At 37.7% G+C, this 64,795-nt stretch overlaps 4 protein-coding genes across 7 annotated transcripts; 2 read left to right on the forward strand and 2 right to left on the reverse strand.

Moving 5' to 3' along the window:
- Positions 1–8,391: 8,391 nt before the first annotated feature.
- Positions 8,392–10,409, forward strand: LOC110701735 (transcription factor MYB44). The gene has a single exon (XM_021879364.1). It carries the CDS (start codon positions 8,927–8,929, stop codon positions 9,881–9,883), a length of 957 nt encoding a protein of 318 aa, XP_021735056.1. The 5' UTR covers positions 8,392–8,926; the 3' UTR covers positions 9,884–10,409.
- A 2,332-nt stretch (positions 10,410–12,741) lies between these two features.
- Positions 12,742–23,818, reverse strand: LOC110701736 (probable cadmium/zinc-transporting ATPase HMA1, chloroplastic). 2 transcript variants are annotated; one of them, XM_021879366.1, is made up of 14 exons: positions 23,078–23,159; positions 22,831–22,999; positions 22,436–22,586; positions 22,110–22,294; positions 20,935–21,081; positions 19,721–19,916; positions 19,092–19,204; positions 16,678–16,919; positions 16,033–16,138; positions 15,711–15,875; positions 14,554–14,770; positions 13,553–13,740; positions 13,382–13,468; positions 12,742–13,291 (listed from the first exon to the last, which is right to left on the reverse strand). In XM_021879366.1, exons 2-14 carry the CDS (start codon positions 22,858–22,860, stop codon positions 13,109–13,111), a joined length of 2,010 nt encoding a protein of 669 aa, XP_021735058.1. In that variant the 5' UTR covers positions 22,861–22,999; positions 23,078–23,159; the 3' UTR covers positions 12,742–13,108. The 2 variants fall into 2 exon arrangements, with proteins under 2 accessions (XP_021735058.1, XP_021735057.1); XM_021879365.1 differs by lacking the exon at positions 22,831–22,999 and having other exon boundaries at positions 23,078–23,818.
- A 559-nt stretch (positions 23,819–24,377) lies between these two features.
- On the reverse strand, positions 24,378–34,007 carry LOC110701737 (protein MRG1-like). 3 transcript variants are annotated; one of them, XM_021879368.1, is made up of 11 exons: positions 33,734–34,007; positions 32,226–32,279; positions 32,002–32,015; positions 31,449–31,585; positions 30,721–30,756; positions 28,999–29,030; positions 27,864–27,965; positions 26,677–26,756; positions 25,855–26,024; positions 24,914–24,998; positions 24,378–24,837 (listed from the first exon to the last, which is right to left on the reverse strand). In XM_021879368.1, the coding sequence occupies exons 1-11, from the start codon at positions 33,887–33,889 to the stop codon at positions 24,747–24,749; spliced, it is 957 nt and encodes a 318-aa protein (XP_021735060.1). In that variant the 5' UTR covers positions 33,890–34,007; the 3' UTR covers positions 24,378–24,746. The 3 variants fall into 3 exon arrangements, with proteins under 3 accessions (XP_021735060.1, XP_021735059.1, XP_021735061.1); XM_021879367.1 differs by having other exon boundaries at positions 31,440–31,585; XM_021879369.1 differs by having other exon boundaries at positions 31,440–31,585; positions 32,002–32,062; positions 33,734–33,869.
- Positions 34,008–35,373: 1,366 nt separating this feature from the next.
- Positions 35,374–37,551, forward strand: LOC110701705 (UDP-glycosyltransferase 84B2-like). The gene is made up of 2 exons (XM_021879331.1): positions 35,374–36,169; positions 36,959–37,551. The coding sequence occupies exons 1-2, from the start codon at positions 35,374–35,376 to the stop codon at positions 37,549–37,551; spliced, it is 1,389 nt and encodes a 462-aa protein (XP_021735023.1).
- Positions 37,552–64,795: the final 27,244 nt, after the last annotated feature.

A 64,795-nucleotide genomic window follows, 5' to 3' on the forward strand; every position in this document is an offset into this window, starting at 1 on the left:
AATTAAATAAAGTAATACTTTCTGACAAATGACAAAGCCTACTACCGAACAATTAAAATGGTAATTTATTTAAGTATTTAAAAATAATGAGTAGTATAACGTATTTGTGTGGGAATTAGGTAGTAGGTACACCGTACGTACAGTGAAAGACACTAACAGAAATCCCAGATCCCGTATCTCTCATTTAATGACTCTCTCACTTCCCATCCAAACACATCTTTGGCTTTGTTCTTCTTTTATCTTTATTTATTCTTTTCCCCCATCATCTTTATTTTATCTTACTCAGTAGTCTCTAAGTTTATTTAATTTAATTGAATTGGAACCTTTTAAAGATACAAAGTAAGTAATTTTAACTACACATATCAGACTCTTGACAGTAGAAAAGGAGTTGAGAATTTTCAATACGTAGGTATATTTCAAGCTTTGATGTTAAAGTCTATCTTTCTTCAAATTAAAGATTTTAAATGAATAAATAAAATGAAATAGAGAGGCTACTTGATGTTCGGCTCAATCAAAACTCATTAACACCCCTACATATAATATTAAGTAATTCTAAGAGTAAAAGGATTCAAAAGTTGTAGTAAGACTAAAGAAGTGTACCCAATAGAGAAAATCAATTTTATTTTTTTTTTAAAATAAAATGTGGAAATTCAAATGACATGAGTTGTTAATTTGATTGGACCTAGTTAGCTTTTCAAAAATATAATTAGGGGGGAGAAGGGAAGACTATAAAAAAAAGTGAAGGGCAGAAGAAGGTGCAATTCCGTACAAAGGGAGCCGGTAATTAAGAGACCGTTTTGGGGAGTTGTGTAGGCTTTTATGGTGACTGGCAGGTGGAGGTGGCCCGCTTGCCCGTTGCTTTTGACAGCCTGGCGTTGTCAGGAACCCTCACTGCTCATTCGTCTTTTTTTCCGGCAGATCGCTCTTTGTCCTTTTTCTCCACTTCACCTTTTTCTTTTTTATTACCCACTATTACGTTTTTTTTTCTTCTTCTTCTTCTTCCCTTTCTCCTTCTTTACTTTGTACCCCGTATGACCGTATGTATTCCCTTTGTTTTTAAGAGGTATATGTTCGTCGTTTCAGGCGTTTCCTTTTAATAATTACCTTTCCATTATTTTCTAAATTAAAATAATTATTTTGTTAGCCACAAATTCTTATATGTGGTTGACTACATCGTATGACCAACCATCATAGGAGTTACTTTGTTAATGTTATAGTAGGGGTTACTTGGTTAGTGTTACAGGGGTTAATATGTCAATGTTATAAGGATTACTTCGTTAGCATTCAAGGGTTACTCGATCAGTATTACATGGGTTAATTTTTACGATTTTCTAGTGTGTATTTAATGTTTATATGTAGCCCTAAGGGCTATATATAGCATTTTCCTTTTTTTATTAACCGTGTAAAAACACCAAATGTGATCTTCGTATGAGAATGAAGGGAGCAGTTATTTACTCGTACCTTATTAGGCTCTTTGTCCTATTTTTAAAAATGACAATACCCTGATAGGTTAAACTCTTGCATTTAAAGAATTAAATAGTCAAAAGTGAGTTCACATAAGAATTTACAAGTTTCAATAAAATTGGATAGGAGTTAATAAGAGTTATTTAAGTTCAATTTGAAATTAAACTAAGATTTATATAAAAAAAATAAAAACTAAAATAAGTTCAGATAACTTTAAATAAATTTAGAAAAAACAAATAAGTTTAGATAAGTGCAAATTAATCGCTTAACTTACTACAAGTATTAAAGTTCAGATACGAAAAATAAACGATACTATTTGTTATTCACGTTTTTCGATTCGCAACATTCAATAAGTTATTCCCGTTTGAAATTTTTTTGTGTAATATTTGGTTATAATTTTCTCTTTTAACTTTCTTTGATTTACTCGGTGAATATGTGCCAAAATATAATTGTTTCATACAAAATTCTAAAACAAATTTTCAGTGATTGAACTTTCTCATGTATGTTTTCAATTTTAATCATCATTCTCTTTTTTCATTCGCCACTTAATTATTTTGTCCATTTTATATATTTTTTTCCTTCATATTTTTTTTGTGTTACTGAGACTACTTAATTGTAAATTAGAATTTATGTTACTAAGAATAATAAAAAATATTTGCAAGGAGTAATAAAAAAAAAAAGATATATTAAATTGTTAACTTATTGCTGCATTGAGAATCCAATAAATGGAAAAAAGAATAATTAATAAGGATAAGAAAGCAGAGAAAATGAAAGCAGAGAAAATGAAATAATCATAGAATTGGGATCCAGGTTGTCCCTTAATAAGTCAAAGTTGACTGCAGTTGAGGCCTTACGTAGTTACGTCCAACGGTGTCCTACCCAACTAAAAGGCCCAAGCTCTTGACAGGCAGACTTTTTTTTCTTTTTTTTTTTTCAAAATTTATTTTTATTAAAGGAAAGGATTAACGAGCTTTGTTATATAGTCAAAGTGTCAAACTTATCCTTTTGAGTTAGGTTATCACTAACTCAAGCTTGTGCAAAGTTTAATTTATCCGAGTAATCCGACCATGCTTTTTTTGTTCATCATCTCCCGAATGATTTTTTTTTTTTTTCTTCCCTAGCAACACTTGCCAAATTGAATTTATAATATTCCTTAGATATTTTTACTTGCTTTATTCATGATTTAGTTTCAATATTTCATGCCAATTGTTAATGACATTCTCACTGTTATAGATTTAAAGGTGTCACCATTTGATTAAAAATATCAAGTTGATGTCCACTCATCATATTTTAAATACATTCATAAAACATAAATAAACTATATTTGAAAGAGAAATTACTCATTAACGAATGTATAAGCCTTTTAATACTATGTACTCCCTCTGTCCCAACTTTTTTGCTCCATTGCCAAAATTTGAGTCAAATTTTGAAAACTTTGACCATAAATTCTCGTTATTCTACAATAGGTAATATAGTCATGTGAAATCTTGTTTGGTTCGTCTCATTGTATATTTAATTAATATCAACTTTTTATAATTTTCTTGCGTGTAAAAATGGAGATATAAACGATTTAACACGTGTCTTGAAGACCGTAAAAAGACAAATGGGGCAAAAATAAAGGGACATAGGGAGTAACTATTAGAAGACGAACAGTACACCAATTTGATATTGTTACGAAAGTATTTGTCCATGAACTTCCCATATTTGTTTTTCTCCGTATTTTATGTTCGTCGAATAAAAACTACGACTATTTCACCAAATGTCACTGAGCACCTTTTCAAAATTCACCAAATGCCACTGACAAACAACGCATTGACACCTCGTGCCATTAATGAGGTCTGCACGTTAGTTGTCCGTTACTGCGTAATTACCATTTTGCCTTTTAATGTGTTTAACGGCGCCATAAAGCACATTGACTCTCTAATTTGACCTATTCAATTATAAAAAGTAAAAAATAAAAAATAAAAAAAAACCTTCCCCCTTCTCTTATTGTTCTTCCTCAACCTCTCCCCTGTTCTTCGAGATTTCACCATCATTCAAACCTTCAAATCTATGAACAAGGAAGAAGCGTACTGTAACAGCTGAACGACCCGCGCAACAAGATTCAAGCTTTAGCTGTTGTTGAATCTGGGCGTACCAAAAAGCGGTCACAAGTAGTGGAAGAAGTAGAAGGAAATCGCGAGTGGTGAAATTTTTTTTGAGGCCTTAGAGATAGCACGCAAGGTAATAATCTCTCTATCAATCTTCATTTCGCGTATTGATTCCGATTTTATTTGCGAAAATTGAGTTAGGGTTAGGGTTTTCTCAAATAATCAGTTTAATGTGCTTATTTGACTTGACCTTTGTGAATTATTGTTAAAAAATCATGTTAAAAATCTCATTTGTGGGTATGAATTTGGCAATGTGTGTATTGGTATGTAAGAGTTTGTGTTTTTCACAATATTTGAGTCCTTGAAATGAAATTTTGCGAGTTGATCAGGATATTTGGTTTGGTATGTGTTTGTTGATGTGAATGACGTGTGTTGATGTTCAGTAAAGTAATATGTCATTTGTTATTGATAGAATGTAAAGTGTTGCTTGATGTCCATTACAAAAATCAGGGCTTTGATGTATTGGTTGAAGATACTGACAGAACTAGTCTAATGGACTTGTATGAGTTCATGTTTGAGGATTCTGTCAAGCAAAATGTAATCCTCCCTAAATACTTTAGTTTGTCTGTACTGCCCCCTAGAACTAATAGAAAGTTGGAGTTATGTGGGGATAGTCATATGCTAAAAATGTAGGAGTGGAATGAGGGTAGGGAAACAATAGAAGTATTCTTAGATGAAAAGGAAAGTCCTAGATTGGTGTTTAAGGATGCTGAAGCAAGTTGGCAAAAAAGGGTTAAGACAATGGCTGAGAAGGCTATAGTGGATCAGGAAAAGGCCCAGAGGATGCTGAGAGGGAGCTTATGGAACAACAACGTTTTAAAGTTGCAATTGAGGTTCCTATTGTTAATGCTGATGACTCAAGTGTTGAGTATGTAAGAGTGTTTCACTCCAGTAGCTGATGAGGTTTTCCCTGGGGCATCTCAGCCTGAGCCTGAACAAAGGACTTAGCCCTCAACTCCACCTAAACTCTCTCAACCAACTTCTCCTATGAACCAGCTCAAAACCACATGTTATAGGAAGAAAATGACACCTAGGAAAAGGAAAAGCACACAAAAAAAAAAGTCCAAGTCAAAGATCCCAACCTTCTCCTCAATCATAAACATCCCAACCTTCTCCTTAACCACAAACATCCCAACCTTCTGTTGAACCAACACCAGTATCACCACCAGTTTCTTCTCAACCACAAACAGCACCAGTTTCATCTCAACCCCAACCTCTATCATCTGCAGCAGCTACATGTACTTCATCTCCTATTACACCTAAAAAGGGAGATAGATCAAGACCTGAGGGATTTAAGTAAAAAAAGAGTGCTACAAAAAAGGTTAATGCTGAGGGGAAAGGTGTTACTTTAAGGAGATTAGAAAGAAATAGAAATGGGAACAGAGCACCTATTGTTGATTTAAGTGAGGAGAGGTCTGATGAGTTTGGTAGTGATGGTGATTTTGAAGATGATGATTATATACAATTTGGTAGTGAAGAAAATGATGACGAGGTAGATATTGGTGACTTTGACATTTAAAGATTATTGTATGTTAATTTGGAGGATTACTTTGACAAAAAAAGATATTTGGAGATTATTGTATGTTAATTTGGAGGATTACTTTGACAAAAAAGATTATTGTATGTTAATTTGGAGGATTACTTTGACAAAAAAAGATTACTTTGAAGATGGAGATTATTGTATGTTAATTTGGAGGATTACTTTGACAAAAAAAGATTATTGTATGTTAATTTGGAGGATTACTTTGACAAAAAAAGCATAAAAATTGTATTAAGCTGAAGATAAACCCAGTATTAAGTTTTGAGTGACTATGTAGACAGCTGCAATTAAACATTCAAGCCAATCCTGGCATTCCAATTGAGTCTTTATAGAGACTCTGTATGGAAAGGTTTAGGATTCAAGTCAAGAAAAGGCTATTTTACAAGGTTAAGGCAATGTGCAAGGAGATCATTCATGGTGGTTTTGGAGAGGCATACTCATTGTTGCCTAGGTATGCTGAAATGGTGAAAGAGACTAACCCAGGTAGTTACGCTCGAGCCTCCGAGATTCAGGGCTTGTTTTTTTTCTTTTGCTGCCTAAGTTAGGGGATTCTTGAGAGGCTGTAGACCTATTATTGGCATTGATGGAGCCCACCTAAGTGGACATTTGAAGGGAATCTTGTTAACTGCAATTGGGATTGATGGAAACAATGAGATTTTTCTCATTGCCTATGGAGTGGTTGGTTCTGAGAGTATTTACAGCTCGGGTTATAATCTGAGGAATTTGAAATGCCTTTTGAGAAAGAAGAGTGCAGGAGAGATGATTGGACCTTCATCTTTGACAGAAAGAAGGTAAGCCACCTGGACATTAGTTTATTACATGTGATTTACTATTTTGTTTTTTCAAATCTCAACCATTAAACTATTTCCTTTGTAGGGTGTTGACACAACAATTCATGAAACATTCCCCAGAGCAACTATTAGAGTATGTTGCCAGCACTTGTACATGAATTGCAAGACCAATGGATTCAGTGGTTCAACCTTTCATAAGCTTTTCTGGATAGCAACTAATAGATACAATGAGTATGTATTCAATAAAGCAATTCAGAAGATACATGATGAGTACAATCCTAAGGCTGTTGAATACTTAGAGAGCTGCACTGAGATCTGGTCAAGACATAAGTTTGATCCTGCACACTGTTATGATCATAACACAACAAATTTTGTAGAATCTTTCAACTCATGCACAAAGCCCTACAGAGATCCTATTCTAAAACTACTTGAAGGTATTCACTGCCACCCATTTAATGTTGTAACTACTTGCATTAACACAAGTGCCCTGCATTCTTTTGTTTTACAATTTTTGTGCATGTTATTTTGTAGCTATAAGGTAGTGGGGCATGAAGAGGATTGGCTCAAGGTTTGACAAAGCTATAGGCATGGGGGATATGGAGCTGATTGAATATGCAGCCAAGATTCTACAAACAAGATCAGATGATTCTAGGTTGTGCTATGCAATCCCATGTGGTGGTGATGAGTTTGAGGTGAGAGACCAACATGTGCATTTTCCCATCAAGCTGAACACTGGCACTTGTGGTTGTGGGAAATGTCAACATTCAGGAATCCCATGCAAACATGTACTAAGGGTGATTTACCACCAGAGGCTACAACCTGCAGATTTTGTATCCCCTTGTTTCAAAGGGAAGGTATACAAGCTAACTTGCATAGCATATGCACCCAATTCCTGACCCAAGTCAATGGCCATCATTGAACCTGCCTAACATACTACCACCACTCGTGAAAAGATTTGCAGGAATACCAAAAAAGCAAAGAAGAAAAGGGCCAAATGAAGCAAGGAAAGGGAAGAGGCATTCAACAGTTAAGTGCAGCTTATGTAATGAGTTGGGGCACAACATGTTGACTTGTGTATCAAGGAAAAAAAGCGCTGCAACTGAAGCAAGCACATCAAACACCTCATCTCAACCCAAGAAGAAAACAAAGAGAGCAGCATGAATGCACAACCACTCAGCTTTTTAATGCACAACCAGTTATCCATGTATTTTTTGAACATTAACAGTGTAGTGTGTACTGTGTTGTCTAGTTTTTTTTTGACATATCCTTGTAATTTAAGCAGGAAGCAATTTTTTGGGCACGTGATTTGAACAGAAAGTTATTATATACTACACTTAAATGAAAGTGTATTTAAATGCGTAGATGATTTAATTTCCCTTTTTATTAAATTTCATTGCAATTACATGCAATAGTTCACCTCATCATTACAATCATAACTATTACACACATCAATACCCCTAATTTCATAATACAATCGAGAACTTTTTGCTGCTGCTTGATTTTCTTCTTCAATTGTTTCAATTCTTCATGCAAATTGCTTTGTCCTGAGTCATCCCTTACATAACAGCTTCCCCTGCTTTGACCTTCTTCATGTATCTGAACTTTACACCATTTGAAGCTATAACATGAATCATACTTATAATACAACCTTTGTGGATTAGATGTTGACACCAAGCTTCTAATTGCATATTTTCTACCACAATTGCAAAATTTGTTTCGAACCTTGACATATGCATACTCATGTTTTGAGGAGGATGTGTTTGTTATCAAGCTCATGATTATGCAAAAAGGTATGCTATGTGTATTTTAGTGTACTATTGATTCAACAAATTGGGTGCAATGACTAGATTTGCCAAAAAAAAAATATTCAAAAAAGGTCAAACAAACTAGCCGTTATAATGAGTATGTTTAGAGGTATATTGTGTAAAAATTTACAAAAGTAATGGCATTTGGTGAAATATTTAAATTGTTCAGTGACATTTCATGAAATAAGAATTGCAATAACGGACAACTAACGTGCAGACCTCATTAATGGCACGAGGTGTCAATGTGCTGTTTGTCAGTGACATTTGGAGAATTTTGAAAGATTGATGACATTTGGTGAATTATTTAAGTGATCAATGACATTTGGTGAAATAGCCGTAAAAACTACAGAGAAGATATTAATTACACTATACCCTCCTCATTTTTTTTTAAGAAAATTACTATAGAATTTTTAATTTTTCATTATTTATGTTGATAAGTTTGTGGAAGTACATAATTCAAACGTTAGACATTCAACAACTCCATTAATTTTTATTTTAAAAAAGGAAAATTAGTTGAATAATGAAGGAAATAGGCATAGGGATTAGGGAGGTATGGTAATAACGAGGAGCGTAGTTCAATTGGTTTAAAATGTAGGCTTAACAATAAAAATTAAAAAATTGAAAGGCTCCAAGTTACGTGGCGTATAGGAACAATGATGATGCTGCAGAGTGAAGTGGCTCTCTTTTAAAACACAACAACACTCAAAATATTCAAAATCAAAAAAAAGAAAAAAAAAGCGTGGGTGTTATACAAATCAGTGCAAAATAAATTGACGCGTGTCTAAATTTACAGCTGTTTTCCAAAGTCCCTCCGTCCAGTCCCTACCCTCCAACCAACTAACCGCTTACTTGCTAGAAAGCGGTGATTAGCCTTCCCCCACTCCCCACTTTCTCTCTCCTCTTTACCGGCTTAACCTGTCACCCTTCCTTCTTCCCCTCTCCTTTCAGTTAACACTATAAATCTACTCTCCTTCCCCTCTTCTCTCCGTTCCATTCTCTCTCCTCTCCTCTTTCTCTCTCCTCCTAACCTTCTCCTGTATATATTTATAACCTTCTCTCACCTTTTTTTTTATTACCCCCTCAAATTAAATTATATCATCAACAAAAAAGAAATTCATTCAATCAAACAAACAAACAAAAAAGAAAAGTCGAAAATAATCAGAGAAGAAGAGATAGATGAATACCTGTAGTAGTAGCGAGAATAACAATAAAATGAACCGGAAAGAAGTGGACCGGATAAAAGGGCCTTGGAGCCCGGAAGAAGATGATGCCTTAACAAGGCTGGTCCAAAAGCACGGCCCAAGGAACTGGACTTTGATTAGTAAATCAATTCCGGGTCGATCCGGAAAGTCGTGCCGATTACGGTGGTGTAATCAGCTGTCTCCGCAAGTGGAGCACCGGGCTTTTACACCGGAGGAAGATGATACTATTATCCGAGCCCATGCTAGGTTCGGTAACAAGTGGGCCACCATTGCTAGGCTTCTCAGTGGTCGAACTGATAACGCTATCAAAAACCACTGGAATTCTACTTTGAAGAGGAAGTGTTCTGCTATGGTTTCTCCGGCGCCGGATGATTTTTCCGGCGATTTTCCGCCGCCGTTGAAGCGTGCTATGAGTGAAGGTGCTGATGTTATTCTCAGAAACGTTTCTGGTTTAAGCTTGAACAATAATAATAATAATCCAGGAAGTCCTGGATCATCCGATGCGAGTGATTCCGGTTCGCATGTTTTCCGACCGGTTCCGATTCCCGGTCCGGTGAACATTCCGCCACCTCCGGTGATTTCTCCGGCAACCGATCTGAGTCTGTCGCTTCCTGGATCGGATTCCTGTGAGGTTTCGAACTCAGATCATGAACCGATGAACGGAAGTTCTCCGATCCAGGTTTTCCCGGCGAGTTCACCGGTGATGTTTCCGCCGCCACCACCGCCGCCTCCTCCGGCTTTCAGTCAAGAGTTTTTGGCTGTGATGCAGGAGATGATTAAGAAGGAAGTGAGGACATATATGGAAGGTATAGAGATGAATAACAATGGAATCAGAATCGGAGGATTCAATCATGGCGGATTTTGTTCGCAAGCGGCTGATGGAGTGATGAGAGCTGCGATGAGTAGAATTGGAATCGGAAAAATTGAGTAGGCGATAAATTCAATTCGTTGATGAAGAATTTGAAGAAGATGAAGAGTTTTAGAGAGAGAAAACAACTGCTGATGAATTCTCTCGGTTTCTCTCTCCTCCGAAAAAAAATGTTGTAGAGAAATAATTTTGAGATTAGTGTACAGAAGAATGTGGTTGAAGATTAGCGAAGAGGAGATGAAGAAGATGAAGATGATGATAAAGTTTTGGTTCAAAGTTTGAAACCAAAGCAGACCAAAAAAAAAAAAAAAAGAAAATGAAAAAAAGAGTTTTGCATTTTCTTGTTGATTTGTTCTAAATTTCATTGTCTAGGTTTAATTTAATTAAATTATTAAAAATAATTAAATGTGAAAAAATGGATCGATAAAATGTGTTTTACGTAGAAGTTTAGTAGAGGTAATCAGAAAGAGATTAGAAACAAATTACAAACGGTAATCAATGAGTTGGATTAATTTTTTTTTTTTTTTTTTACAACAATATGAGTTGTAAACGACTAAACGTACTTTGTTTATAAAGTTCGGTTCAACAACTGTCCAAAATTTCACATTTTTTTAATTAATAATAACAAAATATCTGAAATAGAATTTCAAACATTAAAAATAATTATGATAAATAAATAGTAATAACTGAAATTTTTATGTGCATGCAAAATTCGTTGCATTGGTTTTCAACTGCCCTACTACAACTTGTTAGAATGATTGATCTTTATCTTCGCAAAGGACAAATGTTATGTGACCAATTTTCAACGTTGGAAATGTTTTAATTTTGTTAGGGAAAGTACTTTTAAGATAAGCACCATTTTGCCCATTTGGAAATTTTGAGATCTTTTACAAGTAACAATATATTATCACTATTATGTACTTCGTATTATACACTACGGAGTAATTGATTTTAAAATTAAAAGTTGCATATATTGTCTGTTACTCTTATCTATTGATATTAAACGAGAAATTTTAATTGTAAATCATTATTCGCTTTTAGATACGACGATATTTTATGATAATATATCTATCTTGTCATGTTAATCAGTGTTGTAACTGACTATTTATTAGAAATGGAGGAAATATTATATATAAAGTGTCGTGTTAATCAATATTACAGACTTACAGTTGGATTACACTTATAATATGGGAGATGATCTAATCTGAAAGCAATATCTCCGAAAGAAGAAATTAGAGCATAACCACTTTGCATTATACTACAAGCGGGAAGCACTTTGTGGCTATTGAAAAATTGAAAGAAAAGAATTAAAAAAAATATCAAAGTGTATGACAACCAAAAAACAGCAATATTTGATAGTGATGTGGCTTTGAAAATTTGAATACTTTAAAAAGATGACTTAAGATCAAGACAAAATACATTGCGTTGCAGGAGAGATGAGGAGAGTTTTATAGAATTTACGACCTCATGAGATTCTGATCCCATATTCCTATGTTTAGATGCATTCAACAAAGAAAGAGAGATAAGATCGTTTTTAAAGATCATTATTTAAATGCGAGTAAGGTTACTTAAACGTTAACTCGTAAAGCTGTATGTATTATATAGTATACTCGAGAGCATTATCTTTATATACGGTATAGTACTCTAAATGAATATATACTCTCTCTGTCTTTTTGAGTGCATTTTGTGAAACGAAATACTCTGTATTTTGTAAATCAACGCCTCAACAATAAATTAAAATTTACTTTAGTATGAATGTGCATCACAATTTATAACGATTACAAAGTTTAATTTACGTAACGACAGGAACACTTAAATCTACAACTTTCATTACAATTTAGGGGGTTGTGGGGAGAGATCAAGAATGGTATTATCTTGGACCAATAATCCACCACCCCCACCTCTCACAAACATTGGTAATGACTTCACTATATAAAATTGGTAATCAAATAGACCAATTAATTGTGATATTATCAACATATCGATAACCACCAAATTAGCGAATTGATAATAACCAATGAAAAAGAGTGCGTTTAAAGTAGCATCACTTCTTCCATTCCTTAAAAAAGTTTACTTCTTATATTGAAACAAACCTAATAAAATAAGCAATACGAGCCCTACATGTCTACATTAATAGCCTATAAAGATTTGTATGAAACGGAGAAAATAGTTAATACTCATATTAGACAGAGTCAAAGAGTTGTACTAGTAAGATGTACAGAAGTTATAACACAAGATAATATCGTTACAGGATAACTACAGAAAAGATATACAAGTAAGCTCATACATAGAATTAAGGGCGCACCCCATGCAAGGTCTACCAAACAAACAACACAAAATTGAAGAAAAGTTAGACTTTGGAAAGAAAAGCCGCATTAAATGCACAACTAACATCCTCCCCATAGTATGACATATCAATATTTTCCAATTTAAACAACATACACATTTTGACGTTGACATGAAGACGAACACGACTAGGTAAACGGCCAAAACCCCATTAAGATTAACCACACCAACACAAACCTATCACCGTCTTTTGATGTTAACCTTTCAACTCCCAATAAAAACAGCATGACGTATATAGCAGTTGAATAATGAATATCAATGGAATATGCGCGTTCTATTTTCAGACCCACTGTCATCAACTGCTTAATACCTGATTCATTCATCATAATTACGGAGTACTACGTGTATCTTTGTTTATCTACCGTGGTGACACTCGAACATTAAATATTTCATCTGTTGTAAAACTGAAAACACTACTACGTAGTTTCAACAAGTTATGTTTGCAACCACAAATTATGGAAACAAATGTACAACATATTGGCTATGTAACTACATGTCTACAGCCTTGCCAGGTGGGCGTTGATGCAACTTACATTACAGAAAAAATACTTTCAGAAACTAGAAGCATGCAGAAATGAGTAAAAGAGTGAACATAAGAGTTGTATAAATGTTCTTGTGTAGTTACATTCCAAAGCCAACTATTTTGAGGCTGGAATTACATACAATGCAGTAGATAATAGTCATTGACATGAAACAAGTTGGCCATTTAATGGCTTCCTGGGTTAGAATAAAACAATAGCAGGTTGCTGGAAAAGGACGACCTCTCTTGGAGTCTATTAGACTTTACAGAAGGCAACAGCAGGACCAGAGGAGATGTGGGTGGTCTAATTCTAGTTTATATTTTCAATCAATATTTGATTTACAAAATTACTATGGTTGATCAACATTCACACTATATGACGAGCTTCAAAATGGCTACATAAATAAAAACAAAAAAGCACCTCATTGCGGATGTGCTGTTTGAATGATGCCAGGTGTGGGGACTTCTTGCTGTATTTGCTCTGAAGCAGCTTTGCAACTATCAAGCAAAAGATGTAGGTCTTGTTTCCAAGACTGGGTAGGATCATTCAAAGCGCGTATTGAGTTGGCACAAACAATAAGGGTGCCACCCTCGTGCAGAAGAACCTGCAGTTAGTTACCAAGGGGAAGCAATCAAACTATAGCTAATGAAAAACAAACAGGAAACAAAAAGCAGTAATAGCAGGTTTTTCTTACTGTTAGCCAAAGTGGAAGAAATCCTAAGACAGATGGAAGAGAGGCCAAAATAATAGCTGATAGTGCTAGGCCTACATTTTGCTTGACCTACAAGAAACAAATACAAACGGAACTAGTGATTAATGGATTGAACGACAAGTAGGCAAAGCACAGCAGAAATGATGTCCATACCAGTGAAGTTGTTTGACGAGCTTTAGCTATACAGAAAGGAACTCCTGATATGTTGTCTTGGAGCAGGAGGACATCTGAGACAGCTATGGCCGTGGCACTAGCACGTTGAGCAAGTACTATACTGACAGCAGCACCAGCTAACGCAGGGGCATCATTAATACCATCCCCAACCATTATAAGGCCTTCGCCTGTAATAAACAAAAAAAAAAAAAAAAAAAAAACAGTCAAGGACATACCCAGGAAATTAAACTAAGGAATGAAAGATTATTCTTTTAAGATTACAGAGCAGATTGTGATCATTGTATTTCTATATTATCACTTATCTAGGTGAATGGAGACTAATAAGAATAAAATTAATATGACTTTCAGCAAGAATGATCCATCTAGCAAATGTTTGATGTTAAATTGAAAAAACAGTTTTGGATGCAAAGAAAGGATAAAAGTGAATCTAGCAATCAAGATCAGAAAGACAGAAGAGCATTGACTATAAGCAGTAACTCAGTAAGGCACACTTTCAAGCAAGTACTTAAGTGTTAAGATAAAAATGGCAATTGAAGCTTATAAAAGTTCCACATATTGTATTCCAATTATGATGGTGCTAAGCTCACAATGTAGCACATGTAGGCCCAAAAAATATTCAATCTGAACATTTAGGGGTGCTAAGGCTCACAACACAATCATAAAACCAACATGGGAGCGTGGGATTACTATGTCCTTGTATCACATCAAACACTTTACAAGATGACTTCTAAATTATCATCTCAGCATCTGCTATCTTCATGTGTTTCCCCTCACTCTTTCTCTATCAACAAACTATAGGCCAGCTTTCCATTTAATGATAGGAAAGTCCAGAATATGGGCAACAGGCCAACAGCTACTCATGTTAAGCAACAGGGGAACAAAGAGCTACAAAAAATGCATACATGACCAGCTTAAATATTCTTTTCCACTGGAGCTCATTTCTAAGCCCCTTGCTACAGAGAATCCAACATTATGCTCACCTGTCTCTCTTGATATACGCACTACATGGTTGAGTTTTTCTTCAGGCTTCAAGCCACAGTGAACTTCGGTGATTCCCACAGCATTTGCGACTCTCATTGCACTTGATTTGTGATCACCAGTTAGCATCATCACCCGGAACTTTGCTTGATCCCGCAACCATCCAATGACGTCAACAACTCCAGGCCGTGGTTTATCCTCAAAATGGAATAATGTTACCTAAATGGAGTCCAAGCTAATTTCATCATATAAGAGAAAACACAAAATTTGATACCTGTTAATCTAGTATAACCTATCAGTTCATGGATAGCTTACACTCTCATCCCCAACCCCCCATTACAAAAATTCACCTTGGCAGTAAATTCTAAGATAAAATCATTTGGGTAGCAAACGTCTAAGGGTTTGCAAACTGCAATGCTCCTCTCCGAATATTGGTGACAAGATAATTTTCAGGCTAAACCCACCGCAAACTTCATATATAGAGAGAGTCTATATAACCAGAAAACCAAGAGAGAGGGCAAGAACAAGAGAATAAAGAGAGTATTTTAGACAACACCCCAACAAAAAGAAAAAAAAAGTTGGACAATAAAAACAGAGCATGAGAGCATTAATCATATATAACCAGAAAACCAAGAGAGAGGGCAAGAACAAGAGAATAAAGAGAGTATTTTAGACAACACCCCAACAAAAAGATAAAAAACTTGGCAGTAAATACAGAGCATGAGAGCAAGAATCATATATAGTCACAAACAGTTAAGGTTTATAAAATGCAATGCTCCTCTCCTAACATAGATGCCAAGAGGCCAAGCCAGTCACACTATGCTCAGCACTTCAGCAGAAAGGAAAGGAGAGTGAAAGCAAGAGCACAAGTGTTTCAAACCAAAATCAACTGTGATCTTTGAAAAAATTGAGCAAAAATAGAATAGGGTGTTTTCCTAGAAGCACTTCACTGTTCATTGGTACTCTCTTCATCACCACATTTCTAAATATTTTTATAACACTTATATAGATTTGCATATATGCTCAGATGGAGCATATAGTACCATAGTCAAAAGTGACACAAATATTAAACAAATCACCATTTTGGTACTGTTAAGCTGCAACACTTTGACACCTTTATCCAAAGTTATCACAATAAACACAAATCATTCAAAATTACCTTATCATTCACTGAAAGTGCAGCATGAACAAAGTCATTTCCATACGCGGATGTGCTAACAGCTTCCTTTATCTTTTGTGATTCATCTTCATCTTTGCAAAGTGAAGCAATATAATCCACAGAACCTAACGTTGCTTTTACTGGTTCACCTCTTCCTATTCCCGACTAAAAATAGTAGAAAACAGTCAGCAGAATAGACAAAAGAAACTAGTGGGACACTCTAAGTAAAAAAGTGGAAAGCTGCTAATCATCATGTGACTCATCCGTGGCAGGGAGGGGAGGGGGTTCAATGTGGCAGCTGTGCTGACACAGAATTCACTACCTCATTGCCAGATACTGTGGCTAAAAGACCTCTGCCAGGTACAGATTCAAAATTTTCAACAGAGACTGAAGGTAGGTCTAGTCCCACACTATGATCAACAATAGCTCTGCACAAGTAAAATCATGTGTTAAATTAGGAAAGGTGAATATTTGCAGAATCAGCAACAGAAAAATAAAGGGATAGGGTAAAAGATATGTAAAGGTGTAGTGCAAACCACAAAACCAAGCAAATGAATCCTTTTTTTAACCATATAATAAAACTACAGACATTATATACTCTGAACGGTTTAATGTCTTGCACAATGCTATAAACCAAAAAGAATTTATAGAATATAGCCCAATGTAAAAAATTGACACAGTAAATTAAGTACTAGCTCCGTTACTTATTATTTGCAACAACGGGGCAACATTTATAAGACATAAAAAATTCCTTTGTTGCAAATAATAAAAAACGTAGGTAGTATAAGATTCTTGCACTGTAAAGAAAACTAGGAGGAATTCTGTATCCCAAAAAAGTTCTATTAAGACCAATTTTTGGTGAAACCATTTAAGTGAATAATTATTATCATTGATGTACATAAAAGGAGAGGAGAATAGAAGGCAGAATTCTATACAGGTTTAGATGCTTAAAGTTTAACAACCATACCTTCCAATTGGATGAGTTGTTCCCTTTTCCATGGCAGCTGCAACAGCCAGAGCTTCTTTATCACAAGTGGGAATACAGCAAGCACCAGTTACAGATTTTTCCTTGCCAACATAATGTCCGTGAATTTGTTCAATTGCCTTACATTTGAGCTCCCCGGTGGTCAGCGTTCCAGTTTTATCGAATGCAATAGTGTGGCAAGAAGCTAGAGCATCCAACACATGGCCACCTTTCAGCAGTATACCCTGAAAACAGAAAGTTCCCAAAACAAAGGAGCTTGATGTATCGGTCATTTTAAGAGATTGATACTAGCATCATAGTTCAACTACAAGCTACATTAAAATAACCATACCCTCTTGAGAGTAATTATGTTATAAGTCATATTTTATGTTTAAAGAAGAGTAAGACAGAAGGAATTTTGGGAGGAAAGGATCCCAAACTACCATCTGTGTTGTACTATACAAGGAAAAGAAGCAAGTGAAACGCAACAGAGCATATTTACTAGTCTTGACTCCATATAATAACATGAAACTTGGATCATGATGGAAATTCTAAAGTTTTGCAGAAGATTCCTTTCTCACTCCCATGGGTATGATTTGGGAATCTTGTGGTCTTGTGGAGAGTTGGTTGACAACATATTCTGTAGGACTATGGGGAAGCATAAGAAAACAACAAGCTCAGTTGCCAGGGTTTTATGTGACAGAAGTTAAATGCTCATCTTTGAAGGAAGGCTAGAAGCCTAGAAGTGCGTGATCAAACACCTGAGGTTTCATTTCTTAGAAAGGAAAGGAGTAGTGATTCCATAACTAGAAGTACTGGTTTGGTTGGTAGGAATTGAAACGATTCTTTTGTATAATTGGCTAACTATTGAAGAATTGGAATTTCTTACTCTCTGAATTCCAATGATGAGGCAAAGAAAGGAAAGTAAGATTTTAATGTAACATCCTTTCTTTTCCTAGTATTTCCTATCAATTATTATAGCCAAACACAGGAAATTACGAGTATATGAGTGTTGGTGATAAGACTTCATATAACTACCTTCTATGACACTATTCTTTTAATCAATTACTTTTAAGCTAAGAAAATGACTTGATTTACCCTTAATTGATCACCATTAACAGTGAGGAATCTGAGGATAGTGACCATCTCACACTTTTGATAGACAAAAATGGTGATCAACGAAGAATTAAATTGAGCAATTTTTTTTAACTTAGATGCAATAATTTAACAGGAAAAAATTTGCCATATAGGGTAGTTACATATTAAAGAAAAATACTCTTCTGTCTCTAAAGTCCTTCACACCTACCATATTCCCCAAAATATTTTAACCATCATTGCTCCAAGTGGACTTGGAAAATTTGAAACCCCTAAAAGAGCAGCAACACCATTTATAGCCGTTTCTAAAGTTTTGGATATATAAATATCTATTATACACAGGTGCCTGCACCAAAGCATCATATATCGACTGCTCTACTACTCGTTCTCCTAAGCCCTCCTTACCTAAAGGATTACCTAGAAAAAAGAAAGAATTTATCCCATGTCACACTAAGTTTATTTTGGGATTATTCTGTTTACAGAAGTTCTATATGAATTACAGAGCCTCTATCTACAACAACACAACATCATACGAGATTCACATAATAAATCCCTAAGTTTTTGAGTTCTTGAGATAGAATATGAGAATGTACTCTATCAGTGCTCATTTATTTCCCTACTGCTCCAATATAAAAGATTAAGGCTTCTGCTCAACCTTTGTAACCTTCCTATAAAGAGCGGACAGTATTTCTCTGATCAAAATAAGAATTAAACCAACCCTATAAAGCTAAGGCTACTGAATGAAGGCCTGAGCAGGCGAGCAACAGTTTTTTCCTTAAACAAGAAACAATCACCAAAGCCAATCTTCTATCAACAACTACTTAGAGAAGGAGGCTTCTTTGTCCATTCATCTCTGTCCTAAGCGCTTTTAAACCTACAATTTGCCTCTCCATTGACTCCTTTTAGTCTCTCTTTATCAGATGTCACATGTCTGTCATTATATCAAGCAACTAAACCAAAATCCAAACACTAAATCAGCACCACTTGCAATTACACTCAAATATAATGATTCAGATGGGTCTTATCGTCTAGATGTGTTTGCCAATTATTGCCTTTCCAATTTATGTAATCCAAATTAGGCACCGTTAAGAAGCAATGAGCTTGAAAAAAGAATAAGCCTTTCCTTGTCATGATATATTAAAAAAAAAAAAAAAAAAAAAAAAAAAAGAGCAGCACTTTGTCACGAAGTAGTGTAATCTGTGATTCAATATAGAACTCCATTTACCTGAATTGACAGCAAAACACACTAACAGAGCAATACTGATTTTAGACGATGCAATAGCAAAAAGGTAGTTCAACCAAAAGTAAAAATTAAATACTACCTTCCTAGCACAAGCACTGATTGCAGTAGCATAAGCCAAAGAAGCCACAGCCAAGGCACATGGAGATGCTGCAACCATAAGTCCCAGAGCTCGGTAAATAGATCCCCTGCAACCTATAAAATGTAAACATCATCATTAGAAAATTTACTGAAAATCTTGGAAGAGATAAATTTTGATAGCTATCAAAAATGAAAAAGGCAGCATTCAAACATCATTCAGCCATAACAAGCATATATTTTACTTTACAGGTCAAATTGAAGCTATTGTATATCATCCCATTGCACTTCCATAACGTAGATTCACACATCATTCATTTATCATGTTCCGCATAGATGCGCACGCATGACATGGACAATTGGTGGATCAGTGCCGTTCCAGGTAACATAAGGTGTCAGATTAATGTCCATCTCTCATGAAAAATCCTATAGAAAAAGGCCGCCCAGACGTGCGGGCACACACATACACACACACACACACACATACAAAAAAAAAAAAGAAAAAAAGAAAAAAAAGGGAGATAAGAAACAAATCAAATTGTATACTACAATCATCAACACCATGATCAATACAAATTTAAATAAAAAAACCAAAATTAATCAATCTATGTGCACACTTTTCCTACATATTACCTGCTGTGCTGAAAAATGGCCATTTGAAAATAATAGGTCCCATAAGAGCAATGGCAACTGATAAAACCATAACCACTTTACTATATTGTTCACCAAACTCATCAAGCCATCGCTGAAGCTTTGGTTTATTCTGATGAGCTTCTTCAGTCAACTGCACTATCTTGCTTAACATAGATTCCTTCCATGTCTTTAATGCCTGATTCAAATCTTGATGTTAGGTGGACAACTGAACATATTGCAAATCAAACAAAGTCAACCAAGACTGACACAGACGGGAGGCAGAATGTTAGAATTGCACTTTCAGAGACTTCTAATTTCATGAAGAGGATGTTCCATCAGATACTTGGTTAAAAAAGCAGCTGAATTTTCTATGTCCGGCATATGTATGGAAAGGGAGGCAGAATGTTAGAATTGCGATATCAGAGACTCCTAATTTTGTGAAGAGGATGTCACATCAGATCCTTGGTTAAAAAAACAGCCAAGCGGTGTCAAAATTTGTTATAATTGGGGCTTTCTATGCCCCCCTCCCCCCCCCCCTCTCTCCCCCTACAAATCTCCAACACAGTAACTCTGTGGTTTTTAGATGTTTGGTTGGCCTAACTTTACATTATATATGGAATTTTCTTTCAATTATTAGTTATACTTTTTTCAGCACTGATCTCATTAAGGTTTAAACAGGATTTCATGCCCCCTCATTTTCTACAGTCAAAGTCACCATAAACCAACATAACAAACAGATGTAAATGCTGAGGAAAGAAAAGAAAGGGGAATATCACCAGCCTTTTAATCATTACTACTGACAGAAGTATATCTGCTGAGGACATCCCAGTGGTATCCTCATGACTAGTACTCCCACAGCTTCAATGTTAGAATCTTACTGGAGGGGTGAGTGACTTTTTCTCCTAGCCTCTACCCTACATTACAAATCTGGGCCTGCACCACCTTAGAGAAACTCCAGGTATTCCACGTATACAGTTATACCAACCCTTCTTCTCCCCGCCCCCCCCCCCCCCCCCCCTCCGCTGGCAGAAAATATTAATATGAAACATAGCAGAAGCAATACTAGGTTCAAGGTAGAACTTTAAGGTAATTGTATACAACATTTGATGTTGGAAAACTCCAATGAAAAACAGTACCCAGTAATAGTTGCACAGAGAGAATACATAATTTTCGAGAGAGGAATAAGGCAATGCAAAGGAAAGTTGAAGCGGTACCTTTACTACCAGCATGCCATCCAAGTTCCTAGCACCCCCAGGAATACGGTCTTCAACACCTCTTTCTATTGGTTTCACTTCCCCTGTCAAATGCTCAATGGTGATAGTTGACCTTCCTTGTGATACTACAGAGTCCACAGGTACAAACTAACCAAAAAGCAACATGCCTTGTCAGCGTTTCTTAAATTCATATCTTATTTAAGAAGGAATTCTAATTTTAGACATATAGGGAAAAAGGGTAGTCAGATCATTTAAACTATCAACAAAAGGTATTCCCATTGACACATAATGTATTCACACTATAAGCATACAACTTCCAAACAACAAACAAGATGATTTCTCTATATCTATGACCTAGTAGGCTGCTAATCTGTACCTAACATTTGAAGAGAGCCTCTATGGACATGTGTCCCCCTCTCTTTTTCATTTTTCAAAACAATCTCCACTTATTTTTTCGCTTCATTAAAAAAAAAAAAAAAAAATCTTTTACAATCTTTCAATTTCCCACATTACTACCAACAAGACGTAAAAGATATTCTTATAGTTGTCATTCCTATATACAGCTCGTGCATTGAATGGACCTAAAAATACTTTAATAAATTAATCTTTAGTATTTACTTTTATTATCTTATCCCATTCGCGTTGTATGAACTTTATTAATTTCCTTTGCTAAAGTTTTCTCATACCTTTATGTTTTTTTGATCCAACGTTTTAACCACTCCTTTAAAACTTACTTGAATTTTATTCTTGTCTCTCTTTAAAAACTCCCTTAAATTTTCTAGGATGCTCTTTCTTTTCTCACATTACTCACCTTTTTTCAAACCCTTTCAAGTGATTATCTTGTTATGTCCCTTTCTTTATATCGTACGGTTCCTTATGACGATTCATGTTAGCTGACCCCAAATCATTTTGGGACTAAGGCTTTGTTGTTGTTAACATCCATTGACAGAGCAAAGCTTTCATTACACGCAATTGCCAAAGCTGGGCATTGATGGCAGCAGTTTATCTAGAGTCCTAGATGCAGAAATCCAAGCAACCAGTTGAACACAAAGACAGGAAATCAAATGACAGAAGTCCATGCACAAATGCCATCACATGACACAACCATAACAGAACAACCCAATTTCATGAAGAACTTTGGGTTGGTGGAAATTGAGCATACATCATGGACATACCTCACCAGCTTGAACCAATACAAAAGAGCCAACAGCTATTTCAGTCACAGGAACCTTCTTGTAGGATAAAGAAGAGAGATTAGGTGTCTTATTCTTGTCCACATCCAGAACAAGTGCAGAATCTGGATAAGTCTCCTTCAGCTCTTTGACATCAACCATTGAGCGACTCGTAAAATATTCTTCAGCTGCATTTATAATAAACATATGAAAAGTCACCAAAAATGATATCATATAGGGGTGAGCACAAACTATATCCCCAGAGTCCACTACCAGGAAACTGAATATAGGCACATGGAATGTATAATCTACATTAACAACCATACTACCTATATGAGCCAAATTAAACATAGCAATGAGCAGACCGCCTTCCAAGGAGTTTCCCATAAATACCGATGTAAAGGCAGCAAGAGCCATGAGGACATGAATGTTAACTTTTCCACCAGAGATATCAATAACAGCATCTAGTGACGCTGAAACCTGACATACAAAGCCCAAGCAATAATCAAATTCAACGAGGCAAGAAGAGAGGAAAAAAAAAAAAAAAAACACCAGGACCAACTTTCCCTTTAAACAAAAGAACTACAAAGCAGAAGATTAGAAAACAGCAAATTTGACACTCAAAAAGGTAAAAGGTTCCTGTATTTGTATCTTTTCTAAAAACTTCTATGAAAAGAGTTAGCTGCAGAATCTAATTACTTCACTTTTGAGAAGGAGTACTCACATTGCTCAAATGCATTAGCATCACTGACATACTCAATTTACACTAAAGCTCAAATATAAGGATTCCTTTGATCAATGACAGAACGAATATCACAGCTAAGACATTGAAACAAGGCAAGCATACTCCAGCATTAGCAACACCGATCAACGCATAATTTTATCATGCATTCCTAAATTAATACGAAGAAATATTTTAAAAAGCGTAATCAGATAGATATCAATGAAAATGAAGAAGAAGAAATGATTACCCCAACAAGAGGAAAACCGAGGAAAATGAAGGCATTTTGCAAGGGTTTAACAACAGGTTTCGGAACCAAGTATGGAGAAACAGCAGCAGCAAGAAACAGCCCCATTGCACAGCAACACAATTGCATGTTCTCCCTCAAGAAATTGGCTAAGTCCACCCACCCTATCGCCTTCGCAAATCGTAAGACCCTTTCCTGAGACTTGCTCAACTTCACTTCACCACCTCCGTGATGATGATGGTGATGATGATGATGATGGTGGTGGTTATGGTGATTATGATCATCATGGTGATGATGATGATGATGATGAGTTGCGCTGGATTTGACTGTACATTTGCGGAAATTGGAGGTAAATGAGGGGGAATTAAGGGGAGAAAAGTAGGGTTTGTGACGAATATTTGGGGAGATGAAGAAATGGTGGGAATTATTGCGGAAAATTGCGAAATTAGGGTTGTAATTTAAGGATTGGAGGCCATTAAAGAGGGGAAGAGTTAGAGCTTCCATTGTTTTGATGATTGAGAAGGTTTCAGAAAAATCGAAGAAGAAGCATTGTTTGCAGTTGTGAAATATTCTCTCTCCTACTTTCTCTCCTCTGTTCAAGTTGAGGAAGAATTGCTGAAAGGTGAGAAGAAAGTCAGTGAAGAAGAAGATGTTGCAATGGAGACCACACTATGTGCTGCTGATGTGCACATCTATTTACTTGCTAACTTGCGCAGATTTGTTTCCAAGTATTGATCAATGATTTGTTTGGGTTAAAACCAAAAAAGTTTTGTTTTTGGACACGCAACTTTTACGGTGTATCATTGTCTAATTACCGACTACTTTAATAGTCATGTATGTAATTAGGAACTATAAACACCAGACGATCCTTGCGTCCTTTAAAGGAATTTAAAAGTGATCTTTAATAAAGTAGCGTAAGGTAAATTGGTTTCTATGTTATAGTAGCAGTTTCGTGCTGTTGTGCTAGGAAAAAGGTGACATTTTAAGAGTTCTTTAGAGCGGATTTTGTTTAGTCCTCAACTTCTCACAAAGTATAAACTATGCCATTACTTAAAGAGCATGCTAGTTATAAATCACACAAAGCATGCAAATTATTTACGGAGTACTTGTTGCTAACTTGCTATATCCCATTTGTACAAGTGGTGTACAAGACTTACTCAATACTCCATCCCTTTCTAAATACTCGAAACAATATAACATAAACTCTACTCATATGCGAAGTATTAACAATTTCATTTTTTTTTTTAAGATACAAAGTATATAGTTATCTAATGCTACTGTGTAACATGTTAATTCAGAAATATAGGGCGTATAAATTTCAGATTTTCAGATTAGTACAAAACAATACTCGTACATATTACATCACAATTAATGTTTGTTATCCTGATTTGACTGCGCAAAGGAGCTATTTATAATTACAGGTCATGAGCTCCCTTCGATTCTACAAAGTACATTCATCAACAAAAATGCCAGGACAGGCAAAAACTAGCTGAGAAATTGATAAGTGAAAAACTTACTATTACATGTATACAAGAGAGTTTGTGGAATTGGTACAATGAGGCGGTGATATGCCTAATTAGCAAAATAGAAGAATTTGTTTGTGCTTTCTGATCTACCACACTCAGGGCACTCAAAAATTAAGAGCGCCAAACCATATGAATACAGGGCAGCCTCAATTTTCTTTTCCCTTCGTCGTTCCTTCTGCAACTCTAGAGCCATCGTAAACAGAGAGAAAGAAGGTGCTTTGATTCTTCTGCAAAAATCTGAACACAAAACCTAGTGAATATAGAGCATGGTATGACAAGGTTGTGACTTTAGCCACAAGGACACCATACATACCTGAGAAAATCAACTAATTTTTGCTGCAAACGAGTCATTGTCTCCTCTTCCATGTTTACATAGGCTAACAACTCCGGCAATTTGACTGCAATCATACAACATTGATTAGAAGTTAGAAGTACGTAAGATTTAACAAACCAACATTGCATTAACCTGATTCAAAATTTAGATGTGGAAGGAAAACAGCATGAAGGCTCTCGTACTTTCAGGAGTTGCACAATCCATAAGAGTATACGAAGGGCATCAAATGTCACCAGATTCACAATTCTAGCAATTATTACTATATCCATCAAAATTCACAAGCATTAAAGGGGAGAGAAGAGAAGGTGTGGGCCAAGGAGACGAGGAGCCTATAAAACCAATTCATAGCCAATATAGTTTCTCATCAGCAAATGCCTATAGGCAGTTGCCCTATCAACAGAATTCACTGAAATTAAGGAAACAATATCTCATACTTCGATCTTATTTCCTCAATTTCCTAGTTCATAACACAACAACCTGCAAGCCAAATCCTATTACAAGTTAATTCTGCAATGGATACTTACACAATACAGTAAAACAGATTCTCTCATATCCTAAGATAAATTCATAGCAAGCCAGTCCAACAGTGACTTCATTTATGTAATAAATATATAAAAATTAAGAAAAAAAAAATCCCAACAAAATATTAACTCCTGGTTTCTAACACCACCAACAATTCTATATTTGAAGACTAATTTTGGACAACTTAGCGCAAATGAAATGGATTAAGGAATTAAGGCAGTGCTTAATGCCAGATTATTGCATGTCTGAGACTGGTAAGAGATTAAATTGAAAAAGGAATGATTTAAGGACTTGAAACTAAGCTATACAAGCAGAGTAAACTTACTAGGCAACAATTAAAGAAAATGGTGAAAATAACACAAATGAAACGAGGAAAAAGCATTCAAAAGTGTGCATACCAAATAGGCGCAGTAGGTGATCTGCACCATATACAGTCGATGGGGAAGCATTATTAGTTACAGCCTCATGATACTGCTGCCTTTCTTTTTTGTACAAAAGCATCAACGGCAATGCTTTGTCAAAATAACAGCGTAATCCATTCAAAATTTCTGCAATTGAATCAGTAATCCTACAAAAGAAAGAAAATTAAAATTAAAATAAAAACTCAGGGCAACTTCACTGATGAAGCATAATTGATATAGCTAGGCAATTTGTACGGGATCAAAAGACGCAGCAACCAGCATTATGCAACAACAATCTAAGTCTCTGATCCCTATAGGATAGACTATACTGTGTCAAGAACACCTTGGTATTGTCATTCAATCCTACGCTACACTGTCGTAGGAACTAAAAACTGTTAGTCCAAGGGTGCTTTGAAAAGTCAGTAGTGAATACTCTCATAATCTTATTCATAATCAAGATAGTGTCATTGGAGAATGTAGTTTGCATTGCATGGGGAGTCTTGGGTTCACCTCTTGCAGTATTAGAGTTGATCAACTTCATCTATGTCAAGTTAAAAGGGGCTACAAATATGTTTAGCTGTTGCAGACGAGCAGTCGAGCATAGCTTCTCAAGGGCCACTTTATCATTGTGGACATGGGCATCTCGGGCTTTCAAGAGTTGGGGCAATTCCAGAAACAGAATATACTAAATTTATATATACATAGCACATAAAATAAAAACTGAATGCAAGGAGTAGGGGTTGCATCCAACAACAGTGACATTGTACAAGAAAAGTAAAAAAAATGACACAGAAGGTTAAGACACCTGTAACAACTTACGTGCCATCCTTTCTTGTTCTGTATTCAAGATACTTCTTTAATACATCATCCACAGTTGGAGAGCGAGGCAATTTAACTAGCTGCAAGGAAGGATTTTGAGAAAAATCAATTAATTAATAATTAATTAAGGAAAACATCAGCCAAAGGTTGGGAGGAAATAATTTAGTAACAGAGCAAGATAACTGATTCAAAAAATGAAATTACAACAGATAATATAAATCATATAGCATACCCAAAACAAACACAGAGAGAAAACACGACAAAAAAGAGAGATGAAAGGACAGATGAAGAGGATTATCCTAAGCTTCTGAACAGATTTGAGACTTTGAGGTGAAAACAAACTACGTATATAATTCCCTGCATCTTAACCTAATCCAGGCATACAGCCAAGATATATAAGAGCCCTTGCACTAAAAACATAAAGGAAGACAACTCATTGACACATTCTGACACTACCCATTTGTCAACATGTAATATTTTGGACAGGGATTGTTCAAAGAACAGATGTAATTAATTCATATAGAAAACAATTTCAGCTATCTGCAAATCAAAGGACAGCAGAACCACTTGAGAGACAAATTAAATTAAATTGGGCCAACGATAAAACACTATGCGTTAAAGAAAAGGCCACACCATAAGAATTGGCCTTTACCTAGCAGAATTTCACAGGCAAAGCAAGGAAAATTCAATTATGATAGGGCCAAAACTCTAAACTTGAGATCAGACTTAACAAACATCTACAAGGCCGAGCCATTGAGCCTTTGGTACTCAATTCTATGTTCCTCAACTTGGCTTAAATGTTCCTAAACTTGCCTTCCTAAAAAAAAAAGGCAAAGAAAATGGAAAATTGCACCACTAGAAAATGAAGTGTTCATCAAAACCCTTCACCCCACCAAAAAAATGCGCCTAATAATTATGTTGTTCCTGAGGCAATGACTGTTGATAGGAAGTCAAAAAATTGAATTTTGCCTGTTCTCTTCATGGCTCATAACCTAATACTCAGATAAGTAGTTTTTATTTACACTATGCCCCTTCTCATCATGGGTCAAGTAGAGAGAATTTAGAAACAAATTGTACAAATCATATCCTAATATCATTTCAGGAAACATAACTATTTTTCAGGCTTCTTAAAATTGTACGAGTGACTATTACATCAGGGTGTAGGTTATTACTTTATGTCCTCATACCTTGTCCTTTTGTGTAACGAATTCCCAATCATCAACCAATTGCTTCTTCAATGGTGATGGAATCTGGATCTTTACAAGTTTCTCTGCAGAGGCACTATCCTTCTAGAAATATGAAACAGTATACATCAGCTTCAAAAAAATCAGAGGCAATTTTCTGTAACATTTGAAAGAACACTGAGACAACATCTTCCATTTAAAACAGATAAATCCCACTTATATATCCTACTTATATACAAAAAGAGATACATGGGTGAAGAAAAATCAACCCACTATTTAGAATTGACTTATAATTATAAGAACAATTGTAAACAGGGCAACAAAAATCATAGTACCATCATCTACTATAAAAGACATCATCTACTATAAAGAAAGAAATTCTAGTGATGAGGTTTGATGTCAGGCTGGCAAGAAGGTGAATTCAAGAGCAAGAGAGATATATATGCCATAGGCATTTCACTTTCACCAGAAGTAAGCCAAAAGTGTGATATTGGAAACACAAGAAAGTAATCAGTCTAGCTACAGCTATGCAAATCTTGAAAACTAGGTGGATTTGAGCTACAAACAACCAAAAAATACAGCTTGAATGGTCAAAATACATTTTTGCCAAAGAATCCATCTTATAAAGGGAAATTCAAGCAACAAGTATTGCAGCAGCAAACAGTGCAGTCCCGTCAAAATTCACACACAAGAGCTTAAAGGAAGAATCTAAGGGCAAGAGGATAGTGCAAATGTTGCAATACTGTACACAGTGTACAGGGTGGATGTCATTTTCACACAGTTAGGCTTATGCTGGGATTTGTCATGACATCACAACTCTTTTTGACAAGTTCACTATCACTCCCCTTTGTTAAAAACTTAAGAGATGCTATGTCAGGAAACAAAAACCTTAAATTGAAATTTGAATTGTAATAAGAGATTTAAGGGCAAAAGTACTGCTAATCACAAAAAGGGGAGAGGGGAATTCAAACTTGAAGTACACCCCTAGGAAAGGAGACAGCACCACGGTACAACTCACTCAAAAGTGGAGAAAGTATTAAGGAAAATGCTGCATATAATTTGAACAATTGGAACAGCGTAAATAGGTGTTGATATCATTCTTAATAATTGAAGTAGGCTAGTTTTGATGGAAGCAGACCTCATCACCCTTCCGCTTTTTCCCTTTTGCCACTGCAGAAAATTGCAAATACAAAAACACTATTATGATCGAGAAAACCCTAATTCTTAAGAGGTGTGAAAAAGTGCCTCTTACAAAATAAAATTATAGTAATCATACTGCAAAACCAACAACTTACAAATATTAGAAAGGAAGCATCAATAGACAATTAAGAGTTGGATAAACAAAAATTCAATAGCACAATGAAAATAAATGAAATATTTTCCATAATACTTCCAAAGATTTTTTTGATTTCTTGCGATTTCTCACTGTGACATCTAAATTTCCAGCCAATTGCATTGACTTTTAATGAATGGCACTTTTATAACTTAGTGGAGGCTAGTCTAATTAACAAGTATATTGATGATAGAATAATACATTGTGACTATAATGCCCTTGCTAAAGCAGTCAAGGTCATATGATTACTTACTGTAAAACTTGGTAATTCTTTCTCTTCATAATTCTCAACACCATTTAGAGCATCCCCCCCCCCCCCAACCCCATTTATTCATTGATATTTAAAGGCATTGCACCCCAGTTCATTAAACTCTCCACCTGTATACCTCTGCAGTAAAAGGAAGATTTGTAACATTTGTTTGAAACTTTATGTACTTTAATGGAGACTATAGTGAAGAAGAGAGACATACATGTATCTATAAATGAACGGGGAAAGGAGAGGACAGATTTTCAATAATTATGAAAATTGAAACAGGCAGAAGAGGTAATTTGTCACCAGATCACATAACAAGAACTACTTAACGAAAACTGAAAAGCCATAATATGTAGACAGAAACAGCTTAAGTACAACACTAATTAAGAACAGAAAATTCTCTCAAAGTCAAGGCAAAGTTTTTCTTCTCCCATTTTAGCAGAAGTTTGTAATCCATCATTTTTGACTAATTGTTTTCCATTCCAAACTCACAAGAAACCTTTCGATGACATTATTATAAGTCAAAATACCAAATGCCTGCGACTCACTAATTATAAGAGAAGCCTTGCCCCAGATTTTAATAATTTTATTGCGACAATATCACCAACCCTTCCACAGAGAGGTAGGCTACAAAAGTTTCTGTTACACTGGTTCTGGCAAAGTCAATGTTCACAGAGATGTAGAGGATCAGTTAAGAGCAAAGAGGGCAGTGGTGTGGTAATAAATATTGTCCCCGGACCAGGGTTATATTAGTACACATTAAAGCCAAATACATTAGACTACTAAGAAGCAAAGGTCTTCTCTACTCAATATCAATGTTCCCAGAAAGTGAAAGAGTTAGTTAAACAAAGTGGGCAGAGGGACTGTAGTAAATATTGTACCCAAGCCAGGGCAATATTAATGCTCATTACAGATAAATGCCTTAGACTACTAAGAAGCAAAGATCTTCTGTACTCCATAAATTTTTTTAAGCAGGTACTAGGTAAACAATAGCAGAAACTGCTCATAATAGAAACATGCCCTTCAAATGTTGACAACAAGAATTTGTTTGTGGGGGAAGGGGTATTAATCATAATTTACCCCACTCTCCCTTCCCCTCCCAAAAAAAACCACCATCACCAAAATAGGAAGCAAAAAGTAAATAACTAAAAAAAATAAAAAAAATATACTGTAAATTCTATAGCCATTTTGGATGGACAAAATAATAACCTTTTAGTATATATAAACAAACTTGAGTATTAAAAATATAATTTAAAGCAAGCTACCAACATTACCATTGCTCTTGACGTCTTCTTTATCTACTTTTGCATCTACACCAAGAAACCAAGGAAATTAGTAAGAATATAAGCTTTTTCAGATTGAGAACACAAAATTGCATGTGTCAAGCACAATACTATACAAATTATACCATGTAGGTCCCCAAAATTGCCCTTAACGGCTTACAAGAAATTAATCAACAGTAAGAATACTAGCAAGCAGTCAATAGATCCAATTGTACAAAAAAAATTCAACCCTTTGCAGAAAATCATTATGCACAAACCTTCCGGTTGGTCCTAATCAAAATACTTTGTGTTGTTATCACTAATCAGCACCACAAAGTACACCATCCTGTGCACTACAGTGGCAAGATTCAACAACAGATATCCTAAGCCTCATAGAAACAACAGGAGTTGCCAGTAAAATACTAGAATCACGAATTTTCGATAATCTCAAAACTTGTAAGTTATTGCGGATAAATAACAATAGCAGATAAGTGAATTGCAAAGCATTAGTTGATACACTTAACCAACAAAACTGCATGGGTAATCTAGAACAATCTGTTCCTTGTCATAACAAATTCTTGGATGTGACTGATTTCACGAAATTCTTACTAAAATATATCAACAAAGATCAACTTCAAAAGGAAAATTCAACAAATTACAAAGGTATGTAAAAAAAGATATGGTCATTTTGCACAAGAAAAAACAATATTTACTTCTAGGAAGTGGCTAACCAGTAGAACCTTTTGGCTTTGTCTGTGCAGAACGTCCAGATCTATGATGCTTGTCAGCACCTTGCTTCTTCTCCAAAGCCTGCTGCTTTTGGATATTTTCTTCCGTAATTTTCATCAGGCGATCCATGCCAACCCATTCATCCCAACTGTTTGGAAATAAGTGTGGTATTCAACAAATCATTATCTAACTCTCTCGTATGAACCAGAGTTACAAGACAAGTATCAGATCAGAACAATACATGCAGTTCAACAATCATGACCACTGTTCAATTTTCAAGGGATCAGACTTGGATCAGAGACAAAGTCTATAAATTGATATTACATCACAGAGTTACGGTAACTAATTGCCTCCACTGTAAAGCAGAAAATATTGACAGATACAGAACTAGAACCACTTAAGAGTCTCATTAAGTATGTTAGAAATTATCATCTTTGTGAGTCAAGCACAGCAGGAAGTCATTTATATTGACTCCAAAACGCAATGTCATGCAGAGACGAGGGGAAAATAGGCTTAAAAACAGCATAACCTTAAGATCAATAGGCTTCAAAGAGAGTTACTTACTTTTTGTTCCAACCCTGCAAATGAGAAAAGATACTAGTATCATTCAGTAATTCCATCATATCTGAATATTCAGAATACACCAAAATTAACAGCTTGGAAAAAAAGATCAATCAGCAAAAATATCAAGGCAATGCCAGGTCCAAAAATGCTGAAGTAAAAAGGTGTTTCTACTAACACAAGACCGCATAATTGATAAAGAAAAAGTAAAAAAAATGAGAACTTACAAGGTAATGAACAAAATAACGCCATTCTTTTTTACGGATCTCGGCTTTTTGAATCTGAAAACATCACATAGTGGTAAAGATTAGCGCAAGCATGTCAAAGATATATAATACAAATCTTGAGCCATATGCCATACAGCTGAGCTACAAGTGTAAAATTGCTAAACAGATAACACTATGGAATTTCTAAATACAAAATATTGAAGCAATGATAGCATTCAACTTCTAAGATTAACTTTCAATCAACCTTGGGGAACCTCTTGCCTTTTTAGAACATCTTCAATAGTTCATTCAAATATCCAACAGGAAACAAACCATTAGCTTTAGCACTTTGCTCATAAACTTTGGGTCAAAATTATACAAACCACGAGACCTAAGACAAAGGCCCTACATTGAATAAAACTTAATTTATACAAGTTTTTATTGGTTATAGATAATTTATACAAATTATATTGATTTTTACTGGTAAAAACGATTTTAATGATTAAAACTTATATTTTACTGATTTTAATTGAATATGGAATACTATATTTTACAGTTTACAAGAGCAAGCCAGAGTGTAAATGCCACCATCGCACAAACCTTTGCAAATTTTTATTAAGTTTCAAAACTTATACTTCCTCCATTTCTTAAATTGCAACATTTGCTCTTTTGACAATTTTTACACACTCATCTTTATCCACATATTGATTTATACATATGGAAAAATATAATCATGTAGAGTTTTGTTAGATTCGTCTCAACATATACTTTTACAATATTAACATTTTATAGTTTTCACCATTATATTATCAAGATATTTAAGGACTAAATTGTGTTTTTGGAAGCATGATCCCCCTTGTTTTAAAATTAAAGGAACCGAGAAAGTAGCATTCCAACCACGTATTATTGCAAGCTCTGCCAAACAGAGCTTTAATTTGAGTACAAGACCAAATACTGACCATACTTCCTTACAACAGCAGCCGATCGCTTCAAACTTCCACTCTTCAGCCAAAATGGCCTAATTCATACTTACACTTGGATCACACAAAAAAGTACAAGCTTTGGGTCCAGCCATTTGACATAATACTATCCATTACATGGGCTACAAATATAAATTATGTGAACATCTTTTCGATGATTCACATTTCCATTGACATCAGCGTGATGGTGTTTACAATAACAATTGTCCTCAATTATCTCAATTGTAAGAATCCGATAAACTCCGTATTCTAATTCGAATTGAAAATTTCCTAAATCCTAAAGTTAAACAAACTCAAAGTCAATTTCGAAATTTCTCCTAAATTTCCATAACCTCTTAAAACCTAAAATGCTCATCATCAAACCTAAATCGTAATAGTAATACATTCAAATAAATCCAAACTTCTCTATCTCCTAAATCAAACACATCAGAGACTTCAATTTAGCATACATACAAACTAATTTTAAACAATTACACTAAATTCAATAACTAATAAAAACATAATTTCAGAAGAAAATAGGCGTAGATTGTAAGAGGAGAGAGAGAAAACCTTGGCTTCGTAGATGCGAGGACCGTGATAAGCGAGGACCTTCTCGCCTTCGGCGTAAAGGCTAGGCTTAGGATCCGCAAGACCGCCGTTAGAGGTGTCACTTGCGGCGGCGTTGACGCCGGGATCGTCCTTGCCGCCGGTGTTGGAACTTCCCATCTTACTCCTCCCTCGCTTTCCCCGCTCTCCAACACTCGCCTTTTAAGTTTTAACTGCTGTTGTTTCGCTTAGTGTTACTCGTACTACGCAGTCAAAATATGGATTATACTGTGGACCACCTCCGCGCTCATATTCTAATTTTTCATTTTTGTTGCTAACTCGCGGCCCAAATCCGCCTTTGAAATTTTCGACCACTAGGGCAGGTAGTGAAAATCAATTCTCTTGAAATCGGAAGAAAAGGTCTATCCTATACCCCGCTCTCTATTTATTAATGATATAAATTTTAAATAGACCCTTCACATTAATTTATTGTGGACCACTAATATTAGAGACAGTATGTGGTCGTTTTATTAATAATAAAAAAAAAAGGTCATTATGTTAAAATAAAGGTTATTATGTTAAAATAGAAGTCATTGTGTTATCATAAAGGTCATAAGAGGTTAATTTTTTTTTATGAAAATTTTAATAAACTAAATAATAAAGGTCACTATATTATGTTCAACATAACGTCGTACTTTTGATTCGCAATAATATTAAAAATCACACGAGTTTTAATAAAAGTTACTGTGTTAAAATTAAGGTTATGATGTTAAAATTAAGGGTCATTGTGTTTAAAATGCAGTTAGTTGCGAAGCACCTAGGGATCTCAGGTCCACAACAATATATTATTGTGAACCAGGTCCACACAAAATTTTTCATATTAATGATTATGAAAATGTATCTTTTTGATTTCCAAGTATATTAGAGGATAATTTCTGAAATTGATTCAATTTGTTTCCTTTAATTCAATGATCATGTTAGCACTATCCACATCTGTATAGACTATGGTGAGGCAAAATTATCTAACTTAACAACTTATAACAAAGTCATGAATTTTTTTCAAAGCAAATGAAATAAATTATGCATATATTATGGTATATTTTTTGTGATTAAAGAGAGCTACAATGATCTAGGTGGCTAGATAGAATTTGATCCAGTCTTAAATAACTTGAAAGTTTACATCCATACTATGGCATATATGACATATGTTGCTCTAAGGTTTAGATATAAATGGCAAATTAAGTACAAATTTTTTTCCCTGCATAAAATCCTATCAAAATTTATTACTCCGTAGTTGATACCTTAATAGTCTTGATACATGATATTTTGATTTCATAGTTTGAATACGTAATTTATTTCGTCCAATTATTGCATACATAATTTTGGTATAATTCTTTAACACCAAATCTCTTAGAATTAAATGTGATATGTTACCCTTGTTATTCATTTATATATAAGGTAACATATCCCCTAATTAAATGAAATTATATGAATTATTACCTCAGTTCACATGCAAAGCAAGGTGTATTTTCCCTAACACGTTTTCTTAAGCAAAGGATCACTAATTTCATTATATAATTTCAAGTAGTCCTCAACTTGCTTCTATACTAAACCTCCTTGCTTTAATCCTCTCATTGTAGTTTCATGTTGTTATTTGAGAAAAAATGGTTCATATCAATGATACTCATGTTTTAATGGTTTCCTTGTTCTACCATGGTCACATAAACCCCATGGTTCGCTTTGCCAAACTCCTCACATCAAGAGGTATCCATGTAACCATAGCCACAACTAACCATGCTCGAGACCAACTTTTAATTGGACTAGCCAAACAAAACAATTTCATCGACTTTGAGTTCTTTGATGATGGCCTTGATGCTGAACTTGACCGTGACAAGAATTTGGGTATCCTCCTAGAAGAGTACCTTCCAAGGGACGGGGTAAAAAATCTTTCAAATCTAGTTTATGCTCTTGAAGGCAAAGGTAAAAAATTTGAGTACATCATCGTCAATTGTTTCATGCCATGGGTTACAAATGTTGCAATCATGCACAACATTCCTTGTGCCATGTTATGGGTTCAATCTTGTGCAACATATGGCATATACTATCATTATTTTCACCTAAAATTATCTCAAGTATCTGCATTAAATGATCCAAATCATGTTTTGATAATACCTGGATTACCATTACTTAAGGCAGAGGACCTTCCAACCTTTGTCCTTCCCTCGAGCCCTCCCCATTTCCTAAACGTTGTCATGACAACCATAAGTATCCTTAATCGATTTCAATGGATATTTGGAAGTTCTTTTTGTGATATAGAAGAAACTTTGGTGAATTCCATGATGCAATTTAAACCCATTCTGCCCATTGGTCCTTTGGTCTCACCGTACATGCTAAATGTTGGAGAAGTGCTAAAGGATGAGGAAGAAAACGACTTGTGCCTAGATTGGCTGGATAAGCAAGGTATTGATAGCTAGTGTTTTTCAATTATGCAGGTTATTTATTATTACCCCGTGTTTTTTTTTTTTTTTTTTTTTTTTTTTTTTTTTTTTTTTTTTTTTACTCTTTTAGTCCTAATTTATTTGTTGATACTTATTTTTGTTTTATGAGATGACCTCATTGCCCAATTTAGTTGCAACAAACCTCATTATTAATAAGAGTTTTTTTTTTTCCCATGTATTCACCCCAAAAATTTTCTCTACCTTTTTACCTTTATCAAACCTATGTGTCAAAAAGTATTTGTAACAAGTACATACATTGAAACAAAACCAAGCAAGCTTGGTGGAATTGTCAAGGAACTCACCTTGCAACTTTTAGGTCATAAGTTTGAGTCCTACCAACCACATTTTTGTTTGGGAGTAGTGAGATTCCTTTACCTCCTACTCTCAAACGTTGACCTGTGGAGCAGGGCTACTTAATATGTGAGATTGAGGTGCCGGTTCAATAAGGTCTATCATATTACCCTTAAAAAAATTACATTGGGACAAAAGCATCGGTCAAGTAACATGCTTGATCACAGCAATTTCATATAGTAACATGCTTGATCACACCAATTTCATATGGTCACCCCAAATCCAGATACTATGCTTAATCACACCAATTTCATATGGTCACCCCAAATATTTTGATTTTATAAGATTAGGGCCATGATATGTACAAAATTTGATGTGACTAACCACGTTATGTTATTTTATGTTACCGGCCCTTATTTACGTTGGGGATATGCTTTATATAACTTTGGAATTTTATTAGGTGCATCATCGGTGATATACATTGCTTTGGGGAGTATATCCGTCATGTCACAAAGCGAGACAGAAGCACTAGCAATGGCCTTGGAGAGTGATAGCAATAGGCGATTTTTATGGGTGAGGAAGGAAGGCGAAAATGGTTGGGGAGGAAAAACGGGAGAGCTTCCAAAAGGATTTCTAGAGAATACAAAAGATAGAGGACTAATAGTTCCGTGGTGTCGTCAAGACAAAGTGTTAATGCACCCAGCTATTAAGTGTTTTCTGACTCATTGTGGATGGAACTCGACATTAGAAACTATATCAGCAGGTGTTCCGGTTATAGCTTACCCCGATTGGACTGACCAACCAACAAATGCTAAACTTCTTGTAGATGTGTTTAAGGTGGGCGTAAGGATGAAGAAGACAAAGGACGGCGAGCTTAGGAAAGACGAGATTGAAAGGTGTATTGTGGAGGTGACCACAGGACCAAGGAGGTTAGATATGAAGGAACAAGCCAATAAGTGGAAGGTGGTGGCTAAGAAAGCAACATCAAGTGGTGGTTCCTCCAACATGAATATTCAGAATTTCGTCAATGCAATTAGAGGCAAATTTGTCTAGTATAAGTATAGGATCGATCGATTATTGTGCTAGTTTATATCTTTTGCAATTTCCTTTTCAAATTTTATGTTCAATAATAAGTACTATAGAATGCATGTAGCACATAAAAATGTAAGATATTAGACTTTATCTAAAAATGTAAGAAATTGGACTTTATCTATATTACTATGTTATATATGTCGTATGTTATTTTAATTTTCATGTGTATAGACATTAATAATTTTGATATAAGTTCTGTATATTGCATTAGTTTATAAACATAGATAGATTATAAATACAAATAAACTACTACTATATGATTCAATTCTCATAATCATAAACCATGCTAGAATAAATTAAATCTTTAAAGGTACAACAATCTTCAAGGTTCACAATTTCAATTAAAAAAATAAAAAATAAAAAAAAAAAATTGGATGAGGAAAAATTTAATGAAGCTCACTTACATTAAAAAGAAAGCTGAGAAAAAATTTGGATGAACGTTTTATGTGACACTATTCTACCTTCCACGCTCAGATCATTTAATTTGTTATTATTTATGAGACATTAAAGGTTATTCTAAATAAATCTAAAGATTACTTCTCAATAAAGTAAAGTTAGTATGCTCTCACAAAAAATATTGCACGATAATTGTATATGAGCTTGCCTCGTACAAATTACAAAACGAGACATTATTGTCAAAAATCGGAGAGAAAACTAGCACTAGGTGTCGCAATTAGTGTGGTAGTCTTAGCAGCAAAGATTAAAATGGGAGACAAATCATTGTGCAACATCAGACCTATGTCCAGCCATTTCAGCAAGGTGCAAAAGCATGAAATTACATAAAGAATACCGTTGTTCCAATCCAGGAAACAGTGGATATCCATGTGTAAAAAATAAAGTATACTGATTGGTAAAAAAAAGCCAAAAAACCACATTCAAAAACCCTTATATAAACCTCTTTAAGATTAATTCTTATAATATGTCATAAACCTCGTTTCTAGCTTGTTTAACAAGAAGAAAGTCAGCTAATAAGCTAGGGAGATGAATTATAACTTCAAGAGTAACAATATTTCTTCTGCCTATGTTATAGCAATGTTGTTGTTATTTGCAAGCTCAATCGACGTGGTTGTAGCATACGAGGAAACTGGGAATCGGAGCAATGTCGTCGAATTATCTAAACCTATGGTTAAGGTTGTGGTGGTTAATCCTTCAACCTCGGCTCAATTGAAGGCTCGATCATGGTCTACTTCGAGAGGCCGAATGTTTACATTTTCTTCTGGACCTAGTAGAGAAGGTTCAGGTCACTAGTAACTAACTAGCTTTCATGTTATATCTTCTCTATTTTTTCAATCTTATTATTATCTGAATAACTAAATGTAAAATAATCTATTTTGCTATAAATGTAATTCCACTAAAACTTCCTCGTACTAATTATCATGCATTTTGCTAATTACATACTGTTTGATATTCATGGTTGGTTGTTATGTTTAGCTTTTATTCTTTTTTTCGTATAAACAATACAATTTTTCTTCTTCACGTTTTAAACTTTTTTGCTAGCCCCTTTTTCTAAGGTTTCGCGGCTTAAAGTAAAGCATTCGGCAATTATGCATGCATTAAGATTTGATTGTTCACATTGTTGGATTGATTATATGCATCTTTCTACTTTCGTGGGGTTTTCTCCCACTTTAATGTGGTTGTTAGACCATTTAGGATTACACCAATATCACAATCATCACTTTAATAATACATTGTATGTACTTTAATAGAGGTTTTGAAAAGTTTGATAAAAATACGAAATCTATATCGATTATATAGAGTTGTGAGGTTTTTTTTAATTAATAGTTATGAGAAATGCTTGCACGATGCACTACGTACTTGTATTACTTACTCGTATATAACAAGGTCAATATAGAATCGGATAAAAGAGAGAGGTTGAAATGAATAAGTTGGGCTTTTTTACGACTTTCTTCAATTTTTGATACTTTACTTTTATAAAATCATATCTCAAACATACTTCATTATTTGGTCCAAAAATAATATTCTATACATGGATATAAGTGTTAACGAAAAAAAATTCGAAGAGGTTGAAGGAGTGCAATTGTACAAGTCTACAATGGTTCCTCAAGGTATCTCTCAAGAAGACATTTCTTCCATTTTCGTGTAACCATAATACTTGTCTTTTATATTCGTTTTTAATTGAACACTATTTTATTATCCCTCTCTTGTTAACTCTATTTGCATTTTTATTAACAATTAATGAATTACGGAGTAGAAAAAATTGCCAAATGAATATATCTGTATATATGTAAAAACAGTACTCCAAAGTTCAAATATTTTGATTAAAAAATTTAAATAAGTGCATTAATCCATGTTTAATTGTTTTTTTGGCCAAGGCCAATGTGGACCAAAAAAAAAAAAAAAAACAAAAAAACAAAATCTAAATCAATAAAGCGTCAATCAGTCCAGCCCAAAGAAAAGAAAGTGGCCCAGCACTAGATGAAACACGGTCATAATTGGTAACTTCATCATTCATCAGTGCCACCTAATAATTAGATGTGTCAAAAGCACATCTAACCCGATTTGACATCTGCCTGAAAAATATCCGATTTAAAATTTAATTTGCGTGGACACAATAATTTAGCATGACTTAACATTAAAAATTAACCCGACCCAACCCGATTTTACCGAATCCGATTTAGACACCCGAATTAACACCTCTGCGAATAGTCTACCGGTTGTCATCTCTATCGACCAACCCAAAGTCTATATATGATTGGTCAAACTTAATTGAATTGACCCTGAAATTATAGTTCTGCACTTCTGCCCCTACAAATTCCAAATCTTCTCCTATGTTTGTGTTTCCATTATGTAGTGTCTCCATTTTCAGCTACACTACTTTGGATTTCAATTCTATTGCTTCCTCTCCTAGATATAATAGCCTGCAAAAGCTCATCAACCTTTTTATATGAATATGTTTGATCTACATAATTCCCATCCTTTTGGCGTATTGTGTTTTATATGGCAAGATGATCAAGTTTTCACTGGTACAGTGGTACTAGGTGAGAATATTGAGGCTCGACTTATACTTGTATATTTTTGCTTAACTTGTTTAACTTCTTATTAGTCTATTCATTCCAAGAGGAAATATAAATTACAAATCATCTCATAAGTCATAATCACATACAATGTGTAAATTGGCAAATTCATAAGCACATATAAAACATCAATCGGACAAGACTTATTTGATCTATAGTATAATCATATAGCAAAACAGATATCTAAATACCATAATTAATATACAATATTAAAATTAACTCTCTTTGTTTCATTAAAATTGCTCCATTTAATTCAAATGACTTTTACAAAAAATAATTAAATGGGGCAATTCTGACGTGGCGGAGATATTATATGGTCCATGAGTCACGTGTAGATCATGCAACAATTTCACGATAATCGTTATCCCGTATGCCGACCATATAGCGCTGCATCAGCCATCAACATTTAAGGTAGTGTGTCCCACTGCCAAACACCCAACCTCTTATATTATTGATTAGCCTTTGTTAGTTTTGTTAATTTTTTACTCCATATCTTCTGCGTGCAAATGGATAATATTATTATATCAATTCAGTCCAATAAGAAGAGAAGGCAGGTAAACACAATGAAACTTTCAAACGCCAAAAAATTCATCACTAACATGTATAGCGTTGACATCATGTACCTTCAAAATTAACATCAATGGAAGACATATGGTTATACACATTTCTATGTATATTGCCATTATTTTTCATATTAATCTTCAAATTCTTGATTCAAAAAAATGGAAGATCAATTAATCTTCCTCCAAGTCCACCAAGTCTCCCATTTATAGGACATCTACACCTTTTAAAAGAACCAATTTACAAATCTTTGCAAAAAATTGCACAAAAATATGGGCCTATAATTTCTCTTAAATTTGGAGTTCGCCTTGTAGTTATAATCACTTCACCATCTGCTGTAGAAGAATGTTTTTCCAAGAACGACATAATCTTCGCCGATCGACCTTTACTTCTTGCAGGAAAGTACCTTGCATAGTATCAATTAAATGTTAAACACATGCCTAAATAAACGCTTATGTGCATGCTTTGGAGTTACTTAGATTAAAAATGACGAGGTACGGACCATCTTTCTAACATAGAAATTAATTGCTCTTCCTTTTCTCGTCATTTTTTTTTGGACAAGATCGAAGTTAAGTTAAAAATAAATTTTTAACACTAAATAGTACGAGTAAACTATACAAACACGCCTGCCTTTTTAGTTTTTTCACCATTTAAGTACTAAGGTTTTTTTTTCACCGGGGTACTCAACCCAATTTACCGGCCAAAATATATTAAATTACCCTGAAAACTTAATCCCTTTGGTTAAAAAGATAGTGCCCTTGGTTAGCATTAATTTGTGAATTACAGGTCGTCATGTGCACGCATAACAAAGGAAGAGCATAGATTACATGGCATAGGAAATAGAAAATCTGATAAAATTTGTGCAATTGCTAGAAAATGTGTAGAAAAACATTTCTTACGGTAATTTCATATACCTTTGGCTTCTGATGTACATGGTTGCAAAATTCTTTTGAAATTAGAATACTTATTTTTGTATAGGAGTCTTTTTTTATTTGTATAGTAGGAATTTCCCAATTTACAGATATTTTTCTTGTAATTTAATTAGAAGTGGTGCAACTCTTTTTTTCACGCAAAACGAAGCAACAAGCTAATTAACAATCAAATTTATCAAACTTAATCTAATTTTTAAAAAAGCTAAATAAACAATACTAGTAGTAGGATTAAACTAAATCATTGGATCAACTGATAAATATATAACTCTACACGGAAAAAAAAAAACACACACACACACATAATTCTGAATGTAATATGCATGTAAAGCAAACCCAGTTCATAAATATGGGAAGTATTTTCTACATTAGATTACAATATAGAATCTGTTATAAGAACCCAGAAATCTAAATGCTTAGTAAATCAAACCCAATTCACCGAATTTCTAAACTCCCTACCTTGCAAATTTTAAATCGAAGCAAAACACAGAAATTAAAAAATCCTGACCAAATAAAACTAACCTAATCCAATTTAGCAACGACAAAGGTGGACGACTTATGCTACTACTCATTAATATCAGTAGGTAGAGTTAGAAGAGAGAGAAGAAATGTTTGTCATCATTTTAAGATAGTCGGAAGAGCCATGTTTGTGAAGAAAAAAGATTTTTTTTTTAATTTTTTTTTATAAGATTTGCTATGGTTAACGGTGAGTTTAAGTGTGGTTAAGTTGCTGAAATTGGGTTGAGTACTCAAAGGGTGAGAAAAGAAAAAAATAAAATAAAATATTGTACCCAAAAGGTGAAAAAATTGGGTTGAGTACCCAAAAGGTGAAAATTAGGTTGAGTACTCCCTTCTATTACCTTAACTGGTTTCATAAAATAAAAAATATTACCTTAACTCAAATAGTACATAGTATCAATTAAATTTTAAACACATACATAAACAACGCTTATATGCATGAAAATGACGAAGTATCTTTTTGACATAGAAATTAATTATTTCTAATTACCTCGTCAATTTTTTTAACATAAACTAGTTGTTCCTAATTTACTCATCATTTTTTTACAAAATCAAAGTTAAGTTAAATACCAATTTTTAACACTAAATAGTACATAGTATTAATTAAATTTTAAACACAGACCTATATAAATGCTTATATCATTCTTTGCCTTTGTAAATTTTTTTCCCTTCCCATTCCAGTGGGTGATTAACCAATCACAGCATCCGCCAATAAAAAACTTACACAAAAAAAAAAAAAAAAAAATTAAAAAACAATGCAAGCACAATTTATTTTTCAAAAAATTAAGTTATATTCTCTTAAAATAAAATAGTGTTTGGATAATATAGCTTGGTTTCATTTATAGCATTCAACAATTGTTTCTTTTTAGAAAGAGAAGTTTTTTTCATTGAAAAATCAATTATAATTACCAAAATTGGCTGGTAATTCTCAGAAGAACTTAAAATTCTACGGACAACTCTTTCAAAACATAAAAACCAATTTTGTTGAATCGAAAGCTGAGGTGCTTCATTATCAAGTAATCGAGCAAAATCGATATAACAACTAGATTTTTCAAAAATACTAAAAATATCCCCATAATAACCCTCTCCTACATCCCTGTTAAAATTATTTTCTACCCTCCATTGGTAGGTTTTTGTAAGACTTTGAACTGCCAATGGAAAATCAAAATCAGTAAAACTCAAAAAATTATTCAAAACAAAATCAGATTTTATAGTACTTTCGTCGAAAATATCAACACCCCAAAATTCTACTATTTGATCATTTTCAAAAATCTTACGTAACTCAGATCTAAATTGCGCTAATTGATTACTCGATTCACCACTATTTTGTGGATTCTCAGACATTTTAACCTTCGTGTAAAAGAAAATAAAGGTTAATTTTTTTGAGTGACTTTTTTTCAGAGCACAATTGGAGAATGGTCAAGATAAGAAGAAATGAGGAAAAGAAACTTCCAGAGTAAAGGGAGCAAATGCAAAACTTTATATTTACAGGAAGAAAAAATAAAAAGTTATTTATATTTTTTTTATCAACCCCAAAATTGAGACTATTAATAACTGAGATTAATAAAAGTAAATGACCAAAGTCGGAATAACTAATACCAATTTTTCCAAAAAAAAAAAGAAAACAACTTTCATAATTAGATTGATATAGATTTTTCTAATTTAATTTGCACTTGTTTTTTTACATACATTTCAAATAATATAGAGTACGGCTTTATAAAATCCTTGATTTTACAATACTCGACTCGTACAATTCGTTATCAAATATTCCTTAACGTTGATTCATAAGATCCAAAACCCACTCCATTCTGTAGCACTCAAAAGGATGGTTATCCTCAATTTATTCAAAATAAAATACTCAAAAAGATTGGTTATCCTCAGCTACGAGCCTAAGAGGCTAAGAGTACAATAGTGCTTAATAGTTAATACAATCACACCATTTATTCGCCTAATGCCAGTAAGGCAGTAATATCCCAGTTAGCAGAAAAAGTACCAACATTACTCTGTATGATATTATTTTTGTTATGCAAATAAAGGATAAAATCAAGTCAGGCAGCCAAAATAGTAGAATCTTCCCTCAAAAAAATAAATAAATAAATAAATAAATTCAGGAAGGTATGTCCTTCAATATTGGCATATTGTACATCAGTAATTGATGCCATTATGGGTATACTTCGTAATTTCGTATTAAAATAACAATAATCAAGATTGAGCTGTGCGGTATTGCGGTATTGGACTATTGGTGAAAGTTAAAGTGTTGTACTTGTACCTTTTTGTTCGTTCAGTGTTCGTTTTTTCTCAAAGTTCATGCTTTGGCCAAATAAAAAGCGTGTCACGTATGTTAAAATCATTAATTATTGATTGATAATTCATCCTATTATTTTTGGTTGACATGAATCTTTTATAGAATATCACGTTTTTTATGCACAGGCCTAAAGATTAATGTCTCTATTCATCATATAAAAATAATTACTCCATTAATCATTAAGGGTATATATATATTGAGTTTTAGTGAAATCAAAACGTGTCTATTATTCGTATAAAGTTGTATTATTAAGAAAAAGTATAAATTCAAACTTGTACTATACTAAAAAAAATTTAAAAAGTAAAACAAAATGAGAAATACGGTAAGTACTCTATTAGCTCCGCTTCTACTCCGAATTTTTTTATTCTTCTACCAAAAAAGTGGTTACATTTTTCTCTAAATTTTAGGCTTTTAAATTTTAATCAGGAGATAAATTGCATTCGTATCCCTTCTATATTCTAGGACCCTTAGGTTAACAAAGTTGTTCATAGTTTTCATTCTGTTATTAGGATTGAAAATTTATTTATATAGGGTTTAATTTGGAGCATATATAGCTTCAATCTGTCATTCTTAGGCTAACAAAACTGTTAATAGTTTCCATTCTCTATAATTATGGTAGCACCTATACGTCGTGTTGCGGATGCGGAGGACACCACTGACGACGGGCCTTATGTTTATGCTTGGTATGAGGCCTCTGAGCGAAATGTTGACTATAACATTTGTTTGGGTCCAATTTAGTCCAATTGGGCCTAGGCATTAAATGATCCAATTAAAAGCCCAAGGTCAAGGTTCATCTCTCCAATTGTGCTAAAGTCAAAGGTCAGCCCTCAAAGCAAGCCAATTGGGCTAAGGCCCAACTTCTCCATGTATGAAGAGGTATAAAAGTCATCAATATTCAGATATACAGATTCATTCATATATTCTCATAGATTCCCATACATTCTCATATACTCATATATTCAAGCAAAGCCTCAAGCAACTAATTCTCTTGCATAGTGTTCTCTTTCTACACATTGTACTGACTTTAGCATCGGAGGGGCCTTCCTCGGCAACACCCCCGAGGCTAGTTTACGTGTGTTTACTGTGCAGGAAACCTTCGGCCCAACATAACTTAGACCGAATCTAGTCTTCTCCGTTTCAGCGGACCTTCGGCAAGGTCCCATTGTTTTCACCCGAAACAATTTGGCGCCGTCTGTGGGGAAGACTTTCAAAAATCTTTAAGCCAAATTTCTAACCAAGATCATCTTCCAATTATCTTAGTAGCAATGGCTAAGAACCGCAAGAGCAAAAGCCTCCGTCAAGGAGCGGGCGAAAAGCCTAAAACCCCTACACCATCACCCTCGCCGGACCGGAACTCTCCCAAGGGTGCCAGCTCGGGGGGAGGATCATACAAGGAGGATTCCCTTTCTCCCGTAATTCATGACTCTCATTATAGGCCGAGTCACTCTCGGTCTAGCAAGGGTGAGTCCGATCATAGGACAAATTCGGTGCCCCAAAGCCAACCATCGACTGTGCGCCCTCATTCCCATACTCGGCCGAGGACCCCTTTGACGGGGCCCAGCTCGGAAGAGGTGGCAAGAGCGCTGGCAGTGCTCATGGAGGCGATGAGGGCACAAAATATGCCACCACCTCGTGATCGAACTCCTCCGCATACCCGGCATCAGCGGAGGAAGTTAGACCATGATGGTGGGAAGCTTCCTTCCTTCCGGGAACTGGAAGAGTGGGAAGAGGATACCTGGAAGAATGAAAAAGAGAGGAAAAAGAACCCTCAATTTTTAAAAGGATCCTCATCCTCACGACCAGAAACGCATAAGAGCAGCAGCTCAGCTTCTCGGCCAGAATCTACTCACCGAGAACCTGAGACGGTTTGCCGAAGCGTCCTCGACCGACTCGGCGGCAAGGAACCGAGTGTGCGCAGTCGCCTCTCGTTCCATGCAGCCGAGGCCCAGACTTCCCAGCCAGGGACGAAAACCACTCCTACCTCTCTAAGAGGGCGGAGCGCGGTCCCTTCGGCCAGGAACAAGGGCAAGGCCGTTATGCTACCCGCCAGTTCACCATTCGAGCAATGGATACTGGAAGAGCGCGTACCCACGGTTAAAATACCGTCGCACATCACATATGACGGGACCTCGGATCCGAAGGATCACGTGGCCTCGTATGAGACTCATATGCATCTTTGCCCCAGATCCGAAGCGACTTGGTGCAAATATTTCCCAACCACTCTCAAGGGGGTCGCGCAAGCGTGGATCTCCAAGGGAGTAAGGCAAGGCTCCGTAACAGGGTGGGATGATCTGTCCTCCAAGTTCAGGAGCAAGTTTTCCACGGCAAACCGCCGAGAGAAGACTACTGCAGAGCTCATGAGTCTACAACAGGGGGAAACCGAAAGCCTCCGAGACTATCTGACCCGTTTCAGTAACGAGTCATCCAGCGTCTCTCAGCTGGACCAGGGGCTAGCCGTTTTTGCAATGCAGAATGGCCTACAGCCCGGAAAGTTCCTAGACTTCATGGTCATGCATACCCCGCAGACCTTGGAGGAAGCTCTGAATGCCTCAGATAAGTTCATCCGAGCCGAAGAATGGAACAAAGCGAAAACCCAACCTTAATTTGGGGGAGGGAAACAAAGACAAATACCCTTGTTTGAAGGCCAAGGCCATAAGGCAAAGGGAAAGTCAAAGGCCTCGGAGCAATCTTCGGCCAGCGACCCAAAGAAGGAAAGATCTGCCACGCGCCAAAATTTACAGCGTGACGAAGGAGGAGCAGAGTTACCGAAAGCCGAGACCACTCCCAGAGTGGTATCAGCGAAAAAATAAAAATCAGTGGTGCGAGTTCCACGAGTCTTCGGGACACAACACTGAGGAGTGTATCCAACTGAATGACCAGATAGAGGACATGGTCCGGAAGGGATACTTGAAAAAATACATCGCGGATCACCGCGAGAAAAAAGAATCCGAGAAGTCAGCAAAGGACTCTCGGCAAGACCTCGACTTCCCCCGGAAAAACAGTAAAAAGCCGGAGGGGAAATTCCCTCCGATCAATGTTATCTCGGGAGGAATATACTCTCGGAGGGAGCACAAGCGACACCTTAGAGCTTTGACTCACCAGGTGAATAACGCTGACATTCAATCTCCCCAGTCGCCGGTGCCGAACATGACGTTCACAGCCGCCGACTGCCAGGGGATAGAGTTCCCTCACGAGGATCCGTTGGTGATCATTGCCACGGTGGCCAACCACGACGTTAGTAAGGTCCTTGTTGACGGTGGCAGCGGAGCAAACATTCTGTTCCGAAAGGCCTACAATCAAATCAAGCTGAAGCCCAAGCACCTTACGCCGGTACCCTACCCGGTATCCGGGTTCAACGGGGCTTCAACTTATCCAGATGGGAAGGTGACACTTCCTGTCACCATCGGCTGCGATGAGGCAGCCAGGAACGTCATGATTGAATTTTTGTTCATTGACGCTCCTTCAGTGTACAACGTGATTTTGGGGAGACCCATAATTCATGAGATCCAAGGGGTCGTCTCAACTTCGAACAAAAAAGCCGAAAGGCCTAAGTGCTTCGGCCCAAGGATCTGTACCCAGAGGTAAAGGGCCCGAAAGGGAAAAGGCTAGCTCTTCAGCTGAGCCGCAAGACTCAGAGAGCCAGCCGAAGAACAAAAAGACTGGGACACCTGCTGACATTGGCAGCAGGCCAGATTATGAAGAGTCCAGTCCATCAGCAATGGACATGGACCAACAGACTGAAACAGTTGAGTTGGCCGAAGGAGACGTTGAGAAATGTGTAACAATCGGGATGGACCTTGATCCGAACACCCGTTGTGAACTTATTCAGCTCCTTCGGGACAACAGAGATGTGTTTGCTTTCTCGGCAGCTGATATGCCCGGGATAAGTTCAGACCTCATCTCCCATAAGCTTAATGTTGACCCGACGTGTCGACCAGTTAAGCAAAAGAAGCGGAATTACTCCGCCAATAAGAACCGAGACATCGCAGCCGAGGTCAAAAAATTGCTGGAGGCAGGATTCATCGAACCTTGCCAATATCCAGAATGGCTGGCAAATGTGGTGATGGTTCAGAAGCCCAATGGTACCTGGAGGATGTGCGTTGACTTCACGGACCTAAATAAGGCTTGTCCGAAGGATTTCTATCCCTTGCCGAGGATCGATCAGCTAGTCGATTCGACAAGTGGCCATGCCTTGCTTAGTTTCATGGACGCATTCTCGGGGTATCATCAGATCTTCATGCACCCCGACGATCGAGCAAAGACAGCATTCGTCACGAACGCTGGGGTGTACAATTACAAAATGATGCCCTTCGGATTGAAAAATGCGGGGGCAACCTATCAAAGGCTGGTGGATCAAGTTTTTGCCGATCAAAAGGGCCGAAACATGGAAGTCTATGTTGACGATTCGATCGTCAAAAGCAAAAAACCTGAGGACCATGTAAAGGACCTGGCTGAAACTTTCGCCACCTTGAGAAAGCATCAAATGAAGTTGAATCCGAAGAAGTGTGTCTTCGGCGTGAAGTCAGGGAAATTCCTTGGGTTCATAGTCAGCAAAAGGGGGATTGATGCCAATCCCTCTAAAGTCAAAGCGGCGCTCGACCTTCCTGAGCCGAAAACGAAGCGGGATGTTCAGCGGCTCACCGGAAGAATGGCAGCCCTCTCGAGGTTCATTTCCAGAGCTTCGGATAAGGGGTTACCTTTCTTCAAAGCCCTGAAACTCCCGAAAACAAAAGAGCTCGTTTGGGAGGAAGAGCAAAAAGACGCCTTTAAACAGCTTCGGGAGCATCTGGCTCAACTCCCAACGCTGGCTAGCCCAGCTGAAGGAGAAACTTTGTACCTATATGTGGCCGTTAGCCCAGCCACCATCAGCGCAGTATTGCTGAAGGAAGAAAGTAAAAGTCAGCAACCGATCTACTTCGTCTATCATACACTGACGGATGCCGAGACTCGCTATCCTCTACTCGAGAAAGTCGCTTTCGCGGTAGTAGTAGCTGCTCGGAAGCTGATACCCTATTTTGATTGCCATCGGATAGTGGTCTTAACTGATCAGCCGTTGGAAAAAGTTCTCGGCAAGGTTGAAAAATCTGGTAGGCTAGCCAAGTGGGCTTTTGAGCTCACCGAATTCAGCATCAGCTACCGTCCGAGGGCTGCCATTAAGGCTCAAGCTCTAGCGGATTTCTTGGCCGAATGCTCATACCAAGAAGCGCTAGACAGTGAAAAGAAAGTCTGGACCGTGTTTACGGATGGATCTTCCACCGAAAACTGTTCGGGGGCAAGAGTAGTGATAACTTCTCCCGAAGGCAAATCCTTTGAATATGCACTAAAATTTTCTTTTAAGGCCTCGAACAATGAAGCCGAGTATGAGGCAGCAATCGCCGGCCTAGAATTGTGCATCTCCCTGGAAGCCGATCATGTCTGCCTAAAAACAGACTCTCAGCTAGTTGCATATCAGATCAGTGGCAGCTACGAGGCCAAAGAGCCCTCCATGATAGCTTATCTTGCCAAGATCAAGTCAGTCATTGAAGAGCTGAAAACGTTTGAGGTTCAGCTGATCCCAAGGGGTCAGAATACTCAAGCCGATGCACTCTCCAAACTTGCCAGTTCATCTCTTACCGAGCTGAACCGAAGGGTCCATGCAAGGCCTCTCAAAATTGGAGACTTTGTCCTTCGGAATGCTGCTGCAGTTCAGAAAGGCCGAATCCATGGGAAACTCTCAGCTGCATGGGAAGGACCTTATGAAATCTATGATGAGCTTCAGCCAGGGATATACCGACTTCGGCAGTTGGATGGAACTGAGTTGAAAAATCACTGGAACGCTGATGTACTGAAAAAATATCATGTGTAAACCCTTCGGGGCAGAACAATCTTTGTAAGTACATTTTCAAATTAATGAAAGGCCTTGGAGCCGCCATTTATATAAATGTTTACAACTTTTTATCCTTTCAAAGTTTTCTTCGCTCTATCTACTCTTTAAGGGTTTTTTATTCAGCCTCGTCTGAAACCTTCGCCTTCGGGTAACTGGGTTTCAGATTGCTGACAAAACTCGTCTTTTTAAAGAACACTGGTCTTTCAGCTGAAGTCAAACTTCAGTAAGACTTGTTCTCCAAAGACATGAGTCCATGGACAATTCTGGGATATTGCCTTAACTGAGCCTTGTATCCCAGAGAGCCATTATCCGAAACATTGCCTTAAGTTGGCCCTGTGTTTCGGGTATCCATTTTTCAAAGATAGACAGAAAATCAAGGATAACAGCAACAGTTGAAAATTGTTTAATCAGCCTCGTCTGAAACCTTCGCCTTCGGGTAACTGGGTTTCAGATTGCTGACAAAACTCGTCTTTTTAAAGAACACTGGTCTTTCAGCTGAAGTCCAACTTCAGTAAGATTTGTTCTCCAAAGTCATGAGTCCATGGACAATTCTGGGATATTTCCTTAACTGAGCCTTGTATCCCAGAAAGCTATTATCCGAAGCATTGCCTTCAGTTGGCCCTGTGTTTCGGATATCCATTTTTTTTTTAAAAAAAAGCTCTAGTCTTTCAGATGAAGTCAATCTTCAGTAAGACTTGTATTCCAGAAGCATTGCCTTCAGTTGGCCTTGTGTTTCGGATACCCATTTTAAAGAAGTGAAGAAATTGTTTATTCAGCTGAAGCCATACTTCAATTTCTGGGGGGGCAAGAAGCACTATCAGTGCAAGTTTATGTTCGGCAGAATTGAAGAAACAGTAAAGCATTCAAAAACAAAGCAGCTGAAGAAAAGAACATCAAATTAATAATTTATGCTCAGAAATTGAGCTACAAGTTCAAATAAACTGTATCGGCAGCCGCCCACAAGCGGAAAATAACAGCTGCCGAAATACGTACAGAAGCAAAAAAATAAACTGTTTTGTACGACAAGGCAAGCTGAAGCAAAAAACAAACAAGGCAAAAATTCAGAAAGCGGCAAGTCTAAAGTTGAGCGCATGATGAACCGCAAGATTCTGAAGACGATTGCCCGAGTTCCTATGCTTCAGCCCGAGGATCAGACTGGACAGCATTGTTGGGCCCCATGGTGGCCTCAACCCCAGCAGCAGAAGAAGCAGGCTTTGCACTCTGCCGAGCCTCCCTTTCCCTCTGTTCAGCCTCCAACTCCATTCTCTCGGCTTCTTCTTCGGCTTCCTCAGCCTTAAGAATTTCAGCTTCGACTGGAGTTGCATACTTCATATGAGGGTCTTCGGGATTCTGGACCCATTCAGCACATTTGGACCAGTCCAGCTTCGGCTCAGCATGAAGGCAGACTCTTCGGCATACTCTGAACCCGTTTCTGAAACCCATTTCATATTCTTCCTGGGTATAGACACAGACTTTTAGTAGACCCTCAACATCAGCCAACTTCTTCTGGGTCTCCTCCATGTCTTCCTTGGATTTCTTCAGCTCATCAGCGAGCTTGAAGGAGGAACCTTTCAGCTCATTCAGCTGCTGCTGAACTTGGGAAGCCTCTGTCTGGGCCTGGGCCACTTCTTCCTTTTTGGCCATCATCTGATCCTCAGCTTCTTGGAGCTTAGCTCTCTGAGCTTCAGCAGCAGCAGCAACCTCTGAGAGTTGGACATCCCTGGCTTAGAGCATCTCTTCAGCAGCCATTCTGCTGGCTTCAAGAGCTTCTAGCCGTTGCTGCACTTCAGCTTGTGCAGCAGCTCCTTCCTGGATTCGGCTCTCAATGGTAGCCTTGAATTTGGAGATGTCCACTCCCATGTGCTCTTGGAGGAATTTTTCCCCTTCCATCAGTGGGGGAAAAACTTCCTTCTCCATAGCATCGCAGAAGGTTTTGAAGGCTTCAACAGCTTTTTTCTCATATTCTTCACCCTTCTGCTGCTTCTCTTCAGCTGCTGCTTGCTTCAGCTTAGCAAGCTTTAACTCCTCTTCGGCTACCTTTTTGTCGTGCTCGGCAGCGTCTACCCTATCTTGTAGGGTATCTATCAGCTCTACAGTGAGAGTTTGATTGTGCACGAACTGAAAACAGGAGCACAAGTTAAAATAAAAAATAACAATAATAATGATAAGTAAAGAGCTGAATTTTAAAGGAGATAAAGGCAAGGAAAATCACTTGCATCATCAGCAGTTGGTTACACCTGGCTGGGTCAGGAACTGATCTGCTGGATTCGCCCATCCCAGCAGTGGCCTTCAGCGACAAGATTCTTGCCCTATCTACTTCGGACATGCCAGCAAAATCGCCGAAGTAGGCTGCAACACCTTCTCGGTTCTGACCCCATATGAGGTCCCAGATGTGATCTGGGATTGGAATTCCGGGGGCCGAGAAACCCATTTCTCCAGATTGCAGAGTTTGGAAGGAAGGAAAGGATGACGATGGAGCTTCTTTAGCTTTGGATGGCTCAGCATCATCCTTCTCAGAAGAGTCAATTAATATGACCTCTTCTTCTTCAGGGGTGAGGACGAAAGCCTCAACCTCTCTTGCAATGTCTGCCGTGAAACCCTCAGCACTGGGCATCACGACATCCTTATTTTTGTGCTCAGCGGCACCCTCCTGAACTTCTTCTTGGACCCCTCCCTTAGATTCGGGAGTTTTCTGATCCACCTCCATCTCGGGAGGTGGCGGAGGGGTCTTTGGAGGTGATTGAGGTGGTGGCCAGGGAACCCTCGGTGATCCATTGCCTTCCTCGGGTTCCCTTATTTCGACGCCGATGGTCATCGGCCTCCGCTGAAAGTCATGGGGGCCGATGATGGCCATTCTTCGGCGCCTTTTCTGAAGCGGCTGCTCGTCCATGTCTGAGTCTGAGGACTCTTCTTGTATCTGGTCTTCGGGACGAACAGGGGCTTTCCCTTCTCTGTGTCTATTACTCTCTTCAGACTGTAAAATACAGGGGGGGAGGAAGAATGTGAGTAAACAACAAAACAACAAACAGAAACAGATAAAATTAAGTCTGAAAGCTCACCGAGGTCTTCAGCAAAGCCTCGTCTTCTTCAGCTGCCCTAGCTGCAGCTTCTTCTTCAGCAGCTCTAGAGGACCCTTCTCCTCCTTCGCAAGCTTCGATAACCCGTGCAACCTCTTCGGCCGTACGAGCAGCTTCAACTTCTTCGTCCAGCAGCTGAAACCAGGGGTCTCTCTTCTTCCACCAAGGCTTCTGCCTCTGATACAGAGCAACAACCTCAATTTGGAAGTGGGAAGAGTCTAGATGAACTTCCCTATGCCTCGGTTCAGTGATAGACGGGGCCCGATCAGTTACAACTCGTTCTCGGTTGACACCAAGACGAGCGTAGTTAATGCCAACGTTGGTCTCGTCCCGTTCTGAAAAAGAAAAGGGGAAAGGTCAGTTCAGTAAGGTTGGCACAGCATAAAAAAGCGAAGTGAGAGAAGAAAAAAAGATAGTTAAAAAGCCTCGGCCCCAGCCGAAGAAACTTACCATCCTTAAACTTTCGGCTGAGGCCAACAGCTGCTAGCATGTTCTCTTGGAAAACATAATGCGTATCGGGGAGCCAAGTCTCCGGGATATGCTGCATTCGGCCGCTGCCCCCCCGGTTCGGCAGCTTGCCGAAGATATGTTGTTGATCAAGGTTTGGATCCGGCTCGTTATCTGCGGGGGGACCTAGACTTCCCATGTCGGGATCAGGCTCAGCAAGGTACCGGGGAGCGCTGAAGACGCAAGGGTGGCCCGGATCCGTGGGTGCCCTAACCCAAATCCATTGACCTCTCCAGTCCTTGTCTGAAGAGTCGTTCGGCCACATGGTTAGGTACTGGGGCCGAGACCCAATCCGGTACCACCCAGAACCATGGCTTCCGTGCCCACTTTGAATATTTGGCACTAGCCGATGAAGCTTTTTGAAGCAGTGCAGGTTCGGCACATACTTGAAGAACTTGAAGACCCATAAGTATGTCATCACCCTTCGGATGCTGGTGGGAGTTAACTGACATAGGGAGATATTGTAATGGATCAGCAAGTCTCGGACGAATACGTCCAAAGGGAACCTCAGCCCATACTGAAGCTGTCTTGTGTACACCCCCACATACCCCGGGGGTGGACGATGGATTCTATCGGATGCCACGGGCATTCGGCACCAATACCCATCAGCTTCAAAAATGTCGTAATGCAACTCAATTTGCTCGGCAAACCGATATTGTTCGGCATTCTCCACCCACCATGCGTAGGGGCAGTTCTTTATCATGGCCGAAGCTACTTCGGCATTCTCCCACTCTGAAAACCCGGGGAGGATATCCCAAAGGACAGCGGGAACTTCATCGTCCTGTCCAGAAGCGCTCGGCCCCTCCGTTCTCTGAGGAGGAGCCGAGGAAATTGGAGTCGCCCTAATCCCTTCAGCAGGGTCAGACTCTGGCCTTTGTCCATTCCAGGTCCCAATCTTGTTCCTAGGATCGGGAATTGGCCTTGCTCTTCTTGTAGCACGGGCTCTACCTCTAACTCCTCTTGCCATTGATTATTTCGAAGAAAAAAGTCGAAAAAAAGGGAAGGAGTTCGAATTCGAAGAAAAATAAACTGAAATCAAAGGAATTTACCTTAATCTGAAGCGAAAGTTGCCGATTTACGAGTTCGTAGTGGCAAGTCTCAGTTTCTAAGCTTAATGCTCGGGGAATTTGCGAAGTTTTGATGCGGGTTCTTGGGTTCTCTCGAGAATTCTGGGTTTGTGTTGGTGAATAAGTGAGGAGAAATGACGCGCCTCTGATTATATCTCCAGAAATGGGAATACGGGGAGTCCGCGTTTCAATTTCTCTTAAATACCCCACTAAGTAACCGTTAAACACACGACCTTGTGATTAAACTGCCCATTATCCGTCCAACTTCCACAATCATCCGCCTTAACCGTTGTTATCTCATTAATTACGGTTTAAATTCAAATTTTTGGATTAATTAAATCATTTACTTCCCTCCTTTTCTGAATTAAATCAAACCCGACCCGTCATCCTTCCAAATCGGGTCTGGGGGGCAAGTTGTTTGGGTCCAATTTAGTCCAATTGGGCCTAGGCATTAAATGATCCAATCAAAAGCCCAAGGTCAAGGTTCATCTCTCCAATTGTGCTAAAGTCAAAGGTCAGCCCTCAAAGCAAGCCAATTGGGCTAAGGCCCAACTTCTCCATGTATGAAGAGGTATAAAAGCCATCAATATTCAGATATACAGATTCATTCATATATTCTCATAGATTCCCATACATTCTCATATACTCATATATTCAAGCAAAGCCTCAAGCAACTAATTCTCTTGCATAGTGTTCTCTTTCTACACATTGTACTGACTTTAGCATCGGAGGGGCCTTCCTCGGCAACACCCCCGAGGCTAGTTTACGTGTGTTTACTGTGCAGGAAACCTTCGGCCCAACATAACTTGGACCGAATCTAGTCTTCTCCGTTTCAGCGGACCTTCGGCAAGGTCCCATTGTTTTCACCCGAAACAACATTAATACTTGTTCAATGCCTGGTGCTAGATACTTATGTTATGGTATTATGTACGGTATTCCTGCTGCACTTGGCTTCTTGTTGATCTTTCTTGTATGTGAAGATATCATATGGAGTAGAGTTCAAGGGAATATAGTAAACGGAGTGAAAATTAATACGAGCAGTATTAATAATAAGGTGAAGGAGAGTGATATATTGTTAGTGCATTGCGCCCATAGATTCAACGAAACGAAAGTACGTGATCTTGGCTGGAATGAAGTGTTACCCTCTACCACATATAAATTTCTATTTCACTTAGATTATCACATTTATACGTCCGATTTCATTAGGTGCGACATGAAATGGAATGGAGAGCCCAATGTTACTGCCACCGTAATTTGGAACCTCAATTGTTATAATGAAGTCTATTTTGGATAGTCTTCTGCAGGTGATACAACTTACTTTAACAATCTCAATGTCAAATACAAACTTGTTAGAGCTAAGTTAGCCAGAAAATTCTAATCTTATCTACTTTATTTTTAAATAATGTTAAGAACTTTTACAAGATTGTTATTGTTATTTATGTATTTTAATTTATTTTTTTTTCGTTTAAAAGATTGTTATTGTTTTTTATATATTGTACTTCTTTTTTTTATTTTAATTGGACTATCCTATTACTCATATAATCTACTCATAACGGGCTCTCAACCATCAATTAAGTACTCCGTGATTGTCATTCCAACATAGTTGTTGAACACTTGAACATGTTCGCTGCCGCAGTGGCCTATTGATTTGACAACGAACCATTTAGTAGAGTAAAAATTTGATGCTGAACGCAATGTAACCTTTGTTAGCTGGGGGAGTAAAAGTTAACTCAAGCTTTGTTCAAATTAGAGTAGTCTCTGTTAGTTATTGATGCATTCTGTTTTAATATAGTCTCTATTTTGTCAATACATTTTTTGACAAATTTAGGGTATAGAGTTAATAGAATGACAACCTTCTTATTCATCAATAGATAGAGTATTTATTCAAAACAACAGTCTTTCTAAAAGATATAGTATACTATCATAACTATATATCCTAAAATTATATTCACTAAATAATATATTAACATAAATAATCCTAAATATATTATTCTCCTAATTATATTTACTGAAATTAATATCCACATATATTTTTCGAAATTTCATATTTCTAATATTTTTCGATAAATAACATAGACCAAGTTGGCAAGTTATATTTAATTAAATATTTTTCACCTGGATTTGGACTGATATAACAAGAAAGCAATAACTATCCTAAAAAAATGCTCCATCACTAATTATCATACAATAAAATAAAAAGTTATTTAATTTGCCCAAAACCTTGTGCCATATTGATCAATTTCATATCGGCATGTTCTAATTGATTAGTTTTACCCAAAATGGTGAGGACGAAAAGATTAAAAACCTTAAAAAAATCGTTAAAAACTTAAAATTTCAAACATTAGTCTGTCTAGCTAGACTCTTCTCCATGTTATTGAATTTATATTGAAAAATGCTGGGGAAGATGGTTTTCAGATTTTCACAAAAACCCCTAGTATTTCTTTTTGAAAGATGAGGGAATATTTTCCTTAGCTTTCTCATTGCTTTTCACAGAATACATATACAAAGACTATGCATTATCCTAAGCTACAAACTAGGAGAACAAACTACACAATATACGTATAACAGAGGCTATAAACTAGGAAGATAATTATGAGAAATTATCTCCTTTGACTAATATATACAATATATTTAACACTTTTGTCCCTCCTAAGCCCCACCATTTTTCAAGTATGTCATTTTTTCTTGGCTTTTCCCTCAAGCTTAAATAAACTGACCTTTGTTTCAAGAAAAAACAAAGCACATAATATACAAATATACATAGATAAAAGTATAGAACACAAACAAATATTATTTAAAAAACATAAAAACACACACACAAAATTATCGAAGATGGTAGCACACAGCCATACATACTACCGACGGTGAACAAACCAAGCCATAGCGATGAAGTAATAGATCCACAACAACATCTCCAAATCACTGATGAGAGGATAGGGCCCAATTTGAGTCCTTGACTCCAAAGAGGCCCATCAAGCCCAGTCGAAGTGACCCCGATCCTGATGCCTCTGCAGCCCATCAACCACATTCCTAAGCTCCAGAAACTCGTCTCCCTTAAAACATTGTTTGGATGGGGGAAAATGAAAAGAAAGGAAGGGAAGAGAAAGGGAGGGGACAAATCACCTTGTTTGGATAATGAATTGAGGGAAGGAAAGGGAGCGATTCATTTTCCCTCCTCTTTTTAATAAACACTATCCCTCCAAAATTGGAGCTCCACATCCCCCCTCCATTTCTTTCCCCTTCCCTTCCAAATTGTTATCCAAACATGTTGTAAATCCGAACACCATTAAGTTTGTATACTCGTATTTTTTATTTATTTAAAAAATTCTGATAATTCTGATATTACATGCATGATCGATCGTTTAAAATTGATTAATAAATATTTCATGACTAGGTAGCTTTGTCAACGGGAGGAAATTGGGTGGTGCAAGATGAGTTTGTTGAGACAAAATACTATAATCAGTTGGAATAGTCCATTGATAAGCAGCATCACACGGTAAATGTTCGATCATCTTAGGGAGGATACCCCTAACAACGGTCCAGATGTTTATAGTTTCCATTCTCTATAATTATGGTAGCACCTATACGTCGTGTTGCGGTCCATATGTTTATGCTTGGTCTGAGCGTAATGGTGGTCACTCTGACTACAGCATCAATACTTGGTGCCTTTTACTTACGTTATGGTATTTCAACTTTTGGCAAATATTTATATAATGGTTGTTTCGGGTGAAAACAATGGGACCTTGTCGAAGGTCCGATGAAGTGGAGAAGACTAGATTCGATCCAAGTAATGTTGGGCCGAAGGTTTCCTGCACAGTAAACACACGTAAACTAGCCTCGGGGGTGTTGCCGAGGAAGGCCCCTCCGACGCTAAAGTCAGTACAGTGTGTAGAAAGAGAACACTATGCAAGAGAATTAATTGCTTGAGGCTTTGCTTGAATGAATGTACAAATGTAATATTGATGGCTTTTATACCTCTGCATACATGGAGAAGTTGGGCCTTAGCCCAATTGGCTTGCCTTGTGGACTGATCTTTGACTTTAGCACAATTGGAGAGATGAACCTTGACCTTGGGCTTTTAATTGGATCATTTAATGCCTAGGCCCAATTGGACTAAATTGGACCCAAACAACTTGCCCCCCAGACCCGATTTGGATGGATGACGGGTCGGGTTTGATTTAATCAGAAAAGGAGGGAAGTGAATGATTTAATTAATCCAAAAATTTGAATTTAAACCGTAATTAATGAGATAACAACAGTTAAGGCGGATAATTGTGGAAGTTGGACGGATAATGGGCAGTTTAATCGCAAGGTCGTGTGTTTAACGGCTACTTAGTGGGGTATTTAAGAGAAATTGAAACGCGGACTCCCCGTATTCCCATTTCTGGAGATATAATTAGAGGCGCGTCATCTCTCCTCACTTATTCACCAACACAAACCCAGAATTCTCGAGAGAACCCAAGAACCCGCATCAAAACTTCGCAAATTCCCCGAGCATTAAGCTTAGAAACTGAGACTCGCCACTACCAATTCGTAAATCGGCAACTTTCGCTTCAGATTAAGGTAAATTCCTTTGATTTTAGTTTATTTTTCTTCGAATTTGAACTCCTTCCCTTTTTTTTCGACTTTTTTTCTTCGAAATTATCAATGGCGAGAGGAGTTAGGGGTAGAGCCCGTGCTCCAAGAAGAGCAAGGCCAATTCCCGATCCCAGGAACAGGATTGGGACCTGGAATGGACAAAGAGCAGAGTCTGACCCTGCTGAAGGGATTAGGGCGACTCCAATTTCCTCGGCTCCTCCTCAGAGAACGGAGGGGCCGAGCGCTTCTGGGCGGGACCATGAAGTTCCCGCTGTCCTTTGGGATATCCTTCCCGGGTTTTCAGAGTGGGAGGATGCCGAAGTAGCTTCGGCCATGATAAAGAACCGCCCATACTCATGGTGGGTGGAGAATGCCGAACAGTATCGGTTTGCCGAACAAATTGAGTTGCATTACGGCATCCTTGAAGCTGATGGGTATTGGTGCCGAATGCCCGTGGCATCCGATAGAATCCATCGTCCACCCCGGGGTATGTGGGGGTGTACACAAGACAACTTCAGTATGGGCTGAGGTTCCCTTTGGACGTATTCGTCCGAGACTTGCTGATCCATTACAATATTTCCCTATGTCAGCTAACTCCTATTAGCATCCGAAGGGTGATGACATACTTATGGGTCTTCAAGTTCTTCAAGTATGTGCCGAACCTGCACTGCTTCAAAAGCTTCATCGGCTAGTGCCAAATATTCAAAGTGGGCACGGAAGCCATGGTTCTGGGTGGTACCGGATTGGGTCTCGGCCCCAGTACCTAACCATGTGGCCGAACGACTCTTCAGACAAGGACTGGAGAGGTCAATGGATTTGGGTTAGGGCACCCACGGATCCGGGCCACCCTTGCGTCTTCAGCGCTCCCCGGTACCTTGCTGAGCCTGATCCCGACATGGGAAGTCTAGGTCCCCCCGCAGATAACGAGCCGGATCCAAACCTTGATCAACAACATATCTTCGGCAAGCTGCCGAACCGGGGGGGCAGCGGCCGAATGCAGCATATCCCGGAGACTTGGCTCCCCGATACGCATTATGTTTTCCAAGAGAACATGCTAGCAGCTGTTGGCCTCAGCCGAAAGTTTAAGGATGGTAAGTTTCTTCAGCTGGGGCCAAGGCTTTTTAACTATCTTTTTTTCTTCTCTCACTTCGCTTTTTTATGCTGTGCCAACCTTACTGAACTGACCTTTCCCCTTTTCTTTTTCAGAACGGGACGAGACCAACGTTGGCATTAACTACGCTCGTCTTGGTGTCAACCGAGAACGAGTTGTAACTGATCGGGCCCCGTCTATCACTGAACCGAGGCATAGGGAAGTTCATCTAGACTCTTCCCACTTCCAAATTGAGGTTGTTGCTCTGTATCAGAGGCAGAAGCCTTGGTGGAAGAAGAGAGACCCCTGGTTTCAGCTGCTGGACGAAGAAGTTGAAGCTGCTCGTACGGCCGAAGAGGTTGCACGGGTTATCGAAGCTTGCGAAGGAGGAGAAGGGTCCTCTAGAGCTGCTGAAGAAGAAGCTGCAGCTAGGGCAGCTGAAGAAGACGAGGCTTTGCTGAAGACCTCGGTGAGCTTTCAGACTTAATTTTATCTGTTTCTGTTTGTTGTTTTGTTGTTTACTCACATTCTTCCTCCCCCCCTGTATTTTACAGTCTGAAGAGAGTAATAGACACAGAGAAGGGAAAGCCCCTGTTCGTCCCGAAGACCAGATACAAGAAGAGTCCTCAGACTCAGACATGGACGAGCAGCCGCTTCAGAAAAGGCGCCGAAGAATGGCCATCATCGGCCCCCATGACTTTCAGCGGAGGCCGATGACCATCGGCGTCGAAATAAGGGAACCCGAGGAAGGCAATGGATCGCCGAGGGTTCCCTGGCCACCACCTCAATCACCTCCAAAGACCCCTCCGCCACCTCCCGAGATGGAGGTGGATCAGAAAACTCCCGAATCTAAGGGAGGGGTCCAAGAAGAAGTTCAGGAGGGTGCCGCTGAGCACAAAAATAAGGATGTCGTGATGCCCAGTGCTGAGGGTTTCACGGCAGACATTGCAAGAGAGGTTGAGGCTTTCGTCCTCACCCCTGAAGAAGAAGAGGTCATATTAATTGACTCTTCTGAGAAGGATGATGCTGAGCCATCCAAAGCTAAAGAAGCTCCATCGTCATCCTTTCCTTCCTTCCAAACTCTGCAATCTGGAGAAATGGGTTTCTCGGCCCCCGGAATTCCAATCCCAGATCACATCTGGGACCTCATATGGGGTCAGAACCGAGAAGGTGTTGCAGCCTACTTCGGCGATTTTGCTGGCATGTCCGAAGTAGATAGGGCAAGAATCTTGTCGCTGAAGGCCACTGCTGGGATGGGCGAATCCAGCAGATCAGTTCCTGACCCAGCCAGGTGTAACCAACTGCTGATGATGCAAGTGATTTTCCTTGCCTTTATCTCCTTTAAAATTCAGCTCTTTACTTATCATTATTATTGTTATTTTTTATTTTAACTTGTGCTCCTGTTTTCAGTTCGTGCACAATCAAACTCTCACTGTAGAGCTGATAGATACCCTACAAGATAGGGTAGACGCTGCCGAGCACGACAAAAAGGTAGCCGAAGAGGAGTTAAAGCTTGCTAAGCTGAAGCAAGCAGCAGCTGAAGAGAAGCAGCAGAAGGGTGAAGAATATGAGAAAAAAGCTGTTGAAGCCTTCAAAACCTTCTGCGATGCTATGGAGAAGGAAGTTTTTCCCCCACTGATGGAAGGGGAAAAATTCCTCCAAGAGCACATGGGAGTGGACATCTCCAAATTCAAGGCTACCATTGAGAGCCGAATCCAGGAAGGAGCTGCTGCACAAGCTGAAGTGCAGCAACGGCTAGAAGCTCTTGAAGCCAGCAGAATGGCTGCTGAAGAGATGCTCTAAGCCAGGGATGTCCAACTCTCAGAGGTTGCTGCTGCTGCTGAAGCTCAGAGAGCTAAGCTCCAAGAAGCTGAGGATCAGCTGATGGCCAAAAAGGAAGAAGTGGCCCAGGCCCAGACAGAGGCTTCCCAAGTTCAGCAGCAGCTGAATGAGCTGAAAGGTTCCTCCTTCAAGCTCGCCGATGAGCTGAAGAAAGCCAAGGAAGACTTGGAGGAGACCCAGAAGAAGTTGGTTGATGCTGAGGGTCTACTAAAAGTCCGTGTCTATACCCAGGAAGAATATGAAATGGGTTTCAGAAACGGGTTCAGAGTGTGCCAAAGAGTCTGCCTTCATGCTGAGCCGAAGTTGGACTGGTCCAAATGTGCTGAATGGGTCCAGGATCCCGAAGACCCTCATATGAAGTATGCAACTCCAGTCGAAGCTGAAATCCTGAAGGCTGAGGAAGCCGAAGAAGAAGCTGAGAGAATGGAGTTGGAGGCTGAACAGAGGGAAAGGGAGGCTCGGCAGAGTGCAAAGCCTGCTTCTTCTGCTGCTGGGGCTGAGACCACCATGGGGCCCAACAATGCTGACCAGTCTGATCCTCGGGCTGAAGCATAGGAACTCGGGCAATCGTCTTCAGAATCTTGCGGTTCATCATGCGCTCAACTTTAGACTTGCCGCTTTCTGAATTTTTGCCTTGTTTGTTTTTTGCTTCAGCTTGCCTTGTCGTACAAAACAGTTTATTTTTTTGCTTCTGTACGTATTTCGGCAGCTGTTATTTTCCGCTTGTGGGCGGCTGCCGATATAGTTTCTTAACTTATTTGAACTTGTAGCTCAATTTCTGAGCATAAATTATTAATTTGATGTTCTTTTCTTCAGCTGCTTTGTTTTTGAGTGCTTTACTGTTTCTTCAATTCTGCTGAACATAAACTTGCACTGGTAGTGCTTCTTGCCCCCCCCCCCAGAAATTGAAGTACGGCTTCAGCTGAATAAACAATTTCTTTATTTCTTAAAAATGGGTATTCGAAACACAGGGCCAACTGAAGGCAATGCTTCGTATAATGGCTTTCTGGGATACAAGGCTCAGTTAAGGCAATATCCCAGAATTGTCCATGGACTCATGCCTTTGGAGAACAAATCTTACTGAAGCTTGACTTCAGATGAAAGACTAGAGTTCTTTAAAAAGACGAGTTTGCCAGCAATCAGAAACCCAGTTACCCGAAGGCGAAGGTTTCAGACGAGGCTAAATAAACAATTTCCAACAGTTGCTGTTATCCTTGATTTTCTGTCTATCATTGAAAAATGGATATCCGAAACACAGGGCCAACTGAAGGCAATGTTTCGGATAATGGCTTTCTGGGATACAAGGCTCAGTTAAGGCAATATCCCAGAATTGTCCATGGACTCATGTCTTTGGAGAACAAGTCTTACTGAAGCTTGACTTCAGCTGAAAGACTAGGGTTCTTTAAAAAGACGAGTTTTGTCAGCAATCTGAAACCCAGTTACCCGAAGGCGAAGGTTTCAGACGAGGCTGAATAAAAACCCTTAAAGAGTAGATAGAACTGAGAAAACTTTGAAAGGATAAAAAATTGCGAATATTTGTATAAATGGCGGCTCCAAGGCCTTTCATTAATTCAAAATGTACTTACAAAGATTGTTCTGCCCCGAAGGGTTTACACATGATATTTTTTAAGTACATCAGCGTTCCAGTGATTTTTCAACTCAGTTCCATCCAACTGCCGAAGTCGGTATGTCCCTGGCTGAAGCTCATCACAGATTTCATAAGGCCCTTCCCATGCAGCTGAGAGTTTCCCATGGATTCGGCCTTTCTAAACTGCAGCAGCATTCCGAAGGACAAGGTCTCCAATTTTAAGAGGCCTTGCATGGACCCT

This window comes from Chenopodium quinoa, unplaced genomic scaffold, assembly GCF_001683475.1.
Source record: "Chenopodium quinoa cultivar QQ74 unplaced genomic scaffold, ASM168347v1, whole genome shotgun sequence".
In the NCBI taxonomy this organism is placed as follows: Eukaryota; Viridiplantae; Streptophyta; class Magnoliopsida; order Caryophyllales; family Amaranthaceae; genus Chenopodium; species Chenopodium quinoa.

What these genes read in the sequence shown, in the direction of transcription:
- LOC110701735 (XM_021879364.1), top strand. Translation starts at nt 8,927, where the DNA reads ATGAATACCTGTAGTAGTAGCGAGAATAACAATAAAATGAACCGGAAA.
- LOC110701736 (XM_021879365.1), bottom strand. Translation starts at nt 23,578, where the DNA reads ATGGAAGCTCTAACTCTTCCCCTCTTTAATGGCCTCCAATCCTTAAAT. An exon ending in GTTTAATTTGGCTCATATAG is followed by an intron (nt 22,295 to 22,435) that starts GTAGTATGGTTG and finishes TTATAAATGCAG; the next exon opens with CTGAAGAATATTTTACGAGT. An exon ending in TTCTTCCACTTTGGCTAACA is followed by an intron (nt 13,292 to 13,381) that starts GTAAGAAAAACC and finishes AACTAACTGCAG; the next exon opens with GTTCTTCTGCACGAGGGTGG.
- LOC110701737 (XM_021879367.1), bottom strand. Translation starts at nt 33,889, where the DNA reads ATGGGAAGTTCCAACACCGGCGGCAAGGACGATCCCGGCGTCAACGCC. An exon ending in AAAAGCGGAAGGGTGATGAG is followed by an intron (nt 27,966 to 28,998) that starts GTCTGCTTCCAT and finishes TCATATTTCTAG; the next exon opens with AAGGATAGTGCCTCTGCAGA. An exon ending in AAATTAGTTGATTTTCTCAG is followed by an intron (nt 24,838 to 24,913) that starts GTATGTATGGTG and finishes TTTTGTGTTCAG; the next exon opens with ATTTTTGCAGAAGAATCAAA.
- LOC110701705 (XM_021879331.1), top strand. Translation starts at nt 35,374, where the DNA reads ATGGTTCATATCAATGATACTCATGTTTTAATGGTTTCCTTGTTCTAC. An exon ending in AGATTGGCTGGATAAGCAAG is followed by an intron (nt 36,170 to 36,958) that starts GTATTGATAGCT and finishes GAATTTTATTAG; the next exon opens with GTGCATCATCGGTGATATAC.